Genomic DNA, 70,776 nt, shown 5'->3' with positions numbered 1-70,776 from the left:
CAGGCAGTGGGATACCAGCTGTGCAGCAGAGCAGGTCACAAAGTCCAGGAGCTGCTTGGGCCATGCCTTTCTTGAGAGTGCCTTAGGGACAGGCTGCAGTCTGGGTGGGCAGCTGACAACAGCCACCCACTTCTATCTTCAAACTATTTCCTAGGTGACATCATCTGCTCATAACATCAGATTTAAAGTTCTAAAATACTTTCTGGTATTTAGTATAAACAATTTTCATCCTTTTATCTCATTACAGTTTTTTTAACAGTAAGAAATTATCTCCTATTACTATGAGTCTGATCCCATATTCCTCGGATTCGTGTCGAAGGTGGAGTAACACTGGTTACACCCACATTAGTGAGCTGCTGCCTTCTGAAGATAATTAAATATGTACTACCCAAGCACCTTAATAATTTTCAGTCTTCTCTGAATCCCTTCCAATTTCCCATTAGGCTTTGTTACAGTCATAAAGATTAACAACAAAGATTTAATCCTGTTTCTCAATTTCCAAGTCATCTTAATGTAGCTCAAGACATAACATAGTTATCACAAAGAGAACAGCAGGTTCAGCAAGAGATTAAAAGAGCAGCATGATTCTGAGTAAGCTGTAAACTTCTTTAGAAAAATAAAACTGAAGGGCCACTAGGAAAGAATTAAAGGAGCCATCCAGAGAAAACACCAGTGCTAATGTGTTCCATAGCATCAAAATGACATTAAGAATTTTCAACAAGCTAATTCTGTGGGATAGTTAACAAGATAAGAAAAACAAACATGTGATAAAAGTCCAGACTTTCCAGGGACGATGTTTCAGCAGAAATTTTCCAAAAGAAGGTGAAAATTTGGGGCTCCTCTGTCCTTTTGCTTCTGAAAATCTTTTCTATGTGAAAAGACAACAAGGAGCAATCATCATGTGTGTGTTTATGCACATATTTATGTATTAGATACATGAGACAGTTTGGGAAAAGAAAGGTCAGATTTGTCCCACTGATGTGAAGCTGGAAGCTGTTCACCACAGTTATTTGAGAATTGCTTGCTCATTGGCTCTGACTGCTAGAGTTTGCAGGTGGTGGGAGAGTTCAACACCTTTCATTTGGGATTTACTGTATGTATTCAAATTATTCTTCCTGAAACTTCCTTGCCTTTGTTTTCCTTGTGCACCACTGGGACATGGTTGCTTATCTAAAATGTAATCTTTCTGCATTACCAGTGTCTGATTCGAGATATGCATCACCTTTCACTGAGCTGTAGGTCTAAAATGTAACACTGGGAATGGAACAGTGAGCTGGCTTCAGGTTTACATTGCTGGAATTGTAGGCAGAACTTGGCTGATTTCCTCCATAAAGGTAAGCTTGCATATCAACTTGGCTGAGAGAAAAAGATCACATCATAGGGCACAGATTAATCAGCTGGAACAGTGTCATTGGCTATTAAGAAAGCTCTGGCTCTGTGTTTCTGGAGCTCCTGTCACAACAGTTTTTTTGGATATGTTTAATGCCATGCATGGGTATGCCCAAAAGCAGATACAGTGAGAATAACACTGAAAAGCATGAGTATTTTTGTCAGTGGCTGAGTGCTTACAGGTTTTGTAGAGAGCACTGAACGAAACCTCCAGGCTGCTTCATTTATGCCTGAGAAGAAAAGGTAACCTAAGGATACAAATGTATTGTAAAATTCAGGCCTTGGGACAAAGAGGGTTTGGTCTGAGCATTATGGCTTTTGTGAAATGTAAGGGTACGGTCTCAAAGTTATGTTCTCTCAGAGTGGTTCATATTTTTGTGGATCTTGAATTTGGATTTTGTGTGTGGTTTTGTTTCTGTTTTTAGCATATGTTCAGTTCACTGCCAGTATGTTGGCAATTGTGGTTTTGGTTCTATGTTACATGTTTGGGTCTGGAGGGGCAAACCAAAGTGATGCTTATCCAAGAATGTTACTGGATTCAGTTTTGCCTGTCAACCCAAAGATTATGTATATATGTTTTGCAAGGAGTTTATTTCCATTTTGTTCTTGCCTGAATATGTTTAACATCCATTAGCTTTAAAGAGGGTCATGCAAGGGTGCTGAGGGGCAAAACAAGCACTGCACAAACAAAATAGATAATGGGAGTGGATTTCTGAAGATGATATTGTGCCATTCTGAAGATGTCCTTGACTGTTCCAGAATGCTTAGATAGCAACAGCTGCCAGGAATGCTTTTATCATCTCTGTTTGCCCTAGAGTCTGCAACCTTTCCTTTCAGAAGCTGGCCTTGCAGGGTTTTCTGTGCCTCCATCACCTCCTGAGGAGATTAGTGGAGTACATGGTATCTGGAGTAACACATTGCAGTCATTGGAAGCTTTGGCTGCTGTGGAAAGTGGTTGCTGCCTTATTTAAAGAGAGTGATTCGAGTGTTCAAAGTCCTGAAGAATTTGGATCCAGCATGATTTTGAAGTTATCTGTCTGGATGACTTCTAAGTGCAGAAGTTGATTTTACATTAAGAGTACAGGCTTAGAGGCTCATCTGCATCCTTTCCCTACTTTAAACCTTGAGAGAGTTGGATATAAGGGTTTAGGGATCTTTGAGCCAATGGGCACGCATTTAACTTGCATGTTGTGCAGCTTTTGAGCTTCTGCTATTATGCATAATATTTTTCTGTTCTCATGGATTTTCCTGCAGAAATGATTGTTTTCAGTAGGAAAGAGCAAAGAACCTCTCCTGGGGAAACTCTGCAAAGAATTTAATTTGGGCCTTTTAAACTGAATTTTGTAGGTTTTTAGTTTAGTGGGGGTAGAATGCCTGCTGGTTTGTGGGGATGGCTGTCAGGCAAACAAGTCTGAAGCTGGAGTCTACCTGTTGGTGTACCTGCAAACAAAGATACTGAGCAGAAATTCATCCCTCAATGGATTCATACTATTGCATCTCTTTTCACATTCAGGGTGGTTGTCTCACATTGACACTAACAAAGTCTTCTGAATTCTCATTAGATTTTGTACTTTAGAGAGAGTTTATGTGATCTTTCCCTTAAAGATTTAAAATGCTTTACAGGTTTCTTGTTGTGATTTATTAGTTGTGACAAGTGACATTACTTACATGAAGGTATTTAAAAGACGTCTTGCTGGGATAAAAAGAAATCCAGCTGGCTTCAGCCTAGACCTTTAAAGGTATTTGAACACTTCAGTCCCTGGCACTGACTTTCTCCATGTCTCCAGTGAGCCTTGGAGCTAAACTGAGTCCTCAGTTCCAGAATTCCCTCAAGCAGTTTATAGGGAAGGGCTGGATAACCCAGAGCAGCCCCACATATGCCAGCTGCATGGAGAGAAAATCTGACTGGACAAGACAGGAACCTCAAGAACTGTGATGAGAACTAAGATGGTCTTGGAGGAATCAGACATTTCCATTTGGATTCCTAAATATGTGGGGATTTTCTAGAAGTAGGGGTATATCTAAATCATATTGTGTGAACACACCATGAGTGTATGAACAGGAGACATGAAATATGCCTGCAGAACGCTGGTATTTCCTCAGCATGATTTGGAAAGGTCCTCAACCTCCACATCTCGATAGGAAGAGAAAGTTCAAGTCTCTGTGTTAGAAAACCAGTTTGACAGGCACCTCTCTCTCCCACCATACACATCTGGACAGCTTTTGGCTTAGGTGTGCTCAGAGCATCTAAAAGGATCAGAAAGCATGGGCAATGAAAACACACCAAGTCACACTTTCAAAATCCTGCTTCTGTTCCTGAGGCCTCAGCTGGAGCTGAAGCTGCAGGCAGCTTATTGGCCGTGCAGGAGTATCAACATCTGCCAGCTGGCAGTAATTCAGGTTCCTGCAGATTTAGAAATATGCTCCAGTAGCACTTGGTGAGAGCAGTGGTCCCTGACTGGTGAACAGCAGGACCTAGAAAGAGGCCAGTCCATCACTGTTCCCCAGTGCTCCTGCTCAGCTCTACCGGTTGAGAAGGGCCAGCCACATATAAACAAACATCACAAAAAGAAGAGTCTATAAAGAGAAGACTTAGCAGTGTTGAAAGGAATAATGATGGTAATTACTCATTTAAAATTGTATTTTCTCCTATAAAATTTACCACATTGATGGGAAATTATGGTATGTATCCACATAAAACCTGTTTATGCATAACATGCAAGATTTCAAATGTAGGTAAAACTGCTTCCCTTTGTCTGTGATAACTGTATGTATCCAGCCATTCAAGGTCGTTGAAATTGCAAATGCCTGTGGGAAGTCACAGATTTAGGAGTGCTACCTCAAGGCAAACTTAATTTTCTTTCCAGCAAAAATCCTTGTAATTGCTAACAGACTCTAAATTCTTGCAAACACATGAGTACACAGAAATACCTATTACAGGGAAAAACATTTGTGGCAGTAAAGTTGTCAAAGGACCTGGAAATGGAGATGACTTTACAGCTGGCTTTGAAAAGCAATTTTACAATTATCTCCTGTGATTTTAACAGAGGATTAGGTGCCTCTGTGGGTTTGAAAATCAAGATAGGCATCTAGCTCTTTCCAAGTACTCTAAATGCTCTTTCTGATGTTCAGCAGCTGCAGCTCAGAGGAAGCAGCAGTAAGTTTGGCTCTTTGAAAATCTAAAATTAACCATTCAAAATTAGTGAGCACTTCTGAACTATTGTTGCCCTGACATTAAGTCTTAGGGGATACAGAACCCTCACAGCTCCCACGCAGTGCTATTGAAAACGAGTTATAGATTCCTGTGAAAAACTGACTTTATAACCTCTTGTTTAAGTTACCTCAAGTGCAAAATTGAGATGATGAGAGTTAAGTGTATTGCTCTTGTATGGATTAGATATCCAGTATTGAATAGTTCCAGGAAGGAAGGGTAACTATAAAGAGTTATTTATGGCCACGTTCAGATTGCTTACATGTCCATTGTCTGCATGATCTGTTTGTAACTGGGAACACAGTTTTAAATTAACATAATTCCAAGCCCATTTATCTGTAGAAAGTGTCCCTCAGATCTTGCATCAGTGAACAGGAAAATGTATTTGATACAAGCACCCTATTTTTCCTTCTAGCCATATACATTATTTCATGTCTTATTAACATAATCTATCTACAGTGAAGTTTATAGGCCCTGACAGATAGCACCTCGGGTGAGAAAAAAAATGACAGAGAAAATTTACTTTTACAAAGTCAGTCCTTCTGAATCTGTTCTTAGGCAGCTTGACACCAAGGGCTATAAACATAGTCTGGAATCTGAAACGTTTTCTGCAATGACCTTGTTTTCAAAAATACTATTCTTATCTCCCCATGCTTATTCTTCTCCAGGCCATGACTCCTCGCTGTAAATTCCTCACCATGTGCTCCTTCTGTTTCTTTAGCACATCTTCATAGTTATTTTTTTTTGTTTACTACCCATTTTTGTTTAAGTCATGCAATCTGAAGACCTATTTTTATGCTAGCACCAGAATGATGTTAGTGAACCATTTGATATGATTTAAAGTTGTCGTCTCTGACTGTTTCTTTTCAATTTCTTTGGAAGAAGGCTATTCCAGGAGGAGGACTGCTTCTGCATTGAGCACTGCACTAAATTATAATTTAATGGCAGTAGTTTTGTATATTTCAATTTAAAATTGCCCATTCTTTATATTAGTAAAAAGAAGGCCACTACTTTGTAAATAACAGAGCAGTCATATGCAAGCTTAAGGCAAAAGACTGAAAATACAATTCAGCCAAAAATACAGTCCTTTGGAAGAGAGATGTCAAATACATTTGAAGAGTATTTTTACACATATTTCACTATTTATAAACACTGTCAAGCATTTCTTTTTATAAGAAATGTTATGCTGCCATTCTAAACAAACCAAATGTGTGTTCCTGTGGCGATGGCTTTTTCATTGTGCCTGCACCCTGCCCATATGACAAATGCTTTTTGCAGAACTGATTTAAAGAAGCCCCTACATTTACTTTCATTGCCCTGTGTTTCAAAGCCAAGATATCTTGGATGGACAAAGATCATCTGAGGTGTGAATGCATTAATCTCAGTGCATTTCCTCTGTCTGGGTTTGCCAATGTCCTTCCTGAGATCTGCTGCTGTTGCAGGATTCTGAAAGCAATCCAGTCTCCTGTTTCTCCTTGATTTTTAAATCCAAATTCCTGATGTGTAGCAGCCTTCTTAAAAAACCTGAATCCAAATTCTTGAGAGCCATTGTGGGGATGTACACACATTTCCTGTGTAACAGCACAGGTGAAGGATATGCTGGCTATAGAATATCTGCATTAAAAACATCAGCATCTATTACTCTATTATACAATTCCCAGCCACCAAGGCAGCTATCACCTAACCTGGTTTAAAATAATTAACATCAAAAAAGCTAAATTAAAAAACCACTGGGAGATTTTCCATTGATTTAAAAAGACTGGATCTAGAGGAAATAAGTTGTAACCGGGGTTTGTCCTCATGTCTGAGGTACAAAAATGCCTGCAGTATTCTTGTGCTCAGTGAAAATCCCAGCTTTATAAAGCACACATGCATACACAGAGTAGTAAAATAATAATGTATGTCTTTTTATAAATGGTAATCTTCACCAAGAAATAAAACCCAGATCTTTTATTGCAGCTAATAGGGTTAATGTTATGGGATTCTTCTTTCATCAACGAAAAAGCAAATTAATATGATTTCATTAGTTTTCTTCAAGGAATTAAAGCATAATTTTTCTGGTAGTTAAGTTTAAGGAAGTGACAAAATTTAAACAAGTATTAATTTTTCTCCTAAAAAAATTCTTGGTTTATTGAATTACGAGACCTGGGCAATTTAGTTATAATTTAGGCTAAAAACATTAGAGGAATGTCAACAACATTGTTTTCTGCTGAGAAAGAACACTAAAATAATAAATCATTATTGAAAATACCTCAAGCAAATCCAATAGATTTAATAAGAGAAAGGATGTTTCTTGCATTTTATGTGCCAGTTTACAGATTTTGGTAGAGTTTGTTGTACTTAAATGAGAATGAAGAAAATAAAGGACTTCTCCAACTCACAGCTTTATGCTTCACCAAAGCAAGATTTGAATCATGGTTTCTGATTACAAGGATATTTTAAGGCAGTAGAACTCTTCTATCTTTATTTATTTTTAAATTACGGAATCTGAAGTCAGAGACAAATTGTATTCTCACATGTGTAAATATAGGAAATGCCCTTTTTGCTTCCATTTTTTATATAGCTGTTGTAATTAATTCAGTATTCATTTATAGAAACTAGATGTATTGGACATTTCAGTGATGTTAATCTTGTAAGATGAACTACTTTTCTTAAAAATAGTCATGTTTTTGTTAGATGATTATTGGATTGTTACTTATTATATAATTTGACTTTTTACTTACTTGCCACTACTCATGGTATTCCCTCCTCTTTTCAGGAATAACACAACTTATTGATTCATGGTCTTTATTTTAGCATACTAGACTCCATGCTTAGAAATTGTAAAAAAAATGTTATTGCTGTCTTTCCCCAGGGAAATTTTAAAACAAGTGATAGAATGGTATAATCTTATGGAATTTGCATCCCTTTAATGATTAGGGAGGAAAGAAATTATCATCGGTCTCGTGCAACCTGTGGTGAGATTAATTAGACATTGAGTGGAAAACCTCACTCAGTTCATTTGGGATATTCTGTACTTCCATTTATATGTGTATGCCCTCATTAAAGATTCCAAAAATAGAACTATGTGGGATTAAAAGAGAATGTGCAGAGAGGAGTAGCACGTCCAAGATTTTGAGAAAATGTCGGTGATGCTCATGACACCATTCATTTCAGACATTTGAACCAAGATTAAATAAATGACTCAGTGGTGACTGACTGATAATTTATCCTCTTAATTTTTACAGACATGTTAGTTACCAGAATTTTCTCAAATGTTTGTAAGAACATACTTCAATCTCTACTATATTTAGGAGTATTTCTATTTTTCCTTCCTGTATGTGATTTACTGTGCTATTACTGCCCATGACTGAATAAATAGTATCATTTGATGTTCTACATTTATTTTTCTTCCAAATATTTTTTTAAAAGAAGTTATGCTCTGAAAATATCCAACATCACTTATATCTGCAGATTTACATTTCATGAGCATTCCTAAGACATATCTTTGTAAAACATCTGTTAGCATAGCCTTTTATTTTTGAATAATATTCTCAGAAGTAAAATTCAACTTATATAATATTCATATAGATGATGTTCATATATATGAAATGTTAAAGGTTGTAAAACCTATCAAAATATATTTGTAATGATTTAAAAAAACCCCAATATTTACCAGGTACTTCTTAAGAGTATCAGAGGTTTTTGCTTATTTTTCATTTCCCTGCAAAATCTAAAATGTCCCTGCTGTATTTAAATGTCAAATGGAAACTGGAGGTCAGTGGAATTCCTTAGGAGTTGCTCCTTACTTATTTACAATAAATAATCAGTTTGTCCATCCTTAGGTGGAGCCACAGATTCCTCTGTATACTGCAAGTAGCTTCTGGTGTTATTTCTCATTTACTCTATGAATTTGCTCACCTCCATTTCTGAAATTGGCCTTTAAAATTTTTGCATTCCTCTGTAGGTGTGTGTCTCAGTGGGATCACTTCTACCCCCTAGACAGAGGGTGAGACGGATGAAATTATGATGTTCATCCCCGTTCCCACTTTTCCAGTTCATTCTGTACTAATCTAGAGGATCTGGGTGACAATTTTCTTAGGTTTGGATATTCTCCATCAATTACTCAAACATCTTAGGGAAAAATCCCCCAAACTATTAGCCTGGTATGTCCCACATAAAACCTAAACATCTGTTTACGAGCAATCAATCTGCGGAGACTACATATGGAGATTGTGGATTCAGATTTTCCCCTCGGATTCGATTTGTTTTGGGTATCATGTCAATCATGTGCTGCTTGCCTTTCAGCATGCTGCCTTTATTTTCTAGTATCTAACTAGCCCACAGGAAGCTTCAGAAAGCAGTTAGGAAGGAGCCTGGTAACTCTCATATATTCCTGTATTTTTCTGATGGCATTTTTATCTGTCACAGGTGCACGGTGAGAGAATGAACTCCCACGTCACTTGATGAGTCTGATAATTTTCTGAGTTCCCTTCCCCTTTACATTGGCAAATTTTGTATTCTTGAGCTGCTGCAGGATATTTTCAAGGGACAGAACTTTTCCTTATACTGCAAATAACCCTGCAATTTTGCTAATGCTGTATAGTTCATTGAAGCAGTCTGCAAAGCAAGAGTGTGAACAATGCTACCTCAGCTTGCCTCCTGAGGGGTACCTCCTTCTCTGGAACAGAGAAATAAGACGTAGAATACGCAGGTGATTTTGCAGAATTTTGTCCCACCCAACTGTAATTCCTTGGTTTTAGAGGTGGCTGAGCCATCTGCCACTTTTATTGACTTCAGTCAGGGAGCCAAGATGCTCATCACTTACTTAATCATGCTCACAGGAGCCATGCCACAAAACTAAGTTAATTGTTTGATGCATTTAGAGCTTTGTTTCTTTTAGCATGATGAGAAATGAGTGGTGAAACAAGCCAATATGGATGCACAATCTGGTTGATATTTTTAAAGTGCCTTGACAGAACAGCATTTTTTACTGTGTATGAATGGGTGCATGTTTGGAGAGTAATAGATGATGGGGTGACAACATTGCTATATAATAAATCTGTTTCTTCTGGGATTTTGTTTGTTTGAGGTTTGTGTAGTTTCTTGGGGTTTTGTTTTGTTTTGTTTTGCTTTGGTTTTAATTCATCCAAGGTAGAGGAAGGGCAATGAATTTAAGGAAAAAGTGGTATGCAGGATTTACAGTATGAGTGGAGATTTTTGGGACTGAACTTACCTTTTAGTTCTGTGAACACAGCAGCTACCAGAGACCACTGGGTCCATGAGAAGACTCTAGAACATTTATATTTTGGGAGCACTGGTCACACCCAGACAATGTGAGGACTGTCACACCTGAAAAGTACGCTCGAGATAAGTTAGTGAGCCAGAGAGCTGTGAGCACAACACACTTTCAGTGTCTCCAGCCCAGCAGTTTTCCTGAAAAACCATCCTGCTGAGAAATGCTGGAGAATTCTTTGCAGGCAGTGTTTCCAGAGTGATACACTTCTAACAGACGTCAGGATACTGGGAATGAGAAATGTATAAAAGACAGGTGAAAATTATATAACCTGTTCCTTTGGAAGAAACCCTTCATGTTCCTTTGTGCACAATAAACTTCTTTATTGAAATGCTGTGACAGTGATGAATAGTTTTTTGTTCTTCTTATCTTTATAGAGATTTCTTCAGTATTAAAATAAAAGGCTGTTTTTAGGGAGGGGGATGATAAAATTGCATCTGGGGAAACAGATTGCCAATTGGCTCTGTAATAAAAATAATTTCTAAGTTTTTATTCCAAGAACAAGCAGAAATTGAGAGGTTAAAGTGCTGTGAAGATGAAAAATTGAACAGCTGGAATGAAGGAGGAGACTGCAATAACAGTTATACAGGTGACAAAAAAACCAGCTACTGTATGTTTACTGATGCTCCAGAAACTACGTAAGAGGAAATTTAGAAATCAGAAACCATTACTCCAGGAATTTTAATTGAGCAGATGAACACAGTGCTTGATGAGGTGTTCCTGAGCTGCCAAGATGCAAGGCATGCTTACCTGCTTTCTATTATTTTGTTTTAAATGTGGTGTAGTTTATTTAAAGGTTCAACCTTCCCTGGTGCCAGTACTGAACTGGGTGTTAGGCTTCCGTGGCTCTCTGCTTTCTGTGTCTGTGATAATGTCTGCACATCTTGTTGCCAGGTGCATTGAAAACAATATTCAAAAAACGGTATTTCTTCCAGATCTTTGTGCCTGGTGTTTCCATCTCACTGATTCTCAGTGCTACCCCATCAGTGCCTCACTTAGACTCTTGTACTCAGGAGTGAGGAGCACACAGCTCTTTTCACTGACCAGACACAGTTTTGTGCAGCTCTTACAATGTGTGGGAATGGCCCTGAGAGGACACTGTGGTGATCTCCAGTTCTCTCATGAAATTTTTATTGGTGCTAATGGATAACATGCATTTGGTAGCTCTGCTAAAATCAGGGCTAGGTTAAGCAGCTATTTTTTCTTGTACTGTCAGTTTATGCCAGTGTATCTGAACCCTTTGTGTGATGAATGGAATGGTTTGAGGCTGCAGCTTTCTGGGGATCACCTAGGCTGCAGATGAAGAGTACAGCGTATTAAATCACTTCTTGATTGCTCTTGAGAGGTGCTCATCCCCGAGCAGATGCAAGGGGGAATTAACAGCAGACACTGCCCCAAGCTGCTGCAGAAATCATGCTTTTCTCCATAGTCAGAGTAACACCATAACAACTGTGTTAGTGCTTGAGTTGAACCCTGATGGGTGCCTTGGTTGTCTGACACAAAACCACTTTGATGTTTCAGGGTCAAAAAAAGGTTCTCCCTTTCTGCTGCTACTCCCCTGTAGTGTACTAAGCCAGCTGATATCAGTTCCCCGAGAAAGAAAGAAATTCTTTCCAGACCCACACTAAAATTGACTCCTGTGCAAGGGAGTTTGTAAGGTGTTTGTAAGAACAGGTGTTCAGAGGATGTAGATGACTACTTGTGGCATCCTTTTCAAAATTTGACCATCCATTTTTACATTTTGATTGCTATATTTTGACTCATTTTCTGTTATGCTTATAAGAAAACCTTTAAAACTACAGATTCCAAACAACCTTGCAAAATGACCATAAGAATGACAAACTTCCTATGGAGTAAGTAATAAAAATGAAGCCTCTTCAGCCCCAGGGCAGGCTCACTTGAGATGGTAACCTTTTCAAAAAATGTTTTTCTTTCACATGAAATGTCCGGTTTTTTTATTTCCAAGGGAGAGAGAGATGACAAGAGAAAAAAATGCAATATTTTATTGTCCTAGAATTTAATTTTTCTGTGATTTTTTGCCTTTATAAAATAAAATTAAACGTAAGGGGCTTTAGCTCTTAATTTTACATCTCAGATTGAGAATCTAATTTTACTTCAAATGCTTTTATTTTTTTAATGTGGTTCCTCTCATTAGGTTTTAAAAGGACCTACTAAGCTCTCTGGAAAAGGGTCTAATTTCTGAAACTAGCAGACAGTCACATGCCTTCAAATATTCTCCTTCTGCATTATTCAAAACACCTACAGCTGAGTGTGTAACTTAGGCAACCTGGCTTGATATTGAATAATGTAGTCACTGCCGTGACATTCGGAAAGATGTCTGTACCCAGTAAATGCTATTTTTGGGTGTTGTCTTGTAGCCTGAGTACTATATTTTTTTTTTTTCCCAGAGAGTATATGATTTGAGTATGTGTTTACGAGTTTCTTGGTTGCTTCCTTTCTTTTCCTCTGCCTTTGTTAATTACCTCAATACATGTTTAAAGTCTGCCATTAATTGCTATTGAAGTGCATTTAATCTGAAGCAAAAGTTTCTGCTATTTAAATCTCTTGTCAGGAAACCAAGTATTAGAGTTGTTTGGTTTCTTATTTCCGAGGCTCTTTAATGACAGCATAAATATTCAGCCTGACTCTGAATAGGTAATTAAAGCTGACTCTTGGCCAGATGTTCCCTTTTGTTGCCTGGCGTGGAGCTGAGGAAGAGCAGGAAGCGGCAATTCCAGTGCCCGCTGTCCCACGGCACACTCTCCTTGGCTTTGGGAATCGTATGAGGGATCCCCCTGTTACTGAGTGGCCCCAAGAACAGAGGGTTGCTCCGGTGTGAGCAGTGGAACGAGCTGCTGTGCCACCATCCCAGCGTGCTCCTTCCCTCGCTCCTCTGCAAGTTTGGAAGATCCCTTTGTGCAGCTGATTTTGGGAGGCAGGAGAAAGGAGTTCTGCATTTTCCTTGGATGAGACAGTGATTTCAGGATGATACAGTCTTTTAAGTGTGTACAGGCTAGGTGAAGTCTTTTGAGATGAGTCAGGTATGCAGAGGTGAAGAGATTTACTGCTTTAAGTTCTGTATCTCACCTGCAGTCCTCAGAGGCAATGAAGCTTGCAGGGAACAGAACAAATGCCATGAGAGCAAGAAACCAGGGAGCAAACAGAGGGAGGTGCTGAGTAAGCACCTGCAGTGCCAGGGGCTCCGCTTCAAAATTCCCTGGTCCTCAGGGCTTCCACAGGGATCCCCCGCCTTGTGGGAGCAGCAGCTTTGGTGAGGGCACTTGGGAGAACTTTGGGTGGATTTTACACTGTCATGAGTATCAATGCTGAGCCCAGGGGTCAGCAAGGAACCGAGGCTGTGCTTGGAGTGATTGCTCTTATTTATCTACGTGAAATGCTAGCATTGCTTTGAAAATATGAATGGCTGCTGAGGCTGGGAAGTAAAGGAGAATTACACCATGAAGCACGGATGGACAAGAGAAAAAACCTCTTCTGGCTTCAGGATTATTCACGGGAGGATACAAGCCTTATTTTTATTCTCTTGTGTTTGTAATGGCTTCTTAGTTTGCAAAACTCTTAAACTTCATCATGGATCAAGTGACAGCAGGGGTGTCTCTCTCCCAGGTCCTGGAGAGAAGTAGCTAAAAATCACTGGAAACAAGAAGTTCTTGGTCTGACAGCACTGCAGAACCGTGTGGGAGAGTTCATTCCGAAGACAAATATAAAGAACCTCATGCCGTACAAGCCACCCCGTAGTAACACATGATGTCGGGGGACCCGTGCATGACTTTGACTGTCCGGATTAGCTCAGTCCCGTGCCAGCCCGGGGAACAGCTGGGGGAACCTTCGCAGCCTTCTCACGCTCCATCTCTGCAGCACTCCAGCACCCTTTCCTGCGCACAGGGCTCAGCCGGGGTGTCACCTCCGGCCGCAGAGAGGGGTCTCTTTCTACGGCTGTCACCGCGGAGGGCTTTCCGCTTCAGCGGCCGTGAAATCCGCATCTGGGGCCGGGCCGCCCCTCGCAGGCGGCCCCCCCGCCGGTGCCTTCCTTGTGCGGCTGCGGGAGCGGGCGGGGAGGGGCGGCGCAGCCCCGCAGCCGGCGCGGGAAGCCCGTCAGCGCCGGCCCGGCCGCGCAGCCTCTTCCCCTCGGCTCCGCACCGGCCGCAGGAAGGCGCAGCGGGGCGGGGACTCGAGCGAGCAGCGGAGCCTCCCCCGGGGTGGGCAGCAAAGCTCCGCCGCCGGCCCGTGTCCCGGGAGCGCGGCGGGCCCGGGCCATGTCGGAGGCGGAGAGCGGTGCCGCAGGTGAGGGGGGCCCCGCCGCAATGCAGGAGCGCTGCCGGCGGCGGGCGCGGCACGGCCCGGCCGCGGCTCACGGGGGAAAACGATCCGGAGCGGGAGGGAGCCCCGTCCGGAGCACGGCGAGGCGGGAGGCGGCGGACAATGTCCCGGCTGTGGCCGCGCAGGCGGGGCGGGGCAGGGCAGGGCCGGCGGCCCCGCGGTGCCCGGGCTCGGGGGATGCCCCGCGGGCAGGGCCGGCCGAGGCTGCGGCTCGGTGCGGAGCGCAGCCCGCGGAACCCCCGCCCGCCGGGCAGCGCCGCTGCTCATCCCGTGCGGTCCCGGGAGCCGCCGCCGCACCGCGAGGGGACCCAGGTGACAAAACAATGCGGCGGCTCGGCCGGGCGGGGGCGAGGCGGGGCGGCCGCCCTGCCCTGCCCGGCGCCGGGGCGCTGCGGCGGGTGCGGCATCCCCGCCGGACGGGCCTTTGTGGCTCCCACCTCCCCGCGGCTCGGGGTCTCTCCCTTTCCCAGCAGCGGCCGGAGGGAGGAGGGCTCGGACTGGAGCTCAGGAGCTGCTGCTGACATAGAGGCAGCACCCGTGTATAGCGAGAAGCCCGATGCACTGGAAAAGAAAGACCTGGCAGCCGGGTGGGTGAGACAGCGCTGTCTGGGCTGAGCATCCTGGCGCAGCCCCGGGGACCGGGGAGCTCCCAGCGAGGTGCAGGGATGGGGGAACCCCCGCCGGTGCTGTTTTACCATGTTAAGGGGGCCACATGTCTCCGATTCTGCAAACTTGAGCTGAGCTGGTTTTGCCTGACACAGGGATGCTGTGGGTTTCATCCGTTTGGGGTTACACTGCGCCTGATAAAAACAGCACAGCCTTTGTAGGACGGGGTGGTCTCTCCTTGTGTGGGAAGGGAGTTGGGGGAGGGAAGAGGGTTCCTAGGATACAAATGATATGGGTGAATAACCCTAAGGGAAATGCAGACTCAGCCTGATTTCATTCGATCTCTCCATGCCTTCTTCCTCACTGTATGCTGCAAAGGCTTGAGGAAACTGTAATGCTGAGCCAACGGTGCTGGCAGAAACGTATGGGGAAACTTAAGAGCTTAAGTTTGATGATAGTAGGATTTGAGGAACATTCTGAATGACATAGCATAATTTCATTTTAAGTGCAATAAAAGAATCATAAAATGTCCATTAAAAACCCCTAACTAAACCAGAAATCACTACTTAGAAACTAGTTGAATCTTCAAGATGCTCTAGTGGCGTCTTCCCCCTCCCCACATCTGAATGTTCTCTCAGTTCTTCCTAAATGAAGTCTCTTATGTCTGTTTGGTTTGAAGTAACCTGTAATAATTTTACAGCATGCAGCTGACAAAGGGAAGAATAGACTGACAGATTCATTTGTCTTTCAGATGACAGGGTATCATGTTTTGTTTTCTGCCAAGTTGCAAGGTTGGTGCAGTGCAACGCTCAAATGAAGTAACTTGCGGCATAGGGAGAATCTGTGCAGGAGGGATTTGCTTAGAAGACAGAAGACCAGGTAGTAAAGCAATGATTTGTGATGCCAGGAATCTTTATGTTCTTTCCATGCACTGGAATGCTGAGGCTGCCAGAGGGAAAAAAGGCTTCAGGGATAAACTGTGATTTAGTGCATGTTATATTGACAGTATTGAAGCTGCAGCCACTTCTTGCAGCACAGTACAATATATAAAAGAAATGTCTGTATGTAAAATAGCTGAATGCTGTATGCAGTGCCTGCCCATCATCTTTATAGCTTCACTTAGCACAGCACTGCAGTATCTGCAGCTTGGTTAGTGAAATTGTTCATACCCAGGAGCTATTGCATGTAAAGCTTCTAATTATACTGATTTTTGGCATTTTTAAAGCCTTTGGCTTATAATTGGGTAATGCTGGTTGAGCTGACAAATTTTCATTTATGATAGGCACCCTGTAAGCTTTCAGTGTGAATGTTTAGTTCATTCCCATGGGGACAGCAGTTGGTGTTCAGCAGGCATGCCCTGCTCTGTACATGCAAAGTCTCCCCAAAGCTTCAGTCAGCTGTAGAGAGGCCCCAGGAGATCTGTTCTGTCCAGAGGCATTTTCAGCTGGTGAATTTCTGGGTAAAGGGGCTTTATCCTGGTCCACAGGGAGTGACCAGTGTTTCTGCCAAATGCAGCTGTCACCAGGAGCTGGAAGAGGATGCTGCAGCCTTGGATGTCAGCTCAAGTTAGGGCAGCCTCTGGAACGCCAGCTCTGTGCAGCAAGGCCAGAATGCTGCCTCAGCTAGAAAAGACCCAATCCCTTCATGAACATGTCAGGGTTTAGGATATGTTTTGCTTTCTCACTCTGTCATTGGTGGTTGGGGTTATATGGGACTTGACTGGTGTCTCATCTTGTGCTCTTTCTTGCCAAATGCTTCTTTTGTTGGTTGAGCTGATGTGACCTGCCATGGTCAACTTCTCCCACTTTCATTGCAATGCTGTTGAAATTTTTTAGGCCCCTTCTGGATATCATATCTGCTGTTGTAATTAAGTCTAGATTTCTATTCTTCTTTCCTATTAAAGTTACAGATCTGGTCAAATATTTTAAAATTTCCAGTTACTTATTCTTCTAAGCTGTTCCAGGGGATTCATTCCTTTTCCCTCCCCTCTACTATGATTTCACCTGTTCTCTCTATAAATGCACAAAGCAACCATCCCTTTCTTAAAAGAAATCTTCAGAATATACTTTTTACTTTAAAACAATAATATTAAAAGGTCCCATTGTGTCAGTTTTCTGTACCTGAATTGGTTCTGCCTTTTGACAATGTGTCAGATGGGATTTCACAAGTATTTGACTTCAAAGAGCACACCATTTATGGTTTTAGAAACTTCTCCCTGTGGCTGTTTTAGTCTGTAGGTATTGTGGAGAAACAAATTGGCTTTTTTTTGATATTTAAAAAAGCTGTGCTGGCTCCCAGTAAATGATAATGGAAAATGTGAAAGGAATAAAAAACAGTGCATGCAAACAATGCTACTTTCGATTAGGAGAATGAGAACAGTCATGACCTTAATTTGGTATGAAGCAACGTGACCTTTTTGAGGAGTTTGCATCTGTTCCTTTTTTTATTTTCCTTAAGTGAAGTAGCTGTTGATATTTTCCTTATGCAACTTCAGTGAAATCTTTGTCTATCCATTACATAATTACTCAGCTTCTGTATGGCACTTGTCACGTTTCTACTTAAACAGCCTGGCTGGTGAAAACCAGGGTGGGTGAAGCTCCAGGCTGCATCAGGTTGGTGTTTCTGCAGTGGTGAGAGAGGTGCCAGGAGGACTTGGACTCTGTTTCAAGGATGAGCTCTGAAGTGCATCAGCCATGGCTGTAAATGGTACACTTGTTTCACAGATGTTCCACTGCAGAGTGTGCAGCTGTTTGGTGCTGTAAGGTCACAGATGTTGGTGTTGCACTGAGGGGATGCTGCTGCCAAGGCACCTCGGTGATCTGAAATGCCTGTGACAGATCTGCAGGCTTCATCTTCCTCACTGTGACAAGTGGCCTGGCTCCTGGGTCATTACATCCAATCTGCCTTTTCTCAGTGACCAGGCACATTTTTGATACTGAAAAACATTCCACAGCTCTCATTATTCAAAATGTGTCAGCTCTGGCCCATGTGCTGTGCTGTTAAGAATCACAGTGATATGCATTAAAAATAAACAAATGCGAGTTTAAAATTTTGCCATAACTTCTATTAAAACAGTGACTTTGCAGTGTTTTAAAATTAGTATGGCAGTGGTGATCTGTGTCAGTAATCAGTATTAAAACAGGAAATTCCTTCCAAGGCTGTCTCAGAGGGATTTGAGAAACATTTTCATGTAAATGAAGAGGAAAATGCAGTCAGTTCTAAGCAGTAAGCAAACAAATAAATGGAACTCCCCAGAATATGATGGCCAGAAAGCCTCGGATGGCTTTGTTCTTCACTCAGGACTGCATGAGGGTGTGCCAAGGACACCAGGGTGGCTTTGTGAGCTGTGCTGGTGCTCCCCAGCCCTGGCTCACTGCTCTCCACTCCCTGTGAGTCACTGGATGCTCCCTGGCCCACATCTGGAGCTCTGCTGTTACAGATTTGCAGGCTCTGGGCACATGGGTCAGTTCCAAGGGCACCTAAATTTGCAAGAATGGGAGACCTGGAGAAGATTTTTGCTTTTAACTCAACACTGAGGCTGTGCTCTGCAGATGCAGTTTCTGAGGAGTATTGAGATTTCTAATAATCATTATCAGTTGGAGTCCAGAAAAGCGTGGATGTGAATGCAGTTCAGTAATAGCAATTCCATGTCATCTGAGGGAGTTAATCCGCATTCTCTCTCTGAAGAAAATAAGTTCCTATTGCGAGAGATTGCCCAATCTTCACTAGTTTCCTTGGGGAAGGAGGCAGAGATAAATTTTTTTCCCTTTGCTACTTCCTTCTCCCAGAGGGAATGATCTGGGAAGACAATTTCAGTTTATCCATTTCTGGATACATCCTTAGTTCTCAGTGCTGTTCAGGACTGTCTCTAGGGTTAAAGCAGTTTCTTTCAAAGGGTTTTACAGTCCTGAGTACTCTATGTCCAGCTGTTCCTATGAGGTTCTGTGCATTTGTAGCCATGCTTTCTTTTTTTTCCTGTTCCCTGTGAGATTGGAAGAGTGAACATTTGGGTGTCTCTTTCCTCATTACAGGGATTGGGATATTTTTCTCTCTCAAGAGATAATAACACCATTAAAATAACAGTTCTTCAGTGCATCCTTGACTCCTCCTTTTGCCGTTGTTTGGGAGAAGTGACCATTTGGTGCGTTTCATCATCATTTGAGGACTCTTGATACCTTCTCCATGATTAAAGATCAAAATACCTGTGGTTAGACTGGGCTGACTGGCAACTAGTCCCATTTCCTGGTGCCAAACAGATCCAACAAATTTAACATCTATTTCTCAAGTTTCCATGGATACCTGAGCAGAGCACTCGCAGTAATCAGAACGGCAGGGCACGCCATTTACAAAAGCTTTCAGTCTTGTCACTATGGAAGTGCTGCATTCAAAAATCAACCTTTTGTAGGAGCTCTCTTGCTTACTCAGCTACACTCCTGTTATGATTTTAGCCACAGGAACTCCTTTGAAGGTTGTGCCAGGGGCTTGTCACCGTGACAGTGTAAATTTGCAGTTGGTTTTCTGGCTGGTCTCTGTGGATGCGCTGTCATGGCACTTGAACATAACCCTGGTGGATGTTAGTATAAAAACCTCTGCAAGTGGACTTTGGTTGGTGACTGCATGATTTTGTGATCTGCTCTACAAATAGTAATCAGGTAATTTCTTTTCTCATAAGGTATTTTTTTCTTTAACCTTTCCTTTAAGTCTGGTAACTATGTGTTTTCAAGACCATCAAATAAAAAGAAAGAGAATCTGGTTTTTGATACAGCAATGAAACGTTACTCAGAAGCTAAATCAATAGCCATAGACTGGTTTCATAGATGACTTTGCTAATGACTTGTGACATGTGATACTAATTTTTGCAGTTTTGTCACAATTCTTTTATTTTTTCGTCTCTGAACAAAATTTGGTTTAATACCCTTGAAAAATAGGAAGGATTTATTATCTACAGCATCACTCATGCTGACTACTATAAGTAATGGCTATTCTAGTTTGGCTTTTCTTTTTACCCTGCCCCCTGCTTATCCTTTTTTTTTTTCTGTGAATTGAAGAGAGTGGTTGGTTTTCTCTTGTCAAGACTCTATAAATGTGTGAATCATGTTCAGCCTTCCAGAAGATTGTCAAAATGAAGACAAACATATTCAAATTTTTTTCCCAATTCATGTTTTAAGAAAAAGGTGTCACTACTTTCACCCAGCTTCATGCTTTGCAAGATACAGTTTGAATCTAGAAATGCTTGAAAACTAAATCACCTTTTTGCCTTCTAAGTAAACAAATGCCCCCTCAAATTCTTATTCCTGTGTGCTGGATGCACAGTCTGAAAAGCTGAATAGTGATTCTTGTTCTTTAAGAAATACTCCTTTGACTGTCTTGATTGAGAAAGGTAGGATTGCATTACATCTTGAGATGGTTCTTATATAGAAAGTTGTACTAAAACAGGCATATAATTGTAATATTTTTATTATCTTTTTTAAAAAGATGAAGTGGTGAACCAGTCCAGTTTGAGCTGGGAAATGGTATTTTTCTCAAAGAGAGTGATTAACATCACAAATGTTCTGTTTTATGAGTATGGTCCTGGGAATTAGAGCATAATCTTATTAGTGCCATTTCTGACAACCTTGCAGTGAACCAAGTAGAGGAGGTAGATGAAGACAGACATGATGATGAAGGAGAAGCTGCAGGAAGCCTTTTCCAGGAAGGTGTCTTTCCACAGGACCTAAGTTCTGTACATCTTGTGTTTTGTTTTCTGTTCCTTGCGTGCTCCTGGATGCAACAAGGGAGGAGGTGAGAGGTACAGGAGGACAGTGCTTGCTCAGAGGCAAATAGTGCAAAGTGTGCAGGAAGCAATTTCAAAGAAGAGATTTTTGAAGGAAGAGAAGTTCAGTTCGTGTACACTGAAGGTGTCTATTACAGAACTGTATTGGGGAATATTTAAGAAGATCACAGAGAATTGTCTTTTACCACTCTCAGTTGCCCAATCTGTTGTTGACCCACCTGTATCACAACATGTAGGCTGCCTTCTGCAGCAGGTAAACCAGGATCAGAGTTGTCTGTCCTGGCAGTGGTGCATGGCTGTGGAAGAGCTGGAATGTGGGCATAGAGGGATCACTGCAGGGCACTGCTGGGGAGTTCCCCTAACCCCAAGCTCTGGGGCAGGTTTTGAGCACGCTGGAAGCGCATCAGGGGATGGGGAAGGAAATGGGAGTGAAAAGGGAGCTGAATGATAACAGAAGCTGGAAAACTCTCAGGTCATTCAGGGTGGAGCTGGATTTGAGACTTTATGGTATAGATGGTGAAAGGGTTTGAGTGGAAGGCAGCTTAAGGGCAGACTTAGCTGTGGGTGAGGACCTGCTGGGGCATTACAGACCCAGTGCAGGGAAGTGTGATTGCTCAGCTTTAGTCCATCTTACCAAGCATTAGTGAGGTCAGATCACATGTAGGTAAAGCCTATGTCCTATCAAATAGAGGAGAAGTGAACATTACCCATGTGGCATTTTCAGAAGGTTATTGCGAGTTCTTGCGTGTTGCTTTCATCTCAAATTAAGTTCACAGAAAATTGGTGGCGTCTTTTGGACTCCCTTTGCCACTGAGGCTCAGGAAAATGCATATTGTCCACAGAGTGGATGATGGGATGAAACTGGGGATGGTTTTTGATACTCTTAACAATAATGGTAAAATCTTAAAATTACCTGAGAAAGCATTCATAGTGTAGTAAAAATGTAATTCCTCTCATCAAAGCATAATCATGATGGGAGACAATATAAAAGCAATAAATGGAAAAGGTCAAAGTTGTAATGACAAACATGTCTTATTTTTAGAATTCTATGGAAAGTATTGGGAGATTTTTTTTTTTTTACTTAGGAAATCCTTGTGCTCCAATTGGTATCAGTGCAATGGATTCCAGTTCTTCAGGGGACCAGATATTATGAAAGGGTATCAGGAAACTTGGATTTGTATCAGAGATAAGCTATGGCTGTATTCATGGAAGGGAAGCGTATTGCAGTCTTCACCAAACCAGCTGGATGCCTACTGGCATTTTAAAACAAAGAGCTCTAATTCCATTGATGGTCATAACAGTGGTGCCTTTGGTTTCAGTAGAAACAGAAGGTTCTTACTTCTGGTATGAAATATGGGTTCTTTTCATTATGCATAAGAATATTTTAAGTGATTTTTTTTTCTATTTGCTTCTCTCCATCTCTTTTTTATTGTTCTGTAATTGTTTTAAAAGGCCATCTTTGTATTTACAGTAAAGTGCTCTAGGTTGTCACATTACATTTGGAAGCTCTGACATTTGTGCTTAATGCGGAGGAAAATCTCAGCAACAGGAAAAGCTGAATAAGGTTTTCTTCATCAGTGCAGCGGTCACCAGCTAATAGCGATATGGTAAACCCTTCTTTTCTTGTGCAAACATCATTTGGAAGGTGTGCTTGTGTCAAAATTACTTTGATGCTCAAAAGGTTATAATCTTCTGAATGAAAAATAATGGGTTTATTCCATTCGTTTTTTGCCTGTTGGCTTCTCTATACTCATGTTTGGTTCAGTACATCCTTCTTTTTTCCTAAACTTTAAATCCAGATATAGTGCCTGAACTGGAAATAAAGAATTTGGCTAAGATTTTGGTATTACCAACAACCTGACTGAAAGCAGAGCAGTGTGTCTACACATAGCAGCAGTCACCTTTGCCACATGCTGGATGGCTGGAAATTCCACATAAATGGCCATGAGATATGTGCGAGTGTTTGATTTGTGAAATGATCAGTGTGTTCTTGGTGAATTCAGTTAACATGGATTTATTGTAGCCACAAAGATCAGCTGCAGTAGTGACATTTTTAGTAGGTCTAATGCATCCCAACTTCCCCAGTGCTCCTGGTCTATCAGCCCACAAATAGCTGAGTGCTGGGGTGATTTGGCATTTGGGGCAGGGGATGTGAATTGTACAAATCCAAAAGAGTTACTGCAGCTTTCCTTTTGAGCCAGGGTGGTCCTGCAGCCATTCTCAGCTGGCAGTTTGGGAGAGCCTGGAATAGGCTGTGCTGGGAAGCACTGGTGTCTTTATTGTGAAAGCACTTATTAAAATCCTGGAACTGGGATTTGAAATGGGGAGTGGTATTGATCCTGTTGCTGATTCAGAAAATTGTGGGAAGAGTTCCTGTTGGGTTTGTGGCCACTCAGGATAGAAATATAAATTAACTTGTGTTGATTGGGATATAACATACACACTGGTGTCCAGGCATGTTCTTACAGAGGTGATATCATAGTGATGCTCCTTGGCTTGTTCTTTGATTTGTGAATCAGCTGTAGGAGGTCCAGTCACATGGGAGTGAGGTCTGAGAAGGTTTGGAAAGTGCAGCTTCTCTGGTGAAGCCTTTGCTTTAGTAGCCATCACTCTAAAATTGTGCAGAATGTGCCTGAAATGGTTTCTAATGGCAGACTTGGGTCTTGAATCCTTATTTCTTCTTTTTTTAAAGAAGGAACAGAACTGGTGACATGAAGCACATTCAGAAATGTCCCCCCTTCCCTGGAGTGACAGCATTTCTGGGCATTATGCTGCAAAGCCCCACACCATGCTTCCCAGGTTCCTGATATACTTGTCCTGATAAATTCTAACTGGAGACAAAGCCCACTTTAGCTTATCCATTGTTTGTGGTACTTGGGTTGCAGAGAACTTTCATTTAGGCAGAATCCACTGCTCTGGCATTTGCTTCACTGGGGAAATGAGCAAGTTCCATAATATGTGAAGCAGAAACTTTTACTGATGCCTTATGTAGGTAAATTATATACAGATTAAGTATTTAATAGAAAAGAGAAGATTTTGTGTGGCTGCTTATTTTTTTGTTTGAGTGCCACCTTAGTGGCTTGTGACTGGGAGGTCCAGCACTCACCTTCTTTAAGCTGCTGGCTCAAAACTGATTTTTCTGGACTGTATTTGTCCATGTCTGGCTTTTTTAGTAGCTCCCCGAAGTTCATTTATCCAGTCCTGAATAGGAATGTGTGGCAGGGGCCCTCAAATATTCAGAACAGACTGATGGCCTTCAAGCTGCCATTAACTGATCTTTCTAATTAAATAATGACCTTGGTCCTGCTCTTCAGATCTATCAGAAAATCACATTCAGCTGAACACACAATCAGTGAAATATCCACACTGTGTTAGCAAAGTTTTTATAAATGTTCTGGACCATGTTTAAGTGTCTACATTCTTTGACACTTAAAGGTTAATCCTTCATTGCATTTTGTCAAAAATCTACGATGTTGCTGGTCATTTACTGAAATCTGAAAGAGCTAAACAGATTAGGCATTGCAGGAGACTACAGAAAATAAACTCTTGCATCTGTTCAGATGAAAAGCAGGAATAATTTAAATTAAATCTGCTAAACCAGCAGTTGGAGCTAATGTGATAATGGACATGATTGCATTATTAATACAATGTCTTCTGATCTCATAATTTAACCAATTCTATAATTTAGTTCGGGAATCTGCAAATCAGGGCCTTTTGAATTGCTGAAAAAATCCCCAGAGTCTGAAAATGGGAGCCTTCTCTGTTTTCCCTTCAGCTTCTGATCCCCTTAAAAATGCACAAGGTGTTCTTTAGCAATTGCTTAGGTTAGGACTAAAATCCTAACCTAAGCAATCCTAATGTGTTCAAATTTAGTCTAAAATCCTAATGTGTTCAAATTTAGTCTGTACACATTTTTTGAAATTACCCAGGCCATGTTCCAGATTAATATTAATATCAGAAATAAATATAAAAAATTCTATTCAAGAAGTTTGCACCATATTTAGAAAAAAAAAAAGATTATTTTAAATACTGGTTTGAGGACTTATTTTGTTTGGATTTTAAATCAGATTCCTCCATTGTATTTGGTGTGTAAATTGGCAATAATTTAAGTGTTTAATGCATACTGTTTAGCTGTGTTTTTGTCATAGCATGTTGTTTGACAGAGATAAAGATCCTTAGTAAACATGGAGATAAAGCTGGAACTTGAACTGTGTAGAACAATACTTATGTTTTTTTGTTGCAGAAGCCATAATAAGTCATTCTGCTTTTAAGAACTGTTCCAAATACCCTGATCCTATCCAAGACAGTCTAGGCATAATTTTTCAGCTTCATGATTGCAAATCAGGTTCCTTGTAACTCCTTTCCTATTCTCTGGTTTGGAACAGATGCTTTTGTTTCTGTCAGATGAACCAAATCACAGTGCTTTAGAGATAAGGGATTTTTAAATATCCTGGAATATCCATGCATTTACTGCTCTTCAGAACACAGCTGTAAAAATTGTTACACATGCACATTTTTTTCACCAAGGAAACACTAACTCAACAAAATATGAAAGCTCCCACTTGGGCAAATATATTTTAATACCTTGCCGTTCAGATGGGGTAGACAGTACAATGTTACAAATATCCTAATTTCATTTGCTTTTAACAGTGATTTCACTATCTGTTGAGAAGTTTTGGCATTAGATCCAGGATGTAGAATTTTATTTAGCTGGGTGTTTGCAGTGCAGGATGTCATGGGTTTGGAAGGGTCTTTTTTATTAATTAACTTGAATCAGTTCTTGGTAGGACACCACCCAAGTGAGTGGTTCCATTGGATGGATGTGAATATTGCTCTGGGTATTTATTTGCTGCTCTCTGAGATACCAAAATGTGTATCCTGTCACACAGAATTTTCTGAGTTGCATACTGAGATATAAATAACTTTTCAAGGCTGATAGCTGAAGACAGGTTGGAAAATGCATCTTAGAAACACCGAATGGTTTTGGGGGTTGGAAAGGTCCTTAAAGATCACCTTATTTCAACCCCCTGCCATGGGCAGGGACACCTTCACTAGACCAGGTTGCTCCAAGCCCCTTCCAACCTGGCTTTGAGCACTTGCAGGGATGGGGCAGCCACAGCTTCTCTGGACAGCCTCTGCCAATGCATTTCCACCATCACAGCAAAGATTTTCATCCTGATGTCTGATAGAAATCTACCCTTTTTCATTTTAAAGCCCTTACCCTTTGTGCTGTCATTATGTGCCCTTGTAAAATGTCCCTCTGTGACTCTTTTGTAGGCCCCCTTTAGGTACTGGAAGGTGCTCTGAGCTCTCCCTGGAGCCTTCTCTCCCAGCCTGTCTCCACACCAGGGGTGCTCCAGCCCTCTGATCTTCTCTGTGGCCTCCTCTGGACCTGCTCCAGCACATCTCTGAAACATGAGTGCCGAAACAGGTAATCAAAAGAAGAAGTGGCAAAGTGAAACACTGAAAATACATGGTTTGGTGTCTGCATTTTGTGCTTCAAATCAACATCCTAAGTGTGTGTAACGTGCCTGTTTCCAAAGGTGCTGAGTTTGTGTTACAATGTCCTGGTCTGCTCAGGAAGTGCTGGTTCTGATCCAGCCAGGAATGACAGCAGGGATGCAAGGAATATATTTTGTTAGTAATTTTCATTTTTTTTTTTCCTGTATTGAAATACTGTTCTTCAATTCTGAAATAAATAGCATGTTGCTGGTGCAAAAATTAAGAGGCAAAAATTGCACAAAGGAGGCTGATAGCAGCATCTGTCTGTTCCAAAGATATCTTAATGAACTGAGCAGATTCTGTGCTTGTCGCATTTGGCCTGTGACTTTTTGTACTTCACTGCAAGAGGAATAACTTAATATATTCCTGGAGAATTTGTGTAGGAAATGCAAATACTGTGCTTCTGCAAATGATTCTGAAAATCAGGCTGAACGTGCATGTTATAACTTCAAGAAATAAATTCAGTTACAAGAGCAATATTAAGATTTGGAGGAAGACTTTTTTTTCCCCTATGGGCAAATTATTTCTTACTTGCCCACTGCAGGGTTTTTTAATCTTCCCTGGGAAAAAAACCCCACATATTTGATTAGTTTTTCCCTACATAATTCTAAGGTCTTGGAGGGCAGCTCCAGTGTCACCTCAGAGTGATTCTCTGAATTGTCATGTGTAGGAATTACATGCTATGACTAAATATGTGATGCATCCAAGTAGGTGATAAAATTACATTGAAATATATTATTTATTACTTAGTTACTAATGTTCAGAGGCCTCTTGCATCTTTCTGCTTTACATCTAATTGTAGCTTGTATTCTGTGGAAGAGAATTCAGTAAGTGTGCAGGGCTTAAATTTTGTAGCAGAGGGGTATGAGCATGGATGGGGTGTGTGGTACCTTTTCTACATTCTATTTTGATAAACTATTGCATTCTTTGTAAGAGTACAGATTATATAAATCCATCTAAGCCATCAGTGCTTAATTGTTTTAAGCCATTTCCTTTTCTGTCATCAACAGTGTAAATGAAAGAAAAAGAAAAATAGTGCATTGCAGTATTTGTCACTCACTTGGACTGTGCCTTTAAGTGAAGTTTTAGAATTTTATGCCGGGTAGAAATATTTCTTTGATGACTTGTTAATAATGCTTTCCTTTTTCCCAGCTGGATTCTGTCCTGCAGTAGTATTAACAGCTGCAAGATGTTCCAATGCAGAGTGTAGTGAAGGATAAAAACAGAGACAGTATTGGGAAAGTTTCAGAATAAAGGCTCAGGATGGACAAATTGCAACTTTCCCTGTTTTCTCCAATTGCTCCTACCTCCTCTTTTTCTTGTAAATGGGTCTGTCTTTTTGGTTCTCACATCTTGTGTTTAGTTTCTGCATTCATACATTTAAATCCTAGGCAGTGTGTAGTGCTCAAGCTCCTCGTACCATCTATGATTTTTGAATATATTTAGGAAGACTTTTAAGACTGTACATGGCAATGTAATAGAAGAATGGTAATAGTCATGAAGGTCAGACAAACATTTTAAAACCAAAACAGCAGTTGTGTGTTAGCATGTTTTAAAGGCAAAACATGTGTTATTGATAGCAGCTGTGGAATTTGCTTTGCATTTAGCAGATTCTTTACAACTGGAAAACAGTTTAGCAGTATGCAAAGTAACTGTTGTATCTACTCATTCTGCTTGCTGACACTGATGGGTGTTTGTTTCCTTTTAGATGCAGTTTCCACATCTGCTTACTCATCACCAGCCAAAAGTTTGGGAGACCCTGGAATAACTCCACTGTCTCCATCACACATTGTGGTAAGAAATTCACTCTTAACATATACTGCATGCTTACATTATCTTCTCCTGCCTGTTTGGTGGGGCATAATTTCTTTAGAGTTGTCATTTCCTCTATCCTGATCCCCTTTATGCTATCCATAGTATTAAGTAAGATTTTGGTCACACTGGAGTTGTTGACAGAGCTCTGATTCCTTTCATTTGGCTCCCGTTTTTGCTGTTTTTCATTTGCTAAACTCGTTTTTATATCAAACCATAGGGGCTTCTTGATCCTTAGGGTTCCCAAGGTCTGCCCTGTCTTTACAACTGATTTGTTTAGGCAGTCCCTGAAAAGTCTTCCTCTTTTCAGAAAAAAAAAAAAATATATAGGGTACTCAACAGTAAAACCCAGATTCTCAGAGAAAATAATCTGCTCCAAGAGAGAGAGGTAGAAGCTCAAAATAGAGCTAATTGGTTTTATTTCTTAAGGAAAATAAATTCTGTAAGCTTTTAGAGCTAAGAGCATGTCCCATAGGTAGTTTGTTTTAATCTCTTGGACATCATGCTGATTTTGTTGGTAAACTCTTATTAAAACTAACTGCCACCTGTTCTTAAGATCACCTGTATCATTTGTAGCACGGTACATGCAGTGTATTTCATGTTATTGCAAGGGATTGTGTTCAGAACACGTTTTTATCCTTGTCAGCCTCCTGCTTTAGCTTTCTGATGCGAGTTCAGAATTGTGCAAAAACCTGTCTTCAGGATTTCCAGTGCTCTCTCTCATAGTTTTTTGCTCTTATTCCCTTTCTTCTCTACTCTTGAAATTCCTCTTTTGCTTCTGTTGTACTGATGAATTGCGTCATATTTCACTTAAATTTGCTCCTTAAACTCTTTGAGGAAGACATTGTCCAAGTTGAAAAACTTTATTGGGAGAATCTAAATAAGTCTTTTATGGTTGGAGGCCAAAACTTACTGCTCTTGTTTCTCCATTTCAAGTAGCAGGTATATGGAGTGATCTTGGAAAATGTAGGGATGATACAATAGAAATGTGCAGGAGGTGGGAGGTGTGGAATTAACAGAGGTCTGTGAGGAGTATGGTGGAACACTGTCCATAGAGTGAGACCATGTGGCAGCTCCTTTGTGAAGGATAGCAACAATTGCTTCAAACTGTTTCTGGGAGTGCAGGCTGAGCAGCCCTGGTGGATTTAGGGCAGCAAGTCTGGTGAAGGGTCTGGAGCATATTGCCCTTGACTGTGCTTTTCAGGGATTGCAGGATTACAGGTAAAGGCAGGGAGAAGGATTCAAATTCATCATAAGCAGCTGAACAACTTCCCACATTCTATCACAGGCAGGAGGAGTGCAGCATGTAGTCCTGGATAAATAGGTGTCATATAAATTCTTCTTTATAATATGGGATATCAACCTTATTGGTGTATTTTAGGTGGGTTTGTCTCTGTTATTTTTGAATGGTAATAGAAATACTACATTTCATGTTCATACTTTTGATATTGTTAACTCCTAAAACCACCAAGTAAGTCCCAAATACATCACACTGATGGACGTATGACTTTTCACACTGACTTTTCAGTTCAAGAAAAAAACCAACACAAACCAGCCCCAAACCCTTAAGTTTTAATAATACAGGATAAGAAGCATTCCAGAAATGAATATGAAGGAAGCTTTGATTAGAAAAAGATACATGAAAGTCTCTAGCATATATGTTGAGTCATGTATTGAATTTCCAGTTCCATTGGAATGTGCAGCTTTCTGGTGTCAGCTTTGGTCACAAAGGCAGATTTAGGGAAGTCCTCATTTTCACTGAGGAGATATGCAGGTGTTGCAGAGCAGGACTTCTGACAGGTTACAATAATTCTGGTCAGTGACTCGGTGTCTGTTTTGCTTCTGCTGTTTAACAGAAGGACTCTGATGCAGACGATGCTGTAGAACAGTTATTTCTTGTTGTTGTGGCTATTGATTTTGGCACAACATCCAGTGGCTACGCCTACAGCTTCACCAAGGAGCCAGAATGTATTCATGTAATGAGGTAAGGGCTGCAATGCAGCATTTAGTTTGTGACTGTGATAACATGGGTTGCCTGCAGTAGCCATAGATATTTTCTACAGGGGAGCTTGAAGTGTCTGGAATTGCCTGGCATTATCACAGTGTGCAGATTCCTCACGGTTATGAATTTTTGTTACATCTGACTATATTCTGATTTGCTTTAGTAGTCAATGGGAGCACATCCCCTCTCTTATTTTGCTGAGTTTAGATGATGACAGAGTAAAAGGAGGAATCTGAGTATTCAGAATTGTTCAGGGAGCAGAGTTAATAATTAAATCAGGATGCCCTTATCTCAGAGACTGATTTTCTAAGGGTCATGGTATCCCCTGGAATCACACTGTGTATAGTTGGGTGTACAGCACCTGCTTACTTGCACTGGGAGTTTGTTTGCCTGATTTAATTTTTGTAGCATTAAATCTGAATCAAGTCTATGATAATGATCCAGTGATATTGGGAAATAAGCAATCAAAAGGCATGAATATGAAATGAAGGTTTGATGTGAAATCTGTCTGTATATATGTATGTAAAGGACAGGCTTTAGGTGCTGTAATGTAGGGAGTTTGTTTTTATTTTTTTATTTCTTGACTAAATCAGCACAGTATAAGTCTATGCAGTCACAAATGCGAAAACTGTTATGGCAGCTACCTGAAAGGTTTTCCCTGCAAACCATTGTAAAAATATTTTATATCATTTTTTAAAAAGTTATAAATAACTTAAAAGATATACAATTCTTATTAAAATTTATTTTAAATGACTATATTGTAACAAGAGAAAGATATAGATAATTTTAGACATAAAGTATATATGAAAAGCTCAGGCACAAAGGTTCTTCTAAACAATGCTGCTGTTACAGAAGTAGGTACTGTGCTGTAATGCTGAGAACAAAAGGTCAAAAAGCCTAATTTGCTGCAGTCCAGTGTGATATACTGCATTTTTCTAAGCAAAGGTGGAAGTTGAATGCAGCTGCCTAAATCTCAGCAGACACTATTGATTGTGCAGTCAGTCTGCATAGTTGGTTTGTGCATGGCTGCAAAGTACTTTAGAGATGTACTGCAGATTTGAAATACTGTCTAAAGGGAGGTAAATTTAGGAATGGTGTTCTGCCATTCAGTTGCACAGATATCATCTACCATTTGCAGGATGGACAAGTAATACTTTGCAGGTATTTTCTGCATTTCAGCCATCTCTTGTTCTCTGAGCAGCACAGGAAGGTGAATCAGGCTGGAAATCAAAGGACACGCCTTGTGTTGCTGTCCCAGACAGCTCTCAGGGTGGGCGAGTTGGAACCCATGTTTATCAATTCCTCTTTTTGTTTATCAATTTGTTTCTTTTGGCAGCAAGTAATTAAAGTTCTTAAAGAAGTTGGATGGAAAAAGGGGAAACATCATCTGAGCAAGCCTAAATTGTGTTTAGAACAACTCCATGTTGTTCCTATAAACTCTGCAGATATTTTAGATGTGTGAAATCACTGCTGTTTCTGTGGAAGTCCTTGAAGTGCCTTGGACTTGAGTTTTACCTTAGGACTTGCTTTTGCTATTGGATTCACATTGCAGATCAGATTCTCCTCACCAGGGTTCCTGCTGTCAGTCACTGGGACACTGAAATGCAGGTGCTGAGAGCATATTCCAAATCTTAATTGACATTTTGCTATTTGTGGCTCAAAACACAACATTTTCTTCCTTATACAATAATGACAGCACGTGGTTTCAGACTTCTGTAGCTATGATATGAGATATTGATGTTGAAAGAAATTAAATAAATTACTTCATGTGTTTCCAACTAGAGGGGGGAACTTTATTTTTTTTGGGGGGTAGTGTTGCATGCATATTTCCAGCAGGTATTTCAAGCAGTGCAAAGTATTTTAATATGAAGAATTATTAATTTTATTTTTTTTTAATAGATATTTCTGTCTGGGAAGGATTTTGGCATGATATAGTTAAAACAGACTTATCAAATGATATATGTAATATTTTTATAGATATTTATATATTAATACTCATGAAATAATGAAATTCAGTTTAAAGAATGGTGTGTTTATTAAGAAAAGTCTTCAGTAGTTCAGAAGGTACTAAGGGGCTCAAACTCTGTATATAATGAGGCTTACATATAGAATAACTTACAAATATTTCAGCAGAGTAAATGTAACTTCCCTCTGGCACTTGAGAATGTTGACATTAAAATAAAGCATAGCAGTGATGCATGGTCCTCTCTGCTTCTTAACATTTTTTCCACCTTCCCTCCTTAGTGTTGATCCTTTCCAGATACTTAGATTTCTGACTGCCTTTTAATAAAGCTGCTTTTCTCTAAAAGGGTAAGATGGGTTTATTTAGGAGGTCCTACTTTGGAGAAGAGAAAACACACAGGGTTTCAGCACCAGGTTTGAGTGTAGTGCCAGCAGTGCCATGATACTTTTTAGGAGGCAAATAAAGTCATGGTTTTGACTGTGTGTGTTTATTTGCTGTGATGCCCAATGCTTTAAAAAAAAAAAAAAAGAGTTCATAAGCACTGACTGAACAAAGTTCTTTAAGCATATATTTATCTTTAAATGTATGAGTGGCCTCACTCATCTCAGCATGTTTGGAGTTGGGTGTGGGTTTGTAAATGTTCAGTGAATGACTTCATTTGGTTGCAAAACACTGGTTACTGTTTTATCAGTTTTAGGTGGTACTGACAGCTCCTGAGGGTTGCCCCCAGCTTCTGTTACAGGTTGCTGTGGTTCTGATTCTTTTGGCAGAGTGAATGTGTTACAGTGAGTGTTGTTTGCAGCATAACTTGAGACTGGAGGAAAAGCATCAGAACTGCCTGGCCATGAGCTCAGCCCTTCAGTGAGCAGGGCAGTGCCAAAGCCACACGGAAAATTTGCTGCTGTAGTAGTTAATAGCATCTCATTTGGAGGGAGTACATGAAATATTACACTGCTCTGAAAAAATCCTCTTGATTTATATGCACTTACATGAAGTTACAGATGTTTTGGCTACTGGCTAGATAACATCCAGCTGAATGGGAGTATTTCACAAATGGAGAAGAATAAATGAAAAAATGCTTGTGGCTATGAAACAAATTGCAGTCTGTCTTTGGAAGGAGGGAGAATGTGATCTCTTTTCAACTTCAGGTTTTTCCCCTATCCCTGTTTGACTGTAATTATTGGGAGACACACACTTGCCTTTTTTCTGCATACACACTGCTGTGGCATTCAGCTGCATTTTGATGACCCCAGTGTTTCATTTCCTTGACTGTGGTGCTGCAGCTCTGGATCAAGTTCTCATCACTCTGCACAAATCACTCCTTGGTCTGACTTAGCCAGATTGAAGTGTAAGGGCATTTCTCTAACCTTCATATAACCTTGTGCTTCTTTCCTCACTGACTCTTGTATCTCTGTTTTCACTTCTAGTATGCAGTTAGGTGCTCTGTGGCTATAAACAAGTCAATGTTGTTTATATTTCTGTTCAGATGCTCCACTTTAGCCTAGGAACTCGTATGTTTGCATTTGAAAGAAATCTACCTTGGTTCTGTTTGAATAGTTTTTTTAACTGTGATTCTGCACTCCAGAAATATTCCCCAAGCATTCAGAGCAATTCTGGCTTGTACAGGTATATGCTTTTGATAGGCATTTCCTTTTTCTTTTCCCTAATTATTGCCATTATTTTGCCTGTATTGGTACCATGAAAGGAAACTGCAAATGAAAGTTTCCTTTAGCCCTAGTCCTACTGACTGAAATCCACCCCTAGCTGGAGTGAGGCAAGGGCTGCACCTGGCCAAGAGTGCTACAGCCAAGAGTTACCATTCCCATGCTTTTGCATCTGCTTCTCTCTAGAAAAACATTACAAAGGAGTATTTTTAAATCTCTGATTGCAAATGGTAGAGTTATGCTTCCCCTTCTCTTTCCTTACTGTCCTTTGTGTGACTGAACAGTAACACAAGCCGAGGGCTTTAGAATGTGCTGAGCAATTACTGTGTCCACTTTCCATCAGAAACTCATCAGGAAGCGAACATCCAATTCTCCAGGTGGCTTTGAAAATTTCATCCCGCAGCACTGAACATAAATTTGTCATGATTTAAACTGCACCTTAAGCGTGCTTATTCCGGAAAGAGAAAATGTGCCTGGCCATAATGAAAAACAAAGCAGCATTGTTATTAGCCACAGCCTATTTATGGCATTTCCCACCAGTGACTCAGAATGAATCATTAATGATTCCAAGCAAACACGGTATCAGTCTGTCTCCTCTCTGCTTGCAGCGGGTGTGTGGGATTTAACAATCTGGTGGAATAGCAGTGTTTTCTGTTCATGAGCTGTGAGATCCCAGCTTCTTCACATTGGAACCATATGTTTGCTGTAACACCTACTCAAAGATTTTGGAGTTGACCAAGTGCATTTCTAGCAGCAGGTTAGAAGAAATGACCTGGAGCAGAGCCCTTGCCAGCTGATCATAGCTCAGGGGTTGAGCAGCAGAGCAAGGCAGACTTAGGAAAGTTTTTTCAAGTGGATGAATGTGGAAATCATTCCACTCCTCATCATGCTGTTTCTGCTTTCAGAGCAGTGGAATTGTCCTCTGCACTGAAGGAAGCTCAGATATGTTTTTCGCTGCTGCTTTTGTAAAAAAAGGTTTTGCTCTGTTTGATCCAGTGGAATGGTCTGAAGGGGTCCCAGCACTTCACAAGATGCCATTCCTTGTTGCTTTGCCAAGTACCAAACCCTTAGATTGCAGTTTTCCGTGTCAGTTTTCTGCCTTGGTCTGGAGGTCAATTAATTTTCAATGGATTCAACTGTTTCTGAGAGTTAAATGGAAATTATTTTTTCTGCATACTCTTCCTGTGTCACATAAACAGCTACCACAGAGCAAGGCAGATTTTTTATGCTTCAGAACGAGGGCTTTGGCAGGAGTACATTCTGAAAGTGCGTTTTGCTATCTTTAGAAAAAGCAATCGACGTGTAGTTTAATAATGGATGCAGTTGCCTGTGTGATCTTAACTTGGCTCCTGTTTGAGCTGTGTTATGATTATGTCTGAGAGCATAAACAGATTTTCCACTGATGCCTTTTTAAGAAAATGTTTTCTGGTAAATGTTTGTTTCTCATACAGAAAGTACTTGTATATGGTGGGGGGAGGAACAGTAATGTGAATTTCTTCCATTCTGCCTTTTTTTGTGATGGAGAAATGAGGAGACAGGAATGCTCACAGCTGTTTCTACAACTTTCTGACCTTTTTGTCCTGCCATGCCCCCCTTCAGTTCCTGCTGCTGGGTGTTCCCATATTCGATGTTCTTATTTATTTCCTTATTTATTTCCTCATCCGTTCTGTGAAAGCAGCTTTGGGTTACTTTCCCCTTAATACTTTAATGGGTATCCCTGAAAGATACCTTCACAGTCTGGATGAGATAGGATAGTTTTATTCAGCAGTAGTTACAGAAATATTTTGATGATTAAGATCCTTGGAGGTCAGGGAAGTCTGCTTCAAGTTTAAAATTTGTACAGTATTTTGGGAATTTGAAACTTAAAATCCATCAACTTCACATGAGTAGAAAGTGCAGTGCAGAGAGCTGAGCATCTGCAGGCATGGGTGCCTGAGTTTCAGGTGTCTAGGAAATGAAGCACATGATCAAATGTTGGTTGAACTGGCTTGTCTTGTTTAGAGAATATTCTGGGGCAGAAATGGAGTTTAATCAACCTTCCAGTGGTGATGATAGATGACTTAAGCAGGTCCATAATTCAAAATGGGAAAAAAATCCTTTGGAAGTAACCATTCATGAAGTCTGAATCACAATTGGAAAGGCCATATTTGGGTTTTTATTAGTAGTGTTCTAGGATAATTACTGATTTAATTTCTTTTCTCTACAATATTTATTACATGCATTGGCTTAGGTAGAAATTTTAAGTACAAAACTGTTTCCTTAATTGTGTATGGCTTACTTCAGGGAACCTGTGTTCTTATCTGAGTGTGATATATCCTTAAGAATTATACACTAACCACAAAAATGTGTTGAATTTCCTGAAATGAAAATTGTACTCCTTTTTCTTAGGTGGGAGTAAAACCACTTGATTTTGCTATTACAAGGTTTGAAATTACTATCTTTGGAGGGAAAAACAATCTGTGCAATTTGCCACCAGAGTGTTTTTTCTCATGATACACTTGTTTTTTCCTGCTGCTCTAACCTTGAGCATCACTTACTGGAGCTGTTTCATTTTTTGGCCAGACGATGGGAAGGTGGAGATCCGGGTGTTTCCAATCAGAAGACCCCAACCACTATTCTCCTAACACCAGAGAGAAAGTTCCACAGCTTTGGATATGCAGCAAGAGATTTCTACCATGACTTGGATCCCACTGAATCAAAGCACTGGTTGTATTTTGAAAAGTTTAAGATGAAGCTACATACCACTGGTGTAAGTAATATCCAATCTGTGTTTGCTACTCAAGTTGTTTTCCTCTGAACACTACTAAATTTTTGTCAGCTAGGGTGAAGTGATGAATCTCTACCTTTAGAGAGTAAAATGAGTAAACTAAACTCTTCAGTTAGAATTATGATTCATATATTGTTTCTCACTGCATTTGGCAACTGTATCTTGCCAGCCTTCCTTGTAGATCTTAAAAGTTCAGGATCTTCTTTGCTTAGAGCTTCGTGTCCTGTGTGGGGAGTCTGCATAGGGTTGATCTGTTCAATAAATGTGGTCAGCAGAAATGGGATACAAGAGCCAGGCTGAGCTCTAGAGCAGCTGAGCAAATTCACCCAGAATTCGTTCTCAGAGCTGCAAGGGCTAGTCAGGCTGTTAATTTGACATGATTCCTACTGATTGTGTTTTTGTCTTTAATCCATTCTAGAGCTTTGGGAATCAGCCAGTACTTTCTGTTTTGAGGTGTTTTCTGGTTTCATCTGTTGGTGGGAAACAAAAGATTTGTACTTTTAACTCTTAACTTGGATTCGCTATCTTGCATGTTCAACTTTATTGCAGTTATTTACAGATGCATCTATTGCAATTGTTTAATATTTAGTCCGTATTTCTTTCTCTGCCTGCAGTTCTCTGTAGGCATGGTAATTGTATAAAAACAAAGTTTAAAATAAGCAGCAAAGTGTCATGCTCCAGGAAATTCAAGTGATGAGTTAAATCCTCTTCAGAATGGTTTTGTCACTTTTTCCTAATCAGGTGAATAATGAAGAGTTCGCTGTCCTCAAGCAGTGGGAATTAATTTGATGTTTGCCTTTTTCTTTTAATAACTTCCAGTTATTTTCTTTCATGTAGAATCTTACCATGGAGACAGACCTGACAGCTGCAAATGGCAAGAAAGTCAAAGCACTTGAGATATTTGCTTATGCTCTGCAATTCTTTAAGGAACAGGCATTAAAGGTGGGGTAATGCTTCCTTATAAAGATTTTCTGTGTTTATAACTAGTATAAATATGAGCTTAATATTTTAGCATTGCCAAGCTTTGACCTAAGTTGTATTTGATGTAAACAAAGCTAGGCAGGTATAGAAACTCTGGGCAGGCTCTGGACTCTGGAGAGCTCACAACAGCCTGAAGTAATTTCCCCTAGCACAGATCGAGCTTGATTCAGTAATAGCATCACTGTGATGCAGAGTTCTGAATAGCTTTTTACTGGCTTAGGTATTTTCTACTGCATTTTTAATAGGAAAAAAAGATGGATTTGACAAGAAAATCTAAAAGATTATTATATTCCATTTCTGATTTGAGATGTTGCAGTGCTCATTTCTTGCAGTGTTCTTGGGTCACAAGATCATTTTTCTTATTTTCCAATGGAATACATGTCCCCAGTAAACACATTTTGAGATTTTAAATCTTGTGTGAACAGTCAATTGTGAGTTAAGTAAACATTGGCTTCCAATGTGGCACTACAATGTCAATGTGAGCAGAGCAATTCCTGGGTCAGATCAGAGCATTCATCCAAGCAAGTGGTGTTTAAAATAGCCTTGTGGTTAAAAGGTAACCTACTTTTTTGAATGGGTTTAATTTATTTTCTCTGAGATCCCAGTCTGTTCCTTATGGCTGCAGAGAAACAATCCTGCCACTACAACTCAAATGCCTCATCTTGTCAAAGACATTTTTAACTATACTTTTTGTGGTTGGTTGTGGAGTCACAGGCTTAGACCTGTGCACAGACTGGGGATACTTTTAGCAAATATGAATGCTGGATAAAATCCCATATATTTTCTGTGCTGCCTGCTCAGGGCTCCATCCTTTTCCTGATGTTAATAACTAAATCCCTGGCATTTGTGAGTGAATCCTGGAACTAATTAGACAAGCCATGTAAGTGAGCTGTTACTTTGGACTGTACTGTGTCTGTCTGTGGTGCCCTGTGCAGTATAAAGGTGCTACTTTTCCAACATGGATTTTTGAACTGCAGCATAGCTAAACAAACACAACACCTTGGCTCAGCACATGCAGAAACATTTTTTTTTACATTCTAAAGGCCTGTTGTCCACCTTTCTGAACCTTTCTCTGTTTGGATGGAGATTTAGATAGGACATATGGTAATGACATTTTACTTGGAACCTTGCCCAAAACATGTCACTATATCACCTAATTTGCAAATGCAGTACAGACTTTCCTCTTTTTTAAGGGGAGAGAAAAAAAGGACAATAAAAGTACTAAACTAGTCTTGAATGTTTGCTTAAAGCAAAATTTTGAAGGACCAATCAGTCATTTTTTTAAAGGGGTTAACAGTAACTTCCCCTTGTTAACTGCATTATAAAAATTTGATTTAAAGGTAGGTGATGTATAAAGAAGTCATTGAAAAATCCAGATTGTAAAACATAGATGTTCATGAGTGATACCACAAATATTTTTCTCTGTATTAATCAAGATGTAAGTGTGAATTCTTCAAGCAAACAGAAAACCCCACACCGTGGCTAAGAATTTACATAAATATGCTGTAATATTCTGTAAATTGCTACTTTTGCAAAAGCCAACTTTTCTACTTTATTTTGAGCAGTAAACTTTTCTATAGCCCTCCTTGAGAAAACTTCAACCTTAATCCCACCTTTTGGCACAGTAAAGCATTCTTGGCAGGTTGGAAGTAATTCTGATTTGTAGCATGGATGTAACGGGGGAAAAAAATTGAAAAGAAGGTTACTGTTACCAGAGCCAACAGAAAAGAATGTTTTCCTGTAGACACCCATCATTTTGCATTCACCTCGTTTTTCCTTTATTTCCCTTTGTTGTTGTTTTTTTTTAGGAGCTCAGTGACCAAGGAGGCTCAGACTTTGAAAACACTGAAGTAAGATGGGTCATTACAGTGCCTGCTATTTGGAAGCAGCCTGCAAAGCAGTTTATGAGACAAGCTGCCTACAAGGTAATATTACAGGCTGAATGTAGAAATACCCCTTTAAAGCCCTAGTTTATAAGCTAAATGATAAAATGTATTTGGGGAAAATTAGTATGAATTGTATAAATGCAGTCTAGAAATGTTGAAAGGGGAGTTAACTCTACCAAGCAGTAAGCTGTATATGTATTCACCTCTTAAATAAATGCCTTTTTCTTACTATTTACTTTTATATATTGGTGTCCCTCACTGCAGACTCTGATATTTTAGTCATCTTGGACAATGTATTCCTGCTGAATTCAATGCACATGGAACAGATGGAGTTTTGAGACCCTAGGGAAAGTTGAGTTTAAAATACTGGACACAGTTTTGTTTTGTTACTTTCTTTAGGTCATCACAGACTTTTAAAGTTTTTTAAAAAAAAAACGGAAAAAAGGAGGGAAAGAAAAGAGCCTGCTTGGTGGGACTTTTTTTCCAGTTCCCATTTTCCCACAGTAGGAGTGAAAGGACTGTGAACCGGATAGTCTGGATATAAAATAAATTCAAATGTTATTTTCGCCAGTAAGAGGTTTATCTGCATTTAACTCTTTTCCCCCAGCTGCCCTTCAGATATGTGCACTTTCCATATGCATGTCCTTTATTTCAGATTCAGTTTGTGTCTCTAATACATGAGATGTACACATTCTTCTTTTCATCAGGATATTAATTTTTAGCTTTTTCTTTTTTTTTTTTAATTTTTGGTCAGACTTGCGTAATCCATTGGCAGCAGCTGAGCAATGCACAGTTTGTAAAATATCTTCTAGTTCATGACTAATTTGCAGAGTGCTCCTGGGAAGCACCCAGATTTTTCTAACTCTGTTTCTAACTATCTCTAATGTTGAGCAACGTTTTTCTTAACAGTCTGTATTGTGGGATTGCTAATGCTAGTGCCAGAAGCAAAACACTCTTAAAGTTCTGATGGAAGGACACGGTTGTAGGTAAATCTGAAACACTAGAGACCCATTCATTATCTCTGTATATTGTTGTCTGCCTGCTGTCCGTGTGCATGTGTGCTCGTGAAGTGGGAGCTGTGTAAGGAGCAGGGCAGGGTCCAGGTAGATCTCTTGGCATTTCTCATTTGTGGCACAATGGAATGTTGTTAATTAGTGTCTGTGTCTGTGGTTGTGTCTGTGGTTGTGTACTTCTATGGGCAAGCTTGGCAAACAGCAAGGACTGACAAGGCTTTTAACTCGGGGTGTGTGATCCACTGCAGGAGAACTTGAGTTTAGGGAAATAATTCATGTTAACTTGACACATGGCTGATTTTTTTCAAAGCAGTGCAGAAAACAGAATTCTGAATTGCTATTCAGTCTTTCAGATTCCTATTGCTGGATCCAAATATTCCTCGTGGATGGATCAGAAGTTGCAGCTCTTGTTAGCTATTGGAAGATGGAAGCATCTTGAAAATGAGGGGCATCATGTAGAGAAAAGTGTGAAAAGGCAGCGGTAGAAACCTTTTAACTGAAGACACACTGAAGTACAACCACCAGTCTGAACTGAGAGTTAACTTGCAGAAAATATTAATGAGCTGTGGAAATCTGCTGAGCAATCCATGTCAAATGAGGTAGCTGCAAGAGAGCTAAAGTACTAAAACAGCTTCACTGTCACTGGTTCACAGTGTAAAGCCCAGCTTTTCTGGAATGGTTAAGCAGTTGTCTAGGCAAAGCTAATGGAATTAATGAAGTAAAGTAAGGAGTGTTGGAAATCTGCTTCTGTGCTCAACATCCATCAGCTTTTGACCAACCTATGATATCAGTGCACCTCTGATGCCCCCTCATCTCTGCCTTGCCTTAAACAAAACATTGCTAACCTGGAACTCCTCATCTGCCCAAGGGCTCCTGCATTGTCCCCTTCCAGCTGCTGTGCTGCTTTCTCAGTGAATGAGTAATCTGAGCGTTCCCTTCAACTCACAGTTCTTCCTCTCTCTTTCCATCCAGCCTATCAAAATCCTGCTAATTCTGCCTGCATGACAGCTTTTCCTGTCTTTGCACACTGCTGAGCTTTCATCCAAGCTGTCAGTGATTTTGCATCTTGGTTACTGCAACATCATTTCCTTGGCTTCAGCAGCTGTAGTCTGGCCTGGTTTGTTTCTCTTCAGAATATTGCCACTGAAGAGTTTTGTAGCCTCGCATTTGACAGGGAATCAGCCCCCATTTGAGTCCATCCATGTCATCTCAGACATAAGTTGCATGAACATCTGTATTGCTTACTTATTTTCCTCTTCAGAAACCCTTTATAAAATGCTGGGGTTTTTCATGCCTACAAAAACTTGACTGTGATTAACCTGCTTACATAGGAAACTATTCCTCATTGCTTCTTGCTGTTACTCTGCCTGCCCTATCTGTATTCATCTTTGGTGATTTTTGTATCCTTAACAATTATTATAGCTGAGTTATTACCTCTTTGAAGCAAATATTCATTTATTATCTCTGGGGCCTTCTGAGGGACTGTCTGGCAGGTTGTAGAGAGTTGCATGTCTTTACAGATTATTTTGCTGAATCAAAATGACTTTATTCTTGAATAACAGCTCACAGATGCTTTTTCCTGTCGCTTATGCTTAATTCCCATGTGTCCAGAGATGGGTCTAAAGCTCTGGGACACTTGCTGAGGTCTGGTCAGAACTGGAGAGAGATCTGTGGCAAGAGCAGAGTGTCAGCTCTGTAGGACTCACTTAGCTTTAAGTTTCCTTTCCCAAAACATGTCTGCTGGGATTAGTGTGCACTGCATCAGTGTTCACTACATCCTTAGTAATGACTTTTAGTGTTTATAGTCATATTTGCCATTTTCCCCACCAGTAAAATACAAGGCATCATAAATAGCATCAGCTTCTCTTGTTTCTATGTCCCAGTTTTTCTGCTCCACATTCTTTGGGTGCAGTAAGTGCGGAGCAGAATCTGCAGGCTGGAATTCCTTGGACATGCTAATGGGAATAAAATCTTAAAGAATAGTTTGGAGTGTGACAGGAATATATTAATGCAGAAGGTGTAAGATAAGAAAGTAAAACATGGCATAACAAATACACTCAGGGCAGGGCAAAGGAGAGAGAGAAGGCTGGTGCATTTTTGTAAAGTTGCCCAAAATAGTCTCTGGGCTTGCAAACTTCAATCAGTTGGTCTAGTCTGAGATACTGAGGGTTCTTTTCTTTATAATATGAACTCTTGAGTTTTGAAACTGAGTTCTACAGCTCTGAAGTAGATTTATTTTTCAATTACAAATTGCAAATAAAATCATTTGCATGGTAAGCTCATATAAACAAAAAAAGAAGCAGTCTAGGTTATAGGACTAAAGCGTGTGAGCCTGAAATTCCAGAGGCTTTATTTAATCAGCTCCTATTCTGAACATTTATTATTGTTTTCACATCAGTTTGGTCATGGAATGTGCACAGTAAGAATTATTTAACATGTTGTGTTCTGAGGTCAATGACATTACATTGATCAATACTGCTTTACTCTGGAGAAACCTTCAGAGAAAAATAAACAAACTTGGTGAAAGAATAATGTGACAGCGTAAGAAATTCCTTGCTAATAAAAACATGACATGAAGTATATTTGATTTTTAAAAGGGGGCTTGGGAGTCTTAAGCAGATTGAAATTTGTGAAGCTACTCTTACTCCCTCCTAAGTCTGTTCTTCTGTACATAAAACACATGCAACTTAAATTTATTTGTGTAGGGACAGCATGACTGGCTTCTGCTATAAACTGCCTAAGAAGGTGTAAGCAGCACTGGGAAGCTGGTTATTTTTCTGAAACTACTTGTTAGTGAGGCAGAAGTGTGTTAATACATCATCCATCCTGATCACTTGCAGCTTGTGGGGGTCTGTTGAGTCTCTGATTTCACTTTTGTGATATTAAGATCTTTTCAATTATGAGGATTAAATTGTTTATCGGGTGATGTTGGGGAGGATTCTGCATCTTATAGCTATGTTTAATTAATTTAATTAATTAGGAAATTATAACTAATTGAGGGGTGAAGATTACGGAGTAGAAAATGTGTACTAATTGATCTCTGCTCACACATTTGAGTTCCTCAGCCAGGTTCACATGAAGGCAGAGGTATCTGCTAATCCAGTTTTGCGTTTCTGTTTGTTCAATTCTGTGGCACAAGTTGGAGCATTTGGAATTTTTTCTTTTGCTAAACAAGTAAAACAAGAGGTTTTCATAGCATTCTGTGTAAGAGTGAATCGGTGCCTGTGTTACAAAGTTTGGAAACACATTTCTCAGGTCCTTAGAAATTGCCTGAAGGCAACCGAAATAGCCAAAAAATAGAATCTTCATTCTGCCTGGTGGAAGGACTCTGGTGGATGGCATTTACCAGCCCAAAAAGGAAATGATGGTCTGAAAAGCTGTAGACTACAATTGTTAGGGAGTGATAGAAATCCACAAATGTAACTCAGTGTGGACAGGGTCTAAAACTAATGGGTTTGATTGTAATAAATTCATAGAAAAGGTCAATAGATTGGTCTAAAAGACATCTTAGAGGCCAATATTCAGTTACAGAGAAAAGAAACATGAGCTGAAATTGGAACTGTAGTGAAAAATATTGAGGCAAAATGAGGAAGCCCAAGGTACAGAACAAGATGCAGCTTAGAGAAGACAGCAAGTCTTTCTTGGTGCAAGTCCTTCTCAGTCAGGGCCACTTCTGTCCTTTTAGTAAAATCAGCCTGAGCCATAAGGACCCACAATGAGGATGTTTCTAAATAAAGGGGAGAGCCTGAGACATGAGGAAGAGAATTAAATGGGAAGAGTCAGGTTTTGCTGTTGTGGTAACTGGTGCATGCCCCGGGTACAAAAAGCATTTCTGGAGTATTATAACATGAAAAATTGAAAAGCTTATGAGAATTTAATGGCTTCATTTTCCTAATGCACGCTACCCATCAAACTTGCAAGTAATGTTCTCCTGCACCTTGGGGGATATAATGTAATGCAGCAAAAAATTCCTGGTAATGCCACTTGGAGCTGAGCTTTCAGTTACTGCCCAAATGTGATCTGTGACAAGAGTCCCTTGGGAAGGAACTGCAGCAAAATCACCCTGGGGAAATATGGACCAAATGCCACTGTGGTCCCATTTATCTTCAACTTTTCAAAAAACATGCCTTCTACTTGTTATCATTCAGCAAGATGTGACTCAGCTTTAGTAATGCTAATTTGGATTTATTTGTGGTCCCAATATCTGAGATAGTTTTTGAGGAATGAGAGGGCAGAGGCGCAACAAAACAAACAATTGGTTCGAAGAAAAATGTCGGTGATTTCAGTCTCTTGTGGTTGTTCCTTACCTAATAAATGATCCAAGATTCTTCTTCTTGGAAAATTGTGTCTGGGATTACATCTGAGACCAAAATGTGATAGACTGGATCTAATGTCCTAAGTAAGGTCTGCTGCAATTACTGGTTTTCTTTCATGTCTCACAAATACAATAAATCCTTTTCTCTCTGTTGATGACCCAGAAAGCTTCTGCCTTGCCTGCAAGGCGAGAAGCGAGAAATTATCTTTCTTATGAGCAGTTAATAAAAACTTTTTGTCAAATAGGCACAGGTAAACTGCAGAACCTTCTCCATGAATTGTGAACTAAAGTTCTGCTTCATGATTGTTAGCCAGTGATCATAATTCAGATATTTCCTGCCTTATGTTCCACCTCCCTTCCTAAAAGAAAAAAAAAAAGATTTTATAAATTAAAAAAGGGGAAATTGTAGTACAAAATCCAAAAGACCTGGTAAGTATAAATTTTATTAAGAGAGTCAAACAGTCTACACAGTCCCAAATAATTCCAAGCTCAGGTTGAAAATAAAAGTATATAATATATATACTATATAAAATATATATAAAAGTAGATAATGAAAGTAATGTATAAAATATTAAATATAGAAACGTTCAGGTAAAGCAATTTGTACTTTTAGCTGGGTAGCAACACCAGAAAAATAAATTGAGGCAGTCTGACTGTGCTTAGCAAAGGCATTTATCTCAATCAGACAGCCTAGCTGTCTGTAACAAACTGGTTCATCTAATCAGTGGCCACACAAAGGCAGCAATTCTGGCTGGAGCCAGTGCAGCTCCACACATTCATTATTTTAAGTGTGCTGAAAATAAAAGCCACGCTTCATTATGGTTCCAGGTGCCCCATTTGTTTTCTTGCTTTTCAGAATGAGATAATGCCATAGTTTCTAGGCAGCCATTAAGAGGGAGAAATGTTCCATGTTATTTCTTACCTCAGGAATAGCTTCACTGACAGGTTAATAAACAGAAGTGAAATATCAAATGGATTCTGCTTTGGCCCAGAGTAACTTGCTAAGCAGCATGACCAGGTGTGTGCATGCACAGCCAGCCAGGGTGACTGTTCAGAGCCTGAGCACCCTCCTTCCAGCAAACTTCAGCAACAGCTCCACTGAAAACCTGAGTATTGGTTTGAGTACTCAGAAGTTGATGCTTCTTCCTTAGTGGGTTGTTTCACAAAATTCTTTCTCAGTGATTTGCAAAATGTTGTATAGGAAGCATGTAGCAGAACTGAATGCAAAAGTTAGGTTTCAAGTCCATGTCTGCTATTTGTATCCTCATGGTTTTTTTAAGCATAAAGACCATTTTTACCCCTACAGCCAATGAATGAATTAATTAGGAGCTGAATTTCCTTCTCTGACAAGACACTGGACTGAGGCAGATAATCTTTTTTGAGTGCAGATTGCATTAGTGTTGTAAACTCAACTTGTGCATCCCTGATGCATTGAACCAATTGCTTTCCATATGTTGCATCACTTTTTAATGTGACTCATGGCTGATGTTTTGGATTACAGGACTGCTTGAGGCTGTTGTGCTCTATATATTTTTAGCTTTAAAATATATATTAAAAAAATGTGCTGTGACAAATGTTTCCTTTTGATTCCAAGATACCTGAACAAAAGTTCTAATTACAATCCATACAGAAACCTGTGAGGACCTGAATAACTGCAGGTTTGTAGCAGTGAGGCTGGTACTGCTGTCACCCTGTCAGACAGGATGGGCTCCCTCTCACTGATACACTCAAGGATTTGACACAAGAGTCACAAAGACAAGGAGAGAAAAAGTGTGTAAGTCCTTAGCCTTTGGAAAGGATTCCTTCCTGCAGTTCTGGCCTTTCTCAGTGTGGAATACCTGCAGCATTTTAGAGTCACGGAGGCATTAATTGGGAATGTTGAGATCATCTAGCCCGACCTTCCAGTTGAGGCAGGGTTATTGCCAACACTGTGCCAGCAGTGGCTTTACTGAGTCAAGTTTTAAAACTCTCCAAGGACAGAGATGTGTTTCTGAGTAGCTGTTCACGTGCTGCATCACCATCTTAGTATAAAAGAGGTTTAGTACCCAGTTTAGACCCCACAAGCTGCAGTATGAGGCTTTTGTCCTGCCTTCTATCTCCTGGCAACTGGGAAAAATTGTGTCCTGCTGTCTTTGGACCTACCCTTCAGGGAGCTGCAGGCAGCTGTTCAACTGCTTCTTGGCCCATAAGAGTTTCTTCCACCATAAAACTTATTTTAACTGTAAGTAAAATGCTATTCTAAACCTCTTGGTCCTTCAGCATACATGGTCATGCATGACTATTAAAGGAGGAGTGGCATAACTGTTAACTGGAATTAATTTCTGTGTTGTCTAGTGAAGTTCACTAAACCAGCAGTTCAGGTGCAAATGTGAGGTACCTTATTCTATCCTGACTGGCTGCAGATGAGAGGATTTCACCCAAAAACCCCTTTCACAGGAGCTCACAGCTTGTGAGTTCCCTGTTTGAAGTGGGAGCAGCAGCAGGTTCAGCCCAGGTGAAAAATGTGGGAAGGTTGTGAATTTTCAGTGGGTTAAGTTCATTTATACAGGCTTCTGGTATGGGCAAGCCCTGGGAATTCAGAAAGCACTGCCAAGCCTACGCCCTGGTATTTTAAAAGCAGGGAAGTAGAGTATAAATATATAGTGACAGTATCTACTTCCTCATGGCAGAAGGGAAAATGTCTGACACCCCAAAAGAGCCCTCTCAAGATAAATCCAAAATCGTAAGGAATGTTCAAAAGCTGATTTTTATTTTGGATTTCATCCTTTTATGCCTTTTGTATAATTTCATCATTTATGTTTGTGCAAAATGCGTAAATGAGAACTATTACAGGGGTCTCAGCCTCCAGCTTGTGCTCCTCCATTAGTGGCTTTTTCATCTTCAATAGCTTGTATACCCCTTGTCTGCAAAATGAAGTTACTACTATTTTACCATAGCCTGAGATGTCCTTTATGCTTTCTCAAGCAGTTTTCTCCCAGAGAGACGAATATCTTTGTCCTGTCCCTGTGCTAAGCAGATGGGGGAGCTGACACTGAAAGAATTCTGCAGCTGTGATAATTATCCACAATGTTCTCATTTGTGAAATGCAAAGTATCAGTGACACCTGATCAGGCTAGGATGAAGGACAGCCTATGCCACAAACCTAATAGTGTGAAAATGTATGCATTCATGTATATCTGTTTTGTTTATGCATGTATGTGTAGCAAATGTTAAGAGAAAGCAAAATGCTCTTGGTTATGTAAAGCAAAAAGTGTCTCTATGACACTCTAGTTGTCAGATCATTGCAGGATCAACCACCACCCAAACCTTGTGTTGATTGGATTTTTAGTAAAATGTCAATACTCAGTTTTCATCTATGCTCTTATATCCAGAGTATATAATTTTGAGAGGAGGGAGGCACCCAGCAGCTCTTCCTCCTGCCTTTGGCAAACCCAGCCTCTCTCCTGTGGTCACTGAGAGGAATCTTTAAAAATCCTGTTTATTTTGTGGTTGTTGAGTAATTTTAAGAATCTGTCTTTGAAGAGAAAAGTGAGCAGAGCTAACTGGGCTGCCTGACCTCAGTCTATTTTATTTACCCACCATATTTCCTGTACTGCAGCACTCTTCATCACTCTGAAGTCTAAGGGCAAAGCATCAGGGTATGTGATGGTGTAGTGATTTTCAAACATCGTTTTTGAAGGCTTCTCCAGGCTGAAGATCCAGCAAAAGTGCATGCACTGTACTTTTTCTGCAGCTTTGTGGTACCCACTCACCCCACTCCCTGCCAACCCTGCTTCTCCTCGAGTGCCTCTTTGGGATAATGCTGGGAGTCTTTTCCCATGTTGCTCATCCTCTTTCCTGGCACGCTCTGCCTCCGTAATTAGATCTCAGTCGTTTATTTGTGACATCCCAGGCTGATGCCATAGGACTGGAGAAAGTGCTAGCTAGTGAAAGAGGAGGAGGATTAGAGGAGCTCACTTACCAAGGCACTAAGTGGATGGTGTTACCATGAATCCCTTAACACAATGAACTGATTAGTTTAAACAGTGGAAGTTTCACAAGCCACTTAATTTCCAGCCGCTTTTTTGTCTTGCCTTGATTCAGCCTCACAATACTTACTTCATGCAGTCTGCACAGTGCTTAACTTGCAATCATGCCTTTCCTCTTGTTCCTAATTATAATAAGTATCTTGGAAAATAGAAAAATGTTGGTGTTAATTCTCAGCTTCTCTTATTTTGGTTGAATGATGCCCTGCAGAGCTTCATTTCCTCATGAGCCCCATCGTCTTTACTGAGCTGTTTCATGGGATCCAACTTCTAAATTTTGTATCTGGTGCTTACAAATGGGGCTTTAGTGGTAAGCTAAAGGTTTTTCCTACCAACCTGTAGAATGGATCATTGTATTTGTCTGGTCTGCAGACAGTCACTTCTGAAGTGATTAAAGTAGTGCAGTTGCTGGAGGTGACAAACTGGGAGAGAAGAATGGGGAGCAGGGCTGTGGTGGAGCTGTGATGAAGCTGCTCCTGCAGCTTCTGCATGTGCTCCATGTGCCACAGGTGGAACTGGGACCTTGCTGCTTGGGGAAGAGTAGCATTTGGCTGTGACACTGAACTGGAGTTCTGTGGAGGGAATTCATTCCCACTTTGTTGTGGGCTCCTGTGCAACCTTAGGGAAAGCCTTTTAGTCTCTGTGCCTTGTTTTTCCAGCTGTGTAATGAGGGTGGCTCTTCCTCATGTGTTTGTCTGTTTATTTTATTTATGCTACATTTTTGTCTCTGGAAATGCATTATTAATTGTGAATGCAGTGCCTACAGTCCTGCAGCAGTACTGAATTAGGTCTTAGATATAACAGATACCTATATAAAAACAGACCTATAAAATATATCAAAGCAGAAAAAAGTAGGGTGCATCCAATCAGTTATTTTAATAAGTTTTATAACTCAAAAGAACAGGTACACTCGGTGTAAGACATGTTTCTTGTGTTACAAATCAGTGGTCAGGTGTGGGGTTTTTTTTTTCCCTTTAAAAATATATCTGAGGTATCTTTCTGAAAAAACAAAAATTGGAACTTTACCTGTTGCTTTCAATAATTTGCAATGGGAAATAGGAAACAGGTAACTTGTCAATGATGGTGTGTTTCCTAACATTGTACTTCTTTTGAGGTCACTGTGGTGTAGTAATAAAGAACACACTGGTGTTTTGTCTGGCTGTGGAAAACTGCAGCTAAATGTTGATACTTATAATTACAGCAGCATTCAGAGACAAGACATTTTCATCTAGACCTACCTTAAAAAGAGTGACTGCATGGATTATTCTATTGTAATGCTGTCTTTAATGTCATATACATTACAATATTTAAAAAATAAATGTGCATTTATTTTATTACTGAAAGTGATTTATTTTATTTTTTCTATGTGTTGTGGCATGTGAGGCTGGGTTTTAAAAGCAGCATCTTTTAATCTGTACTAATAGTGATTCTGCATGTGGAGTGAGTGAAAACAGTTCTCTGAAGTGCTCAGACTCCTGTACTGAGCTGCAGTCCAGACCTCAATATTTGCCTGTGGTGAATTAGTCTAACACTTGTCAGCTGTTCAGGGAGTCAGGAATATGTTATGGTCAGCTATGGCTCTCTCCTGGTGACACCTCTCTGGCTATAAAAGCAGAGCTGGTGGCCAGGGTGAGAATTGACCTGCATCTGGATGGTGAAGTTATTTATGCTCCAGTACATGAGACTTTGAAGCACTTTGAAGTTTGCTGCTGATGATGCATCTTGGCAAATGAACAGCAATGCACTGGCACCAGCACACAGACCTGTGCTACTGGAGGAAGTGAGGTCTGGGAGTTCTCCTGTCAAAAGATGAAATCCTAGTCCTCAAGCAGATGAGCAAAGTTGAATTTTGGAACAGTTCTTTTGATGGTGTTCTTTGCTTCTTCCAGGTGTATAAATGCAGCAATGTCTTGCAAATTAATTTAAGAAGTTTTTTGTGCTCAAAGAATTTTTGTAATCCCACAATGAGTTTTCCACTTTAGTGTTCTTGGGGAAACTGCTGTCTGCTTCCTTCATACTCCATAAGTGATGACTGCTGATGAGTGTTATGGGAGCAAGGAAATCTCCTTAGCAGGCTGGAGTCAAGACACTGCTCTGTTCTAAAGTCTGCTATAAGCTTCCCTGGCTAAAAGCAAGTTGGTGTGTCTGTCCCAGTGCCAGAATGATCTCTGGAATGTTGACTATTGAGACATTGTTTAGACCTGTCCTACTCAAGCCTGTTAACTTGTGAGCCCTGGTTTTTATTACAGTGGTACTTGGGCAGCAGTGGGCAAGAACACAAAGTGAGGCAGACAGAAAGCAGAAAGTGTAAAATACAGAAAATTCCCAAATGCCTGCAATTAATAATTTTAACAAATGCATCACTGTTTCTTCATGTTGACTGCCTGCTGTTTCCACTCCTCTTTCTCTGCATGCTCAATATTTTTCTCCCATCTGTCCCTTGGCCATAATGATGGGACAGATGTACTGCCTAAATCTTCCTCTTGGAGCTTGTATTAAAACAACCTCATTGCTCCCTTCCTCTCCAGCAGTATTTATGTGCTCATGTTTCTTTATCATCTCCCCTTCCCTCATTTTCTCTGTGCTGTGTATAGATGTACAGATATATATGTAATGTGATCTCTTTCATGATCTAAGTAGAAATACTATATATACCAGCTATGAAATATTGTTGTTACATACACATATTTTTATCTATAAATATGTATGTGTGTATATATGTACATATGTGTGTCTGCATATAAAAATATGTGTTGGATGCCTTGTACCTTTCAGTGTAAAAGATTCTCTGTATGGTTTTTTTATGATGTGAAACAACACATTCTTCATCGTAGCTGGGCCTTCAAACTCTGTAAGAAAAGCTTTTAAACTAAAAACCTCAGCATTTTCTTCATGAGGTTCTGTTAGGCTCAGCTGTGCTTTGAACTGTTAAAAACTGTCATTTCTGTTGGATGTTTTCCTCAGGAGATATTTTGGGTATGTTAAAATCATAGCTAGAGAGAAAAAGGAGCAAGAATAGCATCTGCTGTGCTTGGAGGGTCTGAGAACACAGATCCGAGTCCCTCTGCTGCAGGTCACTGCCTTCCTCTCCTGACTGCAATGTGAAAAGTTCATGGTACAGGCTGCTGCTGGAGGAGGGGAGGAAGCAAATGTTATTGTTAATGGTTTACTGTTTGCTTTTAGCAGAACCAGCCTTGGGAGTTTGTACTAAAATTCCCCCTAGAACAGATGATTTGGCAATTAATACAATCTACTCCCCACCACCACCTCCAGTGAGGAAATAGCAGAGTGTGCAACTCAGTTCTTGTCACCTCTGCAAATGCTTTACGTTGTAGCCTTTGGATTTTAATATCCTTAGCAACAAACTATTTTTCCCCTAAAATACAATTTTGTCTTTAGTGCGTAGGTTAGCCTGAGACTAAGAATTGTCTGTGCTGCTGACGCACGCCCAGTACGAGGAGCAGACTGAGCACTCTGGGGTCCATCCACATTGCTAGGTATTGAAAAAAACCCTCTTTCTGCTCAGATTCAGAGCTCTCACACAACACGATAATGGATTAAGTGAAAACTAAAGCAGGGTAGTCAAGAGCTATTTGTTCTCCAGGCCCTTATTGGATAGAGCAGGAAATGGTGCCCTTAGAATTGCAGCAAGATCCAGATTAGGCTTTTGGCAAAACTCTCCAAAGGCAAAGACAGTTTGTGTGCAGAGACCATACATTTTTGGAATTCTTAAGCAGATCAGATAAATCTGTATGTCAGGGACCCGAGCATTTATTCATATCTGGAATGTTGCTCTTTGCAATGCAACAAGCCAAAGCTTCCTGTGTGGAAAAGCTCAGCTGGACATAAGTGATGTTGAAGTGAGCTGGCATGAAACCAGCCCAGCCTGTGCCTACTACATCCAGATGGGTCACAGGAGGGAGTGGGTTTATCCTAAGGCACATCTTCATCCCCAGTACAGCTCCAGGGCTTTACCTAAGCCTGCATCTGCCAACGTGCTCACATACGAGTGCTGTGATGGCAGGAGAGTCTGTGCTTAATTGATACTCTTTTTGTACATTTTGGGGTTATTCTGGCTGCTGTAAATCTGTATTTTCCAAAATTTGAAAGTTCGGTTGCGAACATTTGTTTCAATGTAGTATTTTTTCAATATATGTTGTCACAGAGCTGGCAAGGTTTTAAATTCTGTAGTATTTGCACAATATTTTCCTTCCCACACAGTTCTGCTAATTTTGGATCATGCTGTTTAGTCCAGTGGATGTAACTGAAGCAGAAAGGTTTGCCCAACAGCAATAAAGGCTGTAAAGTGACCATAATCCCAGTCATGGTGTGCTTGTAAAATAATGAGCAACCATGATTTAAGAGTTTAACTCTTAACTCATTCTTATTTTAGAACTTCTTTGTTGTTGTTTTGCTTTTTTTTTTTGTTACCAACAGTGAAGAAGATGCTTCTTTAAGAACCTGTTTATTTTACTTACTAGGATGGAGAGGGTAAAATGAGCCAGCAAATATGAAGGACAGTTTCATGTCTCCAAGTCTTATCCTGGTATTACTTTTTAAACCAACTTTACTTTGAGTTTTTGGCTGCAGGTATCGATTAGCAAGTAATTCCCACCATGTAGCTGTATGAAAGAAGATAAATTCCAGTCCAGGTCTGCAGACTTTCCATGAGAGTCTGCCTTCTTTTGGGGATGCTCTGGAGACACCACAGTGTGTGTATGAGTTGAAGGCTGGAGGACTGACTGTGGAAGCAGAAAAATGTTCATTTTGTTTTGTTTGCCAGCAAGCTTTAGTACTCAGGCACTTAACTAAAAAGTAATAGCAAGTAACCCAAAAGTTGACAGAAAGAGTTGAAAGATGTCTATTTTAATAGAATATCATTCTGTTAAAATAGAATGGCAGAAGTACCAGGGAAAAGAAATTAAAACAGAGTTTTGTGAGCTCTTTTTTGATTATTTTTCTTTAAGCCCAGTTCTGAGAGTGATGTAATTACATAAGAACTTGTGGCTTTTTGAAAATATCTGTGTCTGAAGGCTAAAAATCCAATAAGAAAATAGGTAGAATGGCAAATGCTGATTTTATAATGTGGTATTATTTTTAGGCTTGTTCTCATTACATTTTAGGGAACCTTTCCTGTTGTATTTTGTCTCCTTTGTCTCAGAATGTACTCAGAATATACTGAACATTTTGAAGGTGTTATAAAAGTGAATGTACTTTAAAGCAATGGATTTTGAAATAGAAAATGTTGGTTGTAAGATAAAAGATGCATTACTGGCAAAGTATATTTACATTCCTATACAGCTGAACAGTGCAGGAACCTCATTTTGGCAAGGACTCTGAATATCTGGGACAAAAAGAAAGACACACTTAAAATATTGTTGTGGCAAGGAGAGGCGAAAGGAGGCCAAAAAGAGGCTGGGGCCCTTGTTAGTAGGCAGATTCACAGGTTAATTAGCAGTTCAGGCTTTAGGCCAATTATTCCAGGTTTCAAACCGATTTTCTTGGTTTCTCCACCTGTCATGTACACGAGTGCTCGGTTAGACACTTAGCATGGTAAGTGCATGCAAAGCTCCCCGTTGCAGCCTGTGGAGTTGTGCTGTGCAGTGTGAGCAGGACAATTCCCAGGTGCACACCTGGACCCCCGGCAGCAGCTCCGCTCTGGGGTGAGCTCTGAGGGGTGACCCAGCGGAGCCCCCGGGCTGGGGAGAGCTGAGAGGGTGTGCTGGGCTGCGGGATCCCCACCCCACTTCTCTGATCCATTCTCTCTCGCAGGCAGGAATGGCATCTCCTGAAAATCCCGAGCAGCTGATCATTGCCCTGGAACCCGAGGCTGCCTCTATCTACTGCCGAAAGCTGCGCCTGCACCAGATGATAGAGCTGAGTAGTAGGGCACCTGTCAATGGCTACAGCCCGAGTGACACTATTGGAACTGGATTTACACAGGGTACCTCTGTTCTTTCACTCTTCAGATTCTCGTGCCTGAATTTGCTTTGTCCCCGAGGGCTGGTTTCTCACCATTTCTTGTTGTCCCTGTTCTCTTGAAATGTTTCAGGCTGGCATAAGTTTGCTTTTATAAACCGTTTTTCTGCTTACCATGGTTAGACTTGTTTAGGTTTTGATCCTAAACAAGTGGGTTGGAAAGAAACTCAAAACCCTCTGCCATGGGCAGGGACACCTTCCACTAGACCAGGTTGTTTCAAGCCCTGTCCAACCTGGCCTTGAACACTTCCAGGGGTGGGGCATCCCCAGCATCTCTGGGCAACTTGTGCCAGGGCCTCACCAATTTCTTCCTAATATACACTTGAATTTTAGCATGCAGGTAGCTTCCTTGCCTTGCCTTTATTTGGATGTCATGGGAGTCTTTTAGTATTTTCACAACAGTATTTTTCTGTCTTAATTTAAGTTAGTACTTCATGTTGGATCATTTTTTTCATTTAATTTGTTGGAAGCAGTTATTTGTTTGATTATCTGCCTTATTGAGGCAGTGCTAAAAAACTGGATCTGCAATGAAACAATTAGTCTGAGGTGTTCCAAAGTATTGGCAGATGCTTTTTGATGTCATCTTTGTGAAATACCATTAATGACTTTCAGTGGAACACATGGCATTGGAATGTAGCAATGAATTTATCTGCATGTTGAAGAGCAACTGGATAATGCACTTCTGATTTATTGAGCTGGGATCTGTTACTACTGTCAGTGTTTGAAGGGGAGGGACTGAGATTGGACTGCTGTAAGTCACTTGACAGAAGATCTTTCATCAGCAGAGTTTTCTGAGCTTGGCAGCTTACTGAAACTGGAGGGAAATTTAGGAAACACAAAGTGAAAATGGCCTGCAGCAGTAAGATTTGATTGCTGCATAAAGTGCATATTTCTGTATATCTCTGTGAATTGTAAAATTTTCCCTGATACTGATGGTAGTGTGAAAACCTGTCCTAGAAGGAGTTTTTCAGAAGAGGCTGTATTTTATCACATTTGCTAAGTCAAAACAGTAGAGGCAAGTGGGAGGTTAAGCTAGTAGAGCTATTCCTGCACTTAGCAGAGCATATTTTTTTTGGTTAGGCAGAGTGACTACATCATTCTCTCAAATCCATGGCTCCCCCAGCCAGCACTTGTCAGATGTGTTCAGTGTTTGAAGGCCCACACAGAGTACAGGACACAGTTTTTAGGATTCAGTCCCTTCAGGGCCCCTTGGCTTCTGTCCCCCTCATTTGTGCCCTGAACTATTCCAGCTCCATGTGATTTTACATGAACTCACTTTCAGACAACACAGGGATTTGCTTCTGGGAAAATAATAAAGGAGTTTATCTGGTTAAGGTTTTGAAGCTGGGCAGAATCTGGCAGATCATGATTTCTGCTAATGGATTTTTTCTTGGGTGGTGGGGGTACCACTCTCATTCTTGACTTTGTATGGTAAAAATCTATTGGGGATGAGAAAGGTTTCATGTCAAAATTAATGAAAACAAAGTTTGGAGTGAATTAATTTGGGGTTGGAATTAAAATTTCATAAAGGCATGGCAAGCACCCAAGACAAGCTGAGAACAGATTAAGGAGAAAAACCCTTTAAATATAAACAGAGAGAAGCACTCCAAGGACCATATTATTGCCGTGAAGTCAAAACAAAAATTTTAGTGTTCATAGTAGCAAGGATAAGCTTGCTTCAGTTGTAGCTAAAGACTGTTTCTTGTGTTCACTCCTAGCCCACAGGAGGGAATGGAAGGATTGTCTTTGATTTCTGTGGGCTTGACAGGCCCTCACTTGGGCTTAGTGCTTGTTCTGTCATGGAATGCTTCATCTGAGCTCTCCCTGTGCTGCCAAGTCAGTGCACCGAGGCTGGGGCAGCTTCTCTGCATCTTGGGGTCTTTTTGGGGAGGGTGCAGGGGCAAGTGGAGCTGATGCTCTTATTTTCTTATGACAGGCACTATAGAAGTAGGAAGCAAAGTGTATTCTGTGATTTACATGCTGTTATTTTCAGAAAAAACTTTCACTCATGGCAGGCTGCCTCTCATGTAGTGTTTTATGAAGTGCCTTTGAAGGTGATGATAACACAAAGAATGTAGGTTTTGTGTTTGATTGTTCAGTTATAGAGGTTTGTTTCGAAGCATAAATAGCAGAGGTTCTCACTATTCTGCTTTCTCTTGACAGACTGTTCTGCATCTTTTAAATGTCTAAGTAGCAGTTAAACCTTCTAAGTTAATGTATTATTATAGCAGTCTTGCAAGATTACACTTAGTTTTTAATTGATGTATATTTTAAATATTGTGAGGGTCAGCCCTGGTGATCAGTGTGTCCTTAAGAAGTTACTAATCTGAGCAGCAGTGCTTCTGGCTGCTGGTTTTGAGGTAGACTGACATCCTGAGAGGTTGGGGAGGTCTGTTTGCCTGAGCATTCAAAATGAGCAGGCTTTGGAAATGTGGGAGCGTTCTCCCATCCTGGATGGTGTGGGGGCTGTCTGGGAGTGGGCTGGGGCTGTCACCTGCTGCTGTGAGCACAGCTGGCTGCCAGCCTCCCACCCTGCTGCCAGCACACACTGCAAGTATTACAAACCTGCAAGTCACACCTGTTTATAGCTTTCTTACTGGATTATTACTATATATGATTACTTTGTATTGGGTAATTAGTATAGATTAAAAGACAAACAAGTATATATAACAATGTCAAGGAAGATCAGGGTGGCTATAAGCCATTTTTCCTGCTTTCCAGGAATGGCATTCTGGTTTTCCTGGCCCCAATGCAATAATTTTTGTACATTCGTTTTGTATAGAAGTGATACATACAGGTCTGTCAACCTGCTTGCACTTGTTTCCTGCAGTTTTTGATTTTATTTCTTCATGCTTTTTAGTACTCAGTAACTTCTTTTTCTGTCAATCACTAGGGAAGGAGCACGTGCGCCGGAACCGGCAGAGTCGGACCTTCATGGTGGAAAATGTCATAGGAGAGATCTGGTCTGAGCTGGAGGAAGGTACTGTCCTTTCTTGAACAAGCTTTGCTTTCAATGGTTTTGTATTGCAAGCAAATATTGTGTTTCCCACAAAGGTGCTGTGCACTGCATTGTTCCCACAGTGATTATAAAGGGGAAGAGAAAAAAAAAAAGCACAAGTTCATCTGCTGCTCTTAGTTACAAGTGCTGAATTGCAATTTTGTATGCTCTAGCATAATAAGATTTATTAAAAAGGTGGTGGAAAGCCATGCAACTGCAATATTTTCCTCAGAGCAGGCTTTGTAAATATGGTACAATACACCAGCAGCATGAGCAGCCCCACTTTTCAGCTGTGCTACATGGATAGCTTTTGACATCTGACTTTGATATTAGCTGTCAATCATTTTGTTATAATTACTGGCAAAGATAAGTCTATAGCACAGCCATTGCTGGCTGTCTGTGGGCCATTTCCTCCCCTGGTGCCCTCAGGAGCTCTCCTTGCAGTGAGCTGGTGTGCTCACAGTGGTGTCAATGCCCCTGGCCTCTCCCCTTGGCATTCCAGGTGATCGGTACATCGTGGTTGACAGCGGAGGAGGCACAGTGGATATGACTGTCCATCAGATCAGGCTCCCTGAAGGACATCTAAAGGAGCTCTACAAAGCAACAGGTAATGCCACTTCCACTGCTTGCTTTATGTAATTAGATTGTGTATTATATATTCATGTAATGTTTTGGCTTGGCAGTGAAGGAAATGCATGTCTTTATTACATTTTACTGACAGTTCTTCCTGAAATGAGATCAGCACGCAAAATTAGTATAACCCAGCTGCTGGTTGGCTGAATCACTCATTTATAGTGGTAGTGGTACAGTGGCTATGATGATACAGGAGTAACAGTGAGGCAGAGGTATTGTTGTTGTGTATTAGACCAGCTGTTACTGATTTAGGAAAGATCCTCTTTTTGTGGAGCTCCTCCTGTGACAGTCCTGAGAGTGTCATTCTGATGTGTATGCGGTCTGCTCAAAATGCCATAAGAATATTAAAGAATATCCAGCATATTAAAGCCGTGTTTTGCCTGTGCTGCAGGTGGGCCATACGGTTCTCTAGGTGTGGACTATGAATTCGAAAAGCTGCTGTGTAAAATATTTGGGGAAGATTTCATTGAGCAGTTTAAGATCAAGCGCCCTGCGGCCTGGGTGGATCTGATGATCGCGTTTGAGTCCCGCAAGCGGGCGGCAGCTCCCGACAGGACCAACCCCCTAAACATCACCCTGCCCTTCTCCTTCATTGACTACTACAAGAAGTTCCGAGGTCACAGTGTAGAACATGCCTTGAGGAAAAGCAAGTGAGTAGTCAATTGAAACCACATGGATGCAGAAGTAACTACTGGTAGCAAAGACAAATAATTAAAATATCCTAATTACAATAGGACTGAAAGGTAATAGCGCAAAAGTGTTGTGCAAGGATGAGAAAATGGGGGTGCTTCTGGTGCAGTTTCCAGAATGAAAAGTTCTGATAGATCTCTTGCAAAAGCTTTTCTGTACAAGACTTTCACTTTCCAGGTATTGCTTTCTATGACTTCTGTTAGGCCACCATGGCATCACTTTCTTTGACTGTATATTTTGAGTTTCCTGCATGTTAATTAGGAATGTCAGATCAAACACAGAATTTGTTGCCCAGAACATTAATTTTTAGCAGCCTGGATCCTGGAAAAAATCCCAAGATTGTGAAATGTATAAACATATTCATGGCTTGAAGGAAATTATTAACAGTATCAGATCACTGGAGGAAACATAACACTACTGCATAAAGCTCTGCAAGGAGAAAGCATTCAGCTTTTGAAGTGATGGCAGGCTTTTGCTTCTTATAGTATTTTACAAGTTCGATGATTTGCTTGATAGGCAGAGAGACATGATCCCCTGCAGAGATTTCAATTCATGATTTCCAGTATCAAGAAGTCACCATAAATGACATGATCATGGGCTGCTGTAGAAAAGGAAGTGAGCAGAAAGTAGAAATGGGCATTTTGCATCTTTTGAAGTTATGTATTACAGAAAACTTGGAGTTTAATGGTGTAAAAGAAAATGAACAAGAGAACCTGGTGAATCTGGGGCAGAAGGCTTGGGGAGGGAAGATTTGGTATTTAGTACCTGTACGTTAATTTTTTAAACTAGCCAGTGTTGAATGTAGTATGCAGGCTGGAACTCCTGCATCTCTTTCAGAAGTTATTGGTAAATGTACTGTACTTAAATGTACTGTAAGCTTAAATGACTTGGAATCCAGGATCGCTTTCTAAATGAGACTGAGGTTCTGAAATCACTAAAAATTTCTGGAAATACTCCCCATAATGAGGCCATCTCCTTTTTATTAGTAGTCTTAGTGGAGAATCTTAGAGGAAATGCTAAATGCAATGAAATTAATTGGGTAACAGGATAGAAATTATCTGATTACTGAGATTACTGAGCTATACAGATGTGTATCAGTGATAGAAGAGCATAATGCCTGTGTTCACATAATAAATGTTATGCCTCATTAAAAATGCTGTTCTCTCTTCTGCCTGCTGAGGCTTCCCAACTTGCTTTTTTTCCTTGTGTGTTTGCAGTGGCTTTGGCCAGCTCCTGCTATAACTAAATGTTGCCCTTCTGGGGATGAATCAGTGCTGTTTCAGATGAGCAAGCACTGCATTGACTGCCAGCTGTTTCAGAGAGCAGTTGAGCATTGCTAATGCTGCAGAAGGCAATCAGGCAAAGAAAACAACAATTAGACAAGCCAAAATAATAATTCTCCCCTTCAAGTTTTACATAACTGCGGCTGGTATGGGGCTAGGGTGAGGTGGGGCACTTTGTTCTAAGGAAAATGCACACAGATTCTGTAAACTCATTAATTCATTTATATAATGGTGGTTGTTTTGCAGGTCAGCTGCAGTGCTTTAATGTTCTTTCTCACTGTTCCTTTGCAGTGTGGACTTTGTGAAATGGTCCTCCCAGGGCATGCTGAGGATGAGCCCGGATGCGATGAATGCTCTTTTCAAACCTACGATTGACCAGATCGTTCAGCACCTGAGTACGTATCCGTGTGTGATTCCATTTCCTGGCTGAGCTGAAACTGAAGCTTTGCTCACCCATTTCTGTCCAGTAACAACCCTCCTGGTATGCACCAGTTGTGGACAAGGAATTCAGTTCTGAAACTTGCAGCTCTCTACAAATCAGCTAGGAAAATAATAAAAGTAAGGGATGTGTCCTGAGCACATGCTCCTGCCTAGCTCTGGTGCTAGTTACTGAGTGTGACTCAGTTCTGTTACTGCCTAAGCTTCAATTACTCTCTGCTTCCAGGGCTGCAAGCAGTCAGAGAGCTGACATGCACTGAGAAACTCAGAGCCTTTCTTTTTCCTGGTTCAGTCAACAACTAAATTATGCCAGAGCTGTGACTTGTTTCTGACTATTCCAGCTATTAAGGCTTCCAATTTGTTCATCCCTAGTGGAAGGTCACATTTGTTCCAATGACCATCCAAATCACTGACATCTCTAAAGCACAAATAGTAAATGATGCATCATGGTAAAAGTACTTCCAGGCATGGCTTAAGCAGCAATGAATTTATTTGTCCAGTAAGGGAAAGTGACATGTGCTTATTGGGAGAATTACTATTTAAGGTCTTCCTAGCAGAAGATGAAATTTGTATCGATTATAATGCTTGTGGTGAGAAAAGTGTTGCTTTCTACACATTACAAAACACTATTTGGAATAAATATCCAGCTTTGCTCATCATATGTAAGGGATTATTAGCCAAATTTCAGAACTTAATAAGACAACAAGTACAGAGCAGTTTATATGGGAGCAGGGAGGGAGACACCTAGGACTGCAGCAGTTGTGACAGGTAAGTCACCTGTTTGAACTAAAAGTGAGCCTATAATTGAACTGCATGGTTTTCTTGAAAGTAGGAGATGTGGATTTTAGCTAAGAAGGAAAATATGTAAAAATGTAAAGAGGGATTATTTTGCAGATGGTATTTATTGTGGTTAAGATGTTTGGATCAGAAATAATAAGTGAATTTGAAATGGAGTAATTTATCTGGAATGCAATAAAGGGTTAGTTTTAAAAGCCACCTCAAAAATGTTGTATGGTTTGAGGTGAGTGAATTCATAGTGAAATACACTAAAGGTAACAGAAGTGGGACTGGTGCATGCTGAGGGTGGCAGTGTGGGCCCAGATGGGGCAGTTTCAGATTACGTGCATGGAGGACTCAGTGCATTCAGACATTGGCATTTTCACTTGCATTGCCTTGTCAAAGTGGATTTTATTGAATGGTCTCTGTTTCTGTTCAGGTGAAGTGTTTGATAAGCCAGAGGTGACCAATGTGAAGTTTCTGTTCCTGGTGGGTGGCTTTGCTGAATCCCCCTTGCTCCAACAAGCCGTCCAGAGCGCTTTTGGCTCGAGGTGCCGGGTCATCATTCCCCAGGATGTGGGTCTGACCATCCTCAAAGGAGCTGTTCTCTTCGGCCTCGACCCTGCTGTCATCAAGGTGCGGCGCTCCCCTCTCACCTACGGCGTCGGGGTGCTCAACCGCTTCGTGGAGGGCAAGCATCCCCCGGAGAAGCTCCTGGTCAAGGACGGCACGCGCTGGTGCACCGATGTCTTCGACAAATTTATCTCAGCCGACCAGTCTGTAGCCCTGGGAGAGACTGTGACACGCAGCTACACACCTGCCAAGCCTTCTCAGTTAGTAATAGTGATCAATATCTACAGCTCGGAGCAAGACAGCGTCAGCTTCATCACCGAGCCCGGCGTGAAGAAGTGCGGCACCCTGCGCTTGGACCTGACGGGAACTGACGCTTCCGTGCCCAACCGGCGCGAGATCAAAACACTGATGCAGTTTGGGGACACTGAAATCAAAGCCATGGCTGTTGATGTTGCGACCTCTAAAAGTGTCAAAGTTGGTATTGATTTCTTAAATTACTAACAGCCCTTTCCCCCACCACAGCCTGTTTGTGAGACTGGTCTTCCACTGTTCTGTTTTCTGACTTTCGTCTGTCATGTCATCACTTTGAATTTCAGCAGGCTATATGAGAACAGCTAGTAAGGTGGGGTGTGTTGTGTTTGTGTCCTTTGGTGACCAAGGACTGCATTTTGAAAGTCCCTTAAAAAATTTTGGGAGCAAAAGTTCCAGAGGTAGTAAAAGTTACCAAGTTATTCAAGCATGCTTAAAGATCTACCTTTATAAACACTGATTGTTGTTGGGTCCTGAAAGTTAGTTAAAAAAATACCAAGTTATAATCTCTTTGCCTTGTTCTTCTTCCTTTTCCTGAGAAAAACTCACTAACCCACGTGGCTGTTGTAGGGGGTGTATCTGTGTGGGATATCTGTTTAAACAGCACCATCCTCTGGCAATGGGAACAAAGTAGTAATTTTATTGTATTATTTTGATTTTGCCCAGTGCTTTCAGAATTTAAAGTGCTGAAAATCAGTGACTCAAAGAAATAGGATCCAAATTACTTAAATTCTGAGTAAAGAAAATCCCCAGAAATCCTTAAAATTATATTTAGGAAATACATACGTGTTTTGGGGGCCTAATATTGATTGCTCCAGTTTGAGAACAAGGCCTTTGTTGTCAGAGCTCTCAGAACAAGCTGTCAGATTAATTAGCTAGCATTACCCTTATCATACTTCAGAAAATAATATTAAGAACAAACCTATTTCTCTTTTGAGTCTTCTAAACTTACTTTTATTAGTCTTCATCTGAAACCACAGAGTCACAGAGTAGTTGAGCTTGAAGAGGACATCCATTGACTATCTGACAAAACCTCTCTGTTCTAAGCAGTATCAGCCAGAACAAGTTGCTTTTTCCGATTTTTATTATCTCCAAAATGAAGATCCCTAAACTCCAGGCAACTTATTTGACAACCCTCACTGCAAAAGTTGTTTGTTTTTTTTTCTTATGCTTAAAAGGAATTTATTGAGTTTAAATTTGTGCATGTTGCCTCTTTCTTGCTCCTTCACTGGATACCTCTGAGAGGTCTGGCTCCATCCTCTTTCCTGTCGCTCTCAGGCGTTTGTACACATTCCTGGCATCCCCTGAGCCTCCTTGAGTCCAGCAGCTTCTCCTCACATGGAAGATCCCCCAATCCCTTCATCCCTCCTTTACTGGTCTCAGTGCTGTTTGTCCATGTCTCTCTTGTCCTGGGAAGCACAGAGCTGGACCTGGCGCTCAGACCTGGTCTCAGCAGGGCTGAGTCAGGGGAACAGGCACTTTCCTAGACCTGCTGACAGTGCTTGTTACCAGGGCAGCCCCGGAGGCTGCTGGTGTCCTGGATGGCAAGGGGCACAGCTGGCTCACCTTGCTCAGTGGCTGCCACCACACCAAGGTGCTCTTGTGCTGCCAAGCTGCTTCCCAGACAGCTGGGCCACGGCTCCTGGTGCCTGGGCTTATTCCTGCCCAGGGTCAGCACTTGCACGTGCCTTTGCTGAACTTTGAGGTTCCTATCTGCACATTTCTCCAGCCTGTCAACATCCCTCTGCCCCATCTGCTCTATCAAGCACTTCCCCAGGTGATGATATTTCTGTTCTTGTTCGTTCCTGTGTTAAGATTTGGAAGCACAGCTAGATGATGGCTGTCCAGAAACATTTAAACAATTCAGAAGAGATGAAACATTTAAGTACCATAATATATTTTTTGTAGCAAACATTTTAATTCAATAAAATATATTGCTGGGCTGAGTTGAATGGCCAATGAAGTGGAAGGCAGAAACGAATAGAATGAAACTACAAATAACATTAAATAAAGCATTCCTTACCTGGCAGTGAACACAGAGCTCTTGACACAGGAGAAATGCACTGATGGCCATGGTAGCCTCTTGTTTTCCAAATAACAACTTCGTAGAAATGTTTCCTTAAGCATGTTCACCTGGAAAATGCCTTTTGCAACTAGAATAGTTTTTATTTTGCAAAATGCTACAGGAGGAAAACTTCTGAAACCTACATTCTGTATCTGCCATGAACTGGTATCTTCAGATTCAAATCCTAATTCCACTCCAAATTAGCACACTGGTACCAACCTGTAGAATCACCCTAAAATGCTGACACTTTCCAGAGCATTTATACAGAGCTGCCTGATTACCTGCTGGAATTCATTACATTTTCAAAACTTTGAAATGTTAATTATTAATCTAAACCTTCCTTTTTAAAGAGTTGAGCATGAGTTAAATCCATTACTGACACTTTTGGGAGATTAAAGCTTTATCAGTTATTTCATTAATTTATATTCCAATCCTGCACTTAAACTTTCTGTGTTTGTCCTGGAGTTTTGCCACAGTAGAGAGCTGCCGAACTGATCCACTGCATTTTGTCATTCAGTTTTCTGTGTCTCCTGCAGAATTCCCTGGTTGAATGGGAAATGTGTTCTGCGTTCAGCTTTAAGATAAATAAATAAAGGACTATGGAGAATGCTAACCACAGTATCCTGCTGGATACTTTCTATAATTACAAAGTGTGCTTGCTAGCAGTCGATTTCCTGCTGCCTGCTAAATGCTTTAAAAGCTAAATACTGGGAATTTTTTTGTGTGTGTTGCTTTCTGTGGTTTACAAACAAGAGAAACTTTAAGATGAGTTATGAACAATATAATTTTATGTATATACAATATTTAAATATTGTACAGACTCTTTCTTTCTACAGTGCTATTTTCTTGTATAAAAATGCACTTTGCCTCTGTTTTCATTCAGCTGTTAATTTTAAATAACACAGTTTCTCAATCAGCTTCTGTAATTATAGGCTTTTAAAGATGGTAAGATATGAAATGTAAAAGGCCGATCTTATAATAATAGGAAAGAAATGTTGGTGTGTCAGAGAATACAACATTCTTCCTGCAATGCAAGTCATACCAGCTAAGCACATCACACAAATGCAACCGTCTGTTGCTGGGGTTTTCATTTCTTTGTTTCAGATGGTGACCATTCCATCTCCAGCAATTCTTCATAATAATGGATGAATCCTCCTGTAAAGCCAAAAATCAGATTGTAAAATCTGGGTATACAGCTTCTTCACTAGGTTTTGGGTTTTTAATAAGGATCTTCTCTAGTTTAAAAAACAACAACAACAAATGAAAAACTACCTTCCAAAGCCAGGCAACGCTCTTGTACTGTAGCTGCAGGTAAGACACAGTCTCTGTCCACCACTTCCACCTGCCAGAAAACAAAACTCTTACAGACAAATAGGCTTTGCTGTCTTTGCATGCTATGTTAAGCTGAATCTGTCCAGTTCTGCACAGATTTGTTTTCAGTGGCCTTAACACAGGATTTGGTCTAATAAATGGCTGCACCCCCCGTCTCCCCCGTGAAGAGGAGGTGACCTGCAAGATCAGGTGGCCCATGATCTTTGTGCTGTTTCCAGCCGGTCTGCAGGGAAAGCTACAGGTGGTTTCTGCAGCTCTTCTGAAGCACAGTTCCCTGCACAGCAGCCATTCTCTGCCCTTTCTGATTCACCTTTTGTAAGATCCCATCTGGATCCAAGCAGGGGCTTGTTGCTGAAATCCCTGTAACTGTAAAACGTGGTTTACATATTTTTGCACTTCTTCCTTCAGTCTGATGAGAACACTATCAAGCTTATCTTTGCAGAGCACTGAACTACTGAACAAACTCCCAGCTGTCCTTGTTGCCCTCTTTCAGAATGGAAAATTAGCTTGTCTCCTAAGGAATTAGAATTGTTAAGTAGAATATTATGCTATGGTCTGTAGACTATGACCCAATTAAACAACTTTACATTGTAAGAGGCATGTGGATGCCCATTTCGATAAAGGATGTTAGACTGTAAAATTAATATGAAATTTACTAGGAAATGAGGCATTTTTAGAACTGTAGTTGTGATACTTTTGCAGGACATTCCCCTGCAGAGCATTTTTTTGGTAGGGGTTTCAGATGACATTGTGCAACTTAATGTTGAAAAGACAACAAGGCCAGCTATCCACAGGGAAAGCAGAAGGTCTTGGCAGGAGTTTTGCTCTAAGCAGCGAGTTTGGGTCCAAGTTATGAACTCTAGGCTGAAGTTTAGCAGCTAATTGTGATGGAATGATAAATTGTGCTAGAATATGATAAATGTGCAGTGGTGGTTAGGACAGTTTGCATTGGTATGAGTATACCAATAACCATATACAGGAGTTTTAATGCATTATTATGAGAAGGCTAATTATATATTGCAGAGATGTAATTGCCAAGATAAGCTGCATATTTATGATATGAAGTGGCTTAAGCAGATGAATAGTATAAAAGTTGTTGGGCATAATGTCACAGTACTCACCTGCTTGAAATAGTCTTAAACTATATTATAAAACCAACCATTGTGGTCTTGTTCACCTCTGTGCAAGATAAATTCAGATTTCACTGATACTTGGAGCTGTTCACAACTTGTCTGGATTGTATCTTAAGTGTTCTTGTGTCTTCAATCATGTCAAATAAAATACCTTAAAACTAACTTCCCTTTTTGGGTGCTGCTATTCTTTTGAAAATAGCTATAAAAAGAAACCTGATTTATTATGAAAATGAAACAGGCCAAGTGGTTATGCTTGAATTGGGTGCTCCTTCATGTGTGTAACTGAGCAGAAGTGACACCAACCATCTGCACAGCTTTAGTTGTGTGCCCAAGGTGGAGCTCCACTGCTCATGACTCAGCTTCCAGAAAAATTGGTGTAGCTCTCCAAGGTTGGAGTTCAGGCAGAAAGACTTCGGGCAGTACCAAAAGCAGATCAGGTATTTTCTGTAATAATGCTCTCAGAGAGCCAGGAAATCAAATACAAAATCTGATCTATCAAAGAGAACTTTAATCTCTTAGGTCTTTTACTGTTAAAAGCTGTTTTATGGTTAAAAATGCATTATCAGGCCAGTAAGCTGGCCAATAACCAGGTATATTAGCATGAGAATGTGCCTCTTTATAGATCTAAGGATGTTCAATAAGGTCCAGCACTGGAAAAACCCTTGCATAGCAGTTTGTGCAGTATTGCATTTTTCTGCTGACAGCTGTAGGCCGTGTCCCTCTGAAATTGAGCAGTGTTGGCACAAGCTCTGGAGGTGATTCAGTGGCACAGGTGACCTTGGTCCACGATGCTGCAGAGATGCAGAGAGTGAACTGAGAAGCTTTAGCAGCCACTACACCCAACTTCCACCTATTTGCTGCAATGAAGGTGTTTTACAAGTGCTTTATGACTATAATTATAAACACCATCCTAATAGGCTAGGTACTGTATTTAACTTGTAATGAACTTGATTTCAGCTAAACATTCAATTAATGTTACTAGTACAATGGGAAATATAATTACAGTCTTCAGAGGCACATTAAGAACCAAATTTTGCTCTCGGTGTTCTACCACACTGCTGAAGATTCCAGTGGAGTTCCATGTGTGTGCATTCAGAATTTGGTCCTTACACTGGACTTACCTAAATCTTCAGGCTTTCTCATAGGAGTGTGTTTATATTTAAAGCTGCAGCCCCATCTTGATACAAGAGATTTTGTTTAAGTTGTTGGTTCTACAAAATCACGTAAGTCCTTACTGAAATTTGCAGGTCTTGTAATCGTACAAATAGCTGTGGAATAAAGAAACTTGTAAAAGGGCCTCCCTGACAGCAGTGTCCAACTCTCTGTCTTAGGGACAATGGATTCAGAGCTCCTTTACTCAGTGCAAGAACTGCTTGATTTTCAAGAGATGCAGCCTGGATAAATCAGTGAGAAGTTCAGATGCTTTGTGTGACTGGAATTCAGGCCTGGTTTTTGCCAGTCTTGTACTTATACTTTACTTATACTTTAAGTACTTTTCTTGTACTTATACTGTACTTATACTTTATACAGTCTTGTACTTTTATTAGGAGTAAATTCTGTTTTGTTAGTTCTCATTCATGCCTTGCTGTGTTCTAACAATTAAAAACATTTTTTGGTGGAATCAGTGCAGAGTCACTAAGGTAATACATAAGGTATTGTGCTTTTTTCCTTCAAGTTAAAGATTTGAACGTGAATATTCAAAAAAAAAAGGAAGTTTCCACCACAGCTTGTGTGGTTCACAGATGGAAATATCAATTTCTTACAGCAAAAATTGGCTTCTGCCATCCATATGCCAGTCAGTTAACTGCAAACATTTTTCTGCAAACCAAGAAATTCTGTATTGTCTTTAGTTAATGTGCAGTTGATTAGGTACTGGCTATGATTTTAAAGCAGTACCTATTTTCTCATTTTTCAGGGATTGTAATAGTAGGGAAAAGTTTAGTAGATGCCGTATCCCAGGAGCTCTGGCTTTGTGCCCAGACTGAGGCCATGGTGTTCATTACCATGCAATGGCAAAAAACAATTAAGAACTTGATGGATTGCAGCCACTCTGATCCTTCTGTCAGTGTCCACAGGTGAGCTGACATAGGCATGGAGAAATGACAAATAAATCTGGGAATCTGCAGCAGAGCCAAGGCTTCAGAGGAGGACAGTAGCAGACAGAGTGTAAGGAAACAAAGGAGAGATGTGTAACCAGGACCTGGATGTGCTAGAACAGAGGCTTTGGAGTGCTCCAGCAGCTCCAAGGTCAGGGATGGTTTCAAGGCAGAGAGTGGTGAGATGGAGCTGTGACTGCCAGGGTTTGTTAAACTGCAGCAATCTAAGGAGTTAGAAAGGTGACTCTCCCTTTCCTAAGGGCAACAAGGAGTATTTCCTTCCCTTTGAGGAGTAATCTCTGCACCTCTAGTGGGAACTTCCTTCTGCCATCAGCTGATAAGAGCAGACACCAGGCTGAACACATCCTCTTTGTAGTCCAAAGAGCAGCCTCGGTGCTGGTGCTTCTCACACACCACCACCCTGCACTGCCTAACACACACAAGGCTGCAGGGAAGGGATTGCTCAGAAGGTTGATTTTTCATCTTGTGACAATGGATCTGTTTTCTCAGCCTGTGTTCCCCCCACCAACACTTTGCCTAGATGATTATTGACTCCTCAAAATGAGTGGAGTTGAAGGGAATTAGCTATAAGTGGAGAAGAATCCAGCAGAGAAGGTGCTGGTTCTGCATGATGTATGCAGGAATTGTGTCTAAATGTGGTTGTTTTTTTCCCACAAGCAACATTCCAGCATCCTTCTTCAGATGATTTTCTCCCTGTGTTCTTTGTGTTGGCAGGGGTCTGGATAGCAGTACTGTCTGCAGGGTGTTGTGAACACAGCCTTGCCCATGAAAAATTCCTTACACAGTGGGCAGGAGAATAGATTTGTCTACTCGGGAAACAAGGTCAATGTTTCAGCCTGATAATTGTGTAAGGCAGCTGAAGAATTAGGTAACATCACTGAGGATGTTCCAAAACAGTTTTCAATAAATGCTGTAGTTCTTTTGTTTTGTCTTATGGGTGAAACACATGAGATTAAAGATTAAAAAGTACCACGCACTTATCAAAGATGTTACAGGACTGAGGGGATGTACAAACAACACTGATCATATTCCACCAAAGGAATTTTAATTTCTCCCCTTCAGAGTCAAGTAGCACATAATAATTCAGGTTTTTCTCTTCTCTGTTCAGATCCATCCAGTATTTTTTGCTGACTGAAACTGCAACTCTCACAGGAGTTTTATGTAGCTGGAAAGGACTTCAGGCATCAATCATATATCACCTTCTGCTGCAAAACAATATTAGTTCTGCCAAAACTACCCCCAACTATTGTTTAATCTGGTTTTAAAACTTCTGATGCTGAAATGGTGTCACCTGCTTGGGCAGTTTGTTTGTTTCAATGTCCTCATCTGTCTGAAGTCTTATATGTCAGCTTTGACTCTGTGGTTGTCCTACCCCTAGAGAACATGGGAACAATTCATCTCATTCCTGCCCTGACAGCTTTTGACATATCTGAAGACCAGCTGCATGCATGCCCTGAATTTAATTATTTCATGAAATCCCAGGTCCTTCAATCACGTTTTATAGACCTGTGATCTTTTTTATGGCTCTGTTGGGAGCTTTGATGATTAGGCAGGGGATGCTGGTTTCTGGCAGATAAGCATCTTATTGCTGCGAGGAGATTTGGAAACTGATGCTGAAGTTGTTCTGTGTGAACACACCAGAGGGACTCGTGTTGGGAGCATCCCTCTCCAAAACAGCCCTGGTGAAGCATCAACAAGCAATGAAACGGGATGTGGAGATCTGGGGCACATTGTGGTTTTGTCTTTTGCAAACATTGATTAAAGGCCTCCTTGTGTTTAAGCTCAAAGGTATGTGTTTAAACCTTAGGAGCTTGTTACAGGAGTTAGTGTTGTCCTGGCTGGGTGTGTTTTGGATTAATGGCACTTGTGAGGTAGCCACAAGTCATGATTGTGAAGCAGACTGTGAGTTTTCCACTCACTTTACTTT

The 70,776-nt window shown here is 40.6% G+C and overlaps 1 protein-coding gene across 2 annotated transcripts; it reads left to right on the top strand.

The window, feature by feature from the left end:
- The first annotated feature begins 14,025 nt into the window (after positions 1 to 14,025).
- HSPA12A (heat shock protein family A (Hsp70) member 12A) lies at positions 14,026 to 66,894 on the top strand. Of its 2 annotated transcripts, none has more exons than XM_058841633.1 (13): positions 14,026 to 14,177; positions 25,870 to 26,023; positions 27,803 to 27,888; positions 29,763 to 29,890; positions 36,098 to 36,284; positions 37,140 to 37,244; positions 39,092 to 39,208; positions 54,295 to 54,466; positions 57,395 to 57,481; positions 58,002 to 58,106; positions 58,524 to 58,782; positions 60,397 to 60,500; positions 61,760 to 66,894. In XM_058841633.1, the coding sequence occupies exons 2-13, from the start codon at positions 26,008 to 26,010 to the stop codon at positions 62,392 to 62,394; spliced, it is 2,001 nt and encodes a 666-aa protein (XP_058697616.1). In that variant the 5' UTR covers positions 14,026 to 14,177; positions 25,870 to 26,007; the 3' UTR covers positions 62,395 to 66,894. The 2 variants fall into 2 exon arrangements, with proteins under 2 accessions (XP_058697616.1, XP_058697618.1); XM_058841635.1 differs by lacking the exon at positions 14,026 to 14,177 and adding an exon at positions 14,697 to 14,800.
- The last annotated feature ends 3,882 nt before the right edge of the window (positions 66,895 to 70,776 follow it).

This window comes from Poecile atricapillus, chromosome 6 (assembly GCF_030490865.1).
Source record: "Poecile atricapillus isolate bPoeAtr1 chromosome 6, bPoeAtr1.hap1, whole genome shotgun sequence".
Lineage (NCBI taxonomy): Eukaryota > Metazoa > Chordata > Aves > Passeriformes > Paridae > Poecile > Poecile atricapillus.
This window is presented reverse-complemented; position numbering and strand designations above follow the sequence as displayed.

What these genes read in the sequence shown, in the direction of transcription:
- HSPA12A (XM_058841633.1), top strand. An exon ending in TGAAGCTACATACCACTGGT is followed by an intron (nt 36,285 to 37,139) that starts GTAAGTAATATC and finishes TCTTTCATGTAG; the next exon opens with AATCTTACCATGGAGACAGA. An exon ending in CATGCCTTGAGGAAAAGCAA is followed by an intron (nt 58,783 to 60,396) that starts GTGAGTAGTCAA and finishes GTTCCTTTGCAG; the next exon opens with TGTGGACTTTGTGAAATGGT.